The following is a 70,440-nucleotide window of genomic DNA, read 5'->3' as shown; positions in this document are numbered from 1 at the left end:
GAGATAATGTAATTAGAAAATTACTACTTGGTAGTCAAAATAATAATTGATTTAGGCAAGGATTAATCGATGGATGCTAAAACTACTGGGTGAAAGTTTGTGAGAAGCAGGATATTTATGTCATTTCAGTGTATGCACCTACAAGATACTTATTAGTTGCAAAGGAAAAAAATAACCGTATAGTAAAGAAATCTGACACCTCAACCAAGTGATTCACATTAAAGATGTTACAGGACAAATTAATATGTACCTCCTGATAGGAAGTACTGAGAAAGTTGTATCACTTCTGGGGTGTTCTTGCCATAAGCGGAAAATTTGAATGTAATTATGAGGAGACATCAGAGAGACCAAACTGAAGGCCAGTTGACAGAATAACTGGTCTGTTATTTTTTCAAATGTCAGGTCATAAAAGAAGAAAAACAGAAGCTATTTCATATTAAAGGAGTAGAGTTTAGAGAATTTAATATAATGAGTGATTCTGGAATAATTCTGGACAATAAATGACATTATTAGAACCTTAGCAGGACAACTGAAAAAACTCAAGCATGGTCTGTAGGTAATATTATAGCATCCTGATTTTGATAATTGTGACTATAATTGCATTTGAGAATATCCCTGTAATTTTTAGGAAACACACTCTCAGGTATTTAAGAATAAATGGGCATAATGTCAGCAATTTACTCTGAAATAATTGAGTATATGTATATAGAGGGAGAGAGAATGATAACAAATGAGGTAAAATTGTAACATTTGGGGAATGTGGGTGAAGGCTACACTGAAATTCTTGCAACTTATTGTAAAATAAAAAAATTAAAAGCGAACATTTACCATCAATTATCTCATTGACTCTACATAGCATTTGGAAGAGAAGGTCCATCACATCTTTATGTGGTACGAGTGTTTCGAGAACTCAAGCTGTGAAATTAGTGATGAAGCAGGATTTGAACTCGGATATCCAAGCTTCAGATCCAAGGCTCTTTCATGTGGATCAGTGTTACCCAGTTCCTGACAGGGACGCATCCCTCCATCAGCCTTGATCTATCCTAAGAGATTAAATCATTCAAATCATTCTCATAAACTGCCACCAATATCCATCTCAAAATACCTAAGCAAATCAAGTGTGGCCTCTTCCCTTGTTTGCAGCCCTGCCTAGGAGTGGGTCTGTGGAGATGCTTCTGACTCAGAATTAACACACACTAGTGAAGTAGACATCAAAGTCACCAAAGCCCTTTAGAGCTGTTGGATGGTCAACATGGCGCAATAATGAACTAATGACAGCAGCATCCACACAGTCTTTTATTTCAGCCTAAATACCCTGGAGAGTTCCAGGTGGCTCCTCTTCTGGGGACCAGCTAAGGAGGAGTTGGGAGGGTCAGTTCCAACTTTCTGTAGCCTTCAACATGCTTCTCCACAGGGACCACAGGGCCCCTCCAACTTGGTGTCTCTGTTACCAATGAGCCACGCACCCAGGGTAGAAGAGACTGATCAAAGTCGGAGGAAGTGTCCATGGGCAGGTTAAGGTCTGGAGCCATTGGACAGGGCTCTGGAATCCCACTTGGGCAGACCTAGGTCTTATTGGGCAGGAAGCTTTCACAGTTTAAGACACTCTCTTTAAGAAAAGAAATACAAAAGCATAAATATAAAATGTATACCCCAAATGAGTGTTTATTTAGAATGAGAAAAGACACCATGATAAATCACAAGTTTTAAAAGCTGAAAAATACCACGGGCATAAAACATATTTGTATTAGTTAACTGTCTGGCATACCTCTATGCTACTTTTTAACAGACTAGCTGTTGGTATTTTACGTTTCAGATTTCCAACTGTGATTATCTCATCTTTGCACATAAAAATGTGTGAGCACAGACCTTGGCTCCCCACACATCCTTAGGTGGGGCCCTAGAATTTAAACTAAATCTGCTTCTATACCACTCCTGGATAAAATTTTTTGCGTTTAGTAAGGGAATGAACAGGAATTCTCCCTCCCAAGTGTGGTTTACTCTAGAAAGGCCCCAGAGACCTGCTGGGTCTCCTTCCCTTCTCTGAAAAATTGCAGTTATCAAGAAAATTGAGCCCTGGCCAGTATGGCTCAGTTGGTTAAAGCATTGTCCCGTGGACCAAGAGGTTGAGGGTTCAATTCTTGGTCAGGGCACATACCTGGGTTGCATGTTTGGTCCCTAAGTTGTCACATCCACATTTTCCCGCCCCACCCCTCTCTCTTTCCCCTTCCCTCCCCTCCTCTCTCTTTAAAAAGCAATGAAAAAATGTCCGGGGGGGGGGGTTGTGGATTAAAAAGAAAGAAGGAAAACTGAGACTTGATAATTGAGGGTTCCATCAGTGTGTGCCCTGCAATAGAAAGGGTTAAGCCTCTGACCCAAGCTGAATCAGATATAGGCAGGTTCCTTTCCTTCCTTCTGAAGGGGCCTTGATCTTTCCTGCCTGTTTTTGCACTGTTTCCTCTGCCTACATAACCCCTACATACCCCATCCTCACCTCTTTTCCGCCTTGTCACCGATCAAGATGTAGGCATCTGTTAATTCTCAGTTTAAAAGTCAGTTTTTCAGGAAGACTTTGTCTGATCCCTTACCCTTAAATTAAACCACTGTAATTATTTACTATTCACTGTAATCCTACCTAGCAAGTACCGAGAAGTCTGGGGCCTTGTCTGTCTGTCTGTCTCTCTCATCCATACCTGCCTTTTTGCAGTCTGTGGCATAGTGTCTGGTGCCCAGAGCCTAGCACTCAGTGGTATTCAGTATTTTCCAATAAATGAACAAAGGAAGAAACTTGGGTCTGGTGGGTGAGGGAAGGGGAAATGTGGGGACAGAGCACCCCCTACTGGACACTGGGAGTACTAGGGACCCAGAACTCCTCTCTGAAGATGGAACAAAGGGGGTGATAAATTTCTCACCTGTGGGATAGTGAGACCAAAACCTAATGCCAAAGTCCTACTGATTTATGCCTTCTCAATTCCATCAGCCCCACCACAACTCTCCTCCCACCCTTCGGATTCCCTGCATCCGTCCTCCTGCACACTACTGATCACCTCACCCCCAACTCCATAGTGACCACCGCCTGATCCTCACCACCATTAATATCCCCCCCACCGGGACTTTTGCTTTGAATAAGAATAGGCCCAGATTATTTCATTGATCCTCTTTCTTCCTGCTCCCCAATTGATCAATCAGAAGTGATTGGCTGGGGAATTGGGGTGGATGTGGGGAAGGAATGGTGGGCAGGGAGCCTGGAAACTTGGCGAGATGGGGTTGGGGTAGGGGGTGAGTGTCTTTCTGAAACAGGATCTTGCTAACAGTGGATTTGTTCTTGGAGGGACAGGGAGAAGGGTAAGCATGGGGGATGAGAAGTTACTTGGAATGAGTTATGTAGAAAATGGTGAATGGGCCCTGGCTAGTATGGCTCAGTGGACTGAGTGCCAGTCTGTGAACCGAAAGTTTGCTGGTTCAATTCCCAGTCAGGGCACATGACTGGGTTGCAGGCCAGGTCCCCAGTCAGGGGCATGTGAGAGCTGATCGATGTTTCTTTTATATAATGTTGTTTCTCTCCCTTCCTTCCCCTCTCTCTAAAAACAAATAAATAAAGTCTTTTTAAAAAAAGAAAGAGAGAAAATGGAAATGAGGAATCCCCATCCACTGCCATGACTGAAAATTGTATAAAATATTCCAATCATACAGCAAGTGATGGGATGGGAGGAGGTATCATGAAAGGAGATTGGGCTAAGATAGATGCAGGTTTTCAGTGAGGGAGGGATGGGGCACAGCAAACACAATGGAGCCTCAGACAGGGCATTAGGGATTCAGTGAGGGGAGTTGGGGCTTTGTGCTAAGGATGTGGGAGAAGACAGAACGGCGAGAGGAAATCTTGAGTGAGAAGAGAAAGGAAGGTCAAGGAGACATAGAGGTAGATCCTCCTCTGGTGGGGCGGGGGAGAATGGACCACACCTGTGTATCTGTATCGTGGTTTCCACCCCTGACCCCTCCCCCATCGGTGCCCCAAGAGGGGCTGAGGAAGAGTGACAGTTACTTAATGACCCTGAGCCCTGCTAGCTCTTCTGAGCAGCCTGTGGTCACTGGAGGGCTCAAGGGGGCTGAAGTCAAAGTACAGGTTATTGATCTCTGGCCCCAAAGGTCAGCTTCAGGGGCACAGGGAGTGGTGTTGCCACAGTGGGAGCCTCGAGGGCTCCCACAACAGTGGGGCCAAACTGCACAGCCTGTTTTCATGTCTGTATCCTTCCCCACCAGGCTGGCACCTGAAACTTCTGCCTGGGAGATGTCTCAGGATAGATTCTTGGTGTCTGGACTTACGAGTGCTAGAAAGCATGAGAGCAGGGACTTAGGTGAGATTATTGGTTACCTCTTCACTCTGGGAGTCGATGAGCTCATAGGTGAACTCAGTGGGAAAGCACCCATCTAGCAGTCAGAAAGGATTGCCACAATTTGCTGTATGGCCTTGGGCAAACCACTTAACCTCTATGGATTTTAGTTTTCTTATCTATAAAATGACATAAGATGAGCTGGTTGAATCAGATAAACTCTAACATTCCTTCCAGGTACACAATCTAAAATTCTAGGGAATTCAGTAAGTACTGACAGTACCATTAGGGGTAGGAATTAGCTTAGGTTCAGAAGGTTGTGAAAAGAATTCTTGGAGTTAGAAATAAAACCCAAATTCTAATTTTGGCCACCATTAACCATGGAGTCCTGGGCAAGTCGTTCATTTATTCACTCAACAAAAATTTAATAAGCAATTACTATATTCCAAACTTTGTGCTATGTGCTAGGCAAATAAAGAGCAAGACAGAGACATAGTCCCTGGCCTCATGGAGATTATAGTCAAGCAGCCAGTGATAGAGAATGACAAATAAACAAATACAATAAAAATACTATGTGCAGGGTATATAAGAACATGAGAGTGTTGGGTAAATAAATGAGTGCGTGGAAGCAGAGATCCCTGAACAAAGTGACATCTATATTGGAGCCTAAAGAATGAATAGTGATCAGCAAAGTAAGAGAAATGTTGCTTTTGGTAGAGGGGTGAGCAAGGGAAAACACCAGAAATACAGAAAGAACAAGGCATATGGAGGCCCTGGAAAGCTAATGGTGACAGGAGTAAGGGGTGTTAAGTTGGGAGGTGAGTCTGCTTTGAGACCAGAGACCTTCCTTACTGCAAAACTGAGATAACCACATGCCATCTGGCCTCCCTCCTTTTCCAGCAGCCCCATCTTCCAGGGCCTGGTGATATAATGCATGGAAAAATGCTGTGCAGTTGGAAAAACACTATACAAAATAAAGCCCAGACAATAGAAAGAGGTTGTAGAACACTGAGGATCAAGCTGGGTAAATACAGCCTTCCATATCTTCCACAGGAACAGTGGGAAATTACTTAGAATTGAGGCATTGAGCCTCTAACAAAGTTATCCAAGGCCACACAACTGAGGAAGGTGGGACTAGAGTCTGAACAGAAAGCTTGACCTGGAGTCTTTGCACCAGAGAGAGGGAGGGAACTTGTTCTAAAGACCCAATGAGGAAAGGCTATAGAGATCAGCTTCAATTCATGTGGGGGGGGGAACTTTTCTAACAATCCCATCTGTCAAGGGATGGGCAAGGCTTCAGAAGCAATAAACTCCCTGTTGCTAGAGATTTGTAGGCTGAGCCTAAAAAATGATTTACATAATGCCTGGGGTCTGGGAGGGAATCAACTGATCCACAAGATCTCTGCTTTGAAAGCCCATGCTCAATCCACTGAGCTATACCAGCCAGGGCTGCAAGATCTCTTCGGCTCTTAGAGTCTTGGAATCCAGGATCCCAGGTCTCCCTCCTCCTTCTATATTCCTTCCTATCATAGAATAGCGGTGGAGGCATCTGTTTGCAGAAGCTCAAAGTGCTGCTTGCTTTTTGTGAGAGACTGGAGGGGAAAAGGGACAGCTTCCATGTACCTGTCCTTCTGTCATTCCTCCTCCATGGCCAAACCACAGGGGCCCAGTAGTGAGGAAAAGAAAGGGACAGTCCCCTGTCATCTGGAGACATAGATTCTGGAGTGGCTTATATGGAGTTTGGTGCTGTCTAGGAAGGCATCATGGAGATGCAGCATAGCTTAGTAATTAGGAGCACAGACTACAGCATCAGACATTTCCTGTGTCCTCATCTTAAAAATGGAGATAAGAGTTCCCACATAATAAAAGAACATGAGCTAATTAAGGGTCTTGGCAGTGTGTCTGGCATACGATAAATGTGCATATGTTTTTGTTTTTGTTGTTGTTACTTGCTGGGAGAATTTGAGGATGTTAGTCCAACAGTGTGTGCTTTAGTTTTCTCTTCTGTTAAACGAGGGGACAACACCTCCCTCATAGGATGGTTGGAGGGGGCCATGTCCAGCACATAGAAGAAATTAACAAGTGTTGTTTCCCTCCTTACTCTAACAGAGAGGAGTCAAAGGTGTTGATAACTCAACATCTTTTGTTTTATTCTCTTTCTGCAATTTTCACAAAGGCATCAAGCAGGAGAAGATCTTAGAGATCATAAATCTTCTCTCCCACTTGATAGGTAGAGAAACTGAGGCCCAGATATTTGCTCAAGGTCACACAGTGATAGATCTAGGACTAGAATTGAGAACTTTTCTTTCTACCTATCATATATCTATCTATCTATCTATCTATCTATCTGTCTGTCTATTTTTAGAGACAAGGGAAGGGAGGGAGAAAGAGAGGAAGAAAAACATCAGTTGGCTCCCTGGCCTGCAACCCAGGCATGTGCCCTGCCAGGGACTTGAACCAGCAACCATTTGGTTCACAGAGACCAGTGCTCATTCCACTGAGCCACACCAGCCAGAGCATAAATTCCCTAGATTTTAGGTCTTATTTTTCATATTTACAAAATGGGGCAGGAGGAAGATAAAGTCTAAAGATACTAACTTCTAACTAATCCTCTTCTAATGAAAGAAGTGTACATTACTGAATATGAATGCTCATTCTACCAGAGTTCGAATCCTGACTCTGTCACGTTGTGACCTTCACCAAGTTATTTAACCCCTCTGTGCTCAGCTTCACCTGTAAGATGAGAACTATAACCATGCCTAGTTCAAAAGTTTGGTGTAAGGATTGAGATAATTTATGTAAAGCACTCAGAACAGTACCTGGCACATGATGAACCTTCAAAAAGCATGAACTATTGTAATTTTTATCCTACTGATAAATCTGTGTTCACACCTGAGAATTTGGAAAAGGTGTCTCTACTTCAATGCCCCCAAAGCAAGTCAAGTGTCTTTCTTCAACTTGCTAGGAGTCAACAAAGCAGAATGGTGAAGAGTATGGCTTTGAAACCATTAAAAGGGTAAGGGTTTAAACAGAAATGATCAGACTTGTAAGATTCAGAAACTTTCCCTCTCAAGCATCCTTTCTTAGGATGTGCTCCGCAAGTATGAACCAAGAAAGAGGTTGACTTGGGATCCAGGAAACAGTGGCTCTAACCACTGCAGTGAGAGGCAGCCCCAAGGTGATAGCTGGAGGCAAGCCTAGAGAGCAGCCAGGAGGGAGGGTCTCAGGAAAGAGGATCTGGGACAAAGAGGGCTTCATGGAGAAGATAATATGATAAAGCCCTTGAAAATAACTGAAGATATTTCAATGACAAATATTGCAGAAAAAGAAAGGCTAGAAAATAAAACACAGTATGAGAAGAAAAAAATTTGTCCTAGGACCTACTTGGCAATGCAGTGAACATTTCCATAATCATGACAGTGTAAACATTGGTTATCAGTTAGCTGAAAATGGCGACTTAACTGCACCGGCAGGAAGAAGAAAGGGGAGGTAGGTCCTCATCTACTATAACAGGAAATCAATAGATAATATCTAAAATGGATAAATCAAGGAACATAGGTACATGCATACTTTTTAGAGATACAGAAATATCCTCCAGAAGAAATGACTCAAAGAGTGGTTGCCCCACGGGAGTGGAGGGGGTGGGGTGGTCAGGAGACTGTTGTTCTTCATTATAATTCTTTCAATACTGATTGATTTTTTTTAAACCACATGCATTAATTACTTTAACTGTAAAAAAAAGTGAAGAATATTAGAGTGAGCTAGACTGGGATGTACCCTTTGTGATTTGTGAGTCCAGACAAATCAGTTACCTCCACTAAGTCTCAGTTTCCTCTCCAGTAGAGGTCATATTAATTGAGGACAGAAAAAGACAAGACATGCAAAGCACTTAGCACATGCCTGGTATATAATCTGCTCTCAATAAACAGTAAGTGCCCAGTCAGGGAAGAACAGGTTGAAGACCTAGCCTAAAGCAGCATTTGGGAAATGACAGCATTTGATTAGACATCCTGCCTCTTGCCTTCATGATACATGACAATCATTGGACACACACAAAAGAACACCAGGTGAATGACAGCTGGATGAGTTGCAACCCACAGGCCAGAGTAAAGTCACAGTGAGGATCACAAAAAGGATCAGCAGCCATGAGGGAAATTACAGTTGGGCATGACAAGTTCCACTACAAGAGGACACTTGGAGAGTTATAGTCACTGGACAGTGTTCTGTAGCAGGATCATCATTTCCTCCTCTTGGCTGTACCTTGTGGGGGATGTGTCAGAAGGAAAAGATTTAGAGGCTGTCAGGGTAAGGGTCAGAGGTCAGCTGGGGTCAGGAAGTCTATTTCACTGAGGTCACTCTCTTCTCCTTTCAATGTAATGAAGCCATTATTGGTGAAAGCAAGTGCCTGGCGTCTTGCTCTGTGAAGCAAGGCCCGCATGGGGAGAAGAACTGAAAGAAGGAAGGGGACTCCCTTGGCTCATCCTCCTTCTGACAATTCAACAAGCCTAAGAGGTGAGAGGTGCACAAACCTGCTTGATGTAGGAAGCCCCAGTCCTTAAAGAGGGATAAAGTTGACAGCATGGGGCAAAATCAGATTGTTTCTCAGTGTAATTAGGAATGGGCTCTCTCTTTCTCTCTCTCTCACACACACACACACACACACACACACACACACACACACACATATATATATATATATATATATATATATATATATATATATATATATATAGCTTTAGAATGTCATAACCAGAAGAAACATTTGTCTAACCACTAATCCAAATCCCTCATTTTTCCCTTAAAAGGTAAAACCAGGTGCCTTTCTTGAGATCACAGAGCAAATTAACAAGCTGAAACTATATACTATACATTGTACTTATTTGTTTATTGTCTGTCCTTCTTCTCTAGAATGTAAGCTCTATGAGGACAGGAATTTCATATTTTTTCACTGATGTATTCCCAGCTCTTCAAACAGTGCCACATGACACATAATATATGCTCAATTAATATTTGTTAGGTGAGTGAGTGAATGAACAGATGAATGAATGGAAACACTGCACACATCATATTTCCTTCCCAGTAAATCACAGAGCATACTAAAGACTTTCAAAAGTCCTGCAGAAGAAACCTAGTTAACATACCATTTTCCATATGATTTCATTATAGAAACTTTTAAAGAATGGTGAAATGTATTAACCATCCCATGGAACTAGTATTCTGAGGGACACATTGTGGGAAATACTTTTCTGAAATGCACACCATCATTCATGCTAGCAGATGGTCAGGGTTTTAACTCCAAACGACCATCCTGGACACCACCACAGAGTTATCAAAACACTTCATAAGTGGGAATTGGATATGAGTGGCTGCCCAAAAGAGCACCTGCTGTGGCGCTGGCCAGCTCTTTGATTTAGAAAGCCAGGGGGTTTGGGAGAAGGTGATCAGTAGAAAAGCCAGACTAGATCTCTGGCCCAGGGAAGAGGAATCACAAGCTTAGGTCCTATTTACTAACCACATTGAATACATAGTCTCCCTCTATAGTCTTTTTGCTTGCACATATCTTATTCCTTATTGGTAAAACAGGGTCAGCACCAGTCATAATAACAACATACTTGAACTGTGAAAACAATGTGAGCACAACATGTGGGTTCAAATCTGCCTCAGCCATGTACTAGCTGAGCTATACTAGAAAAGCTACATTGATTCATTAAGTTTCAGATTCCTCTCCTTAAGGTGGGAATATTAATACCTATTACTCAGAGTTATTGACAGCCTTAAATGAGATAAGAAAAGTACCTGCAGTCTCAACAAACAATAACTAATATTATTACTACCTATCAGAACATAAACATCACAAATGTAAGATGTTTGCTTGTATTGTTTATTGATGTATTCTCAACATTTATTAGTGTCTTCCACAGAGAAAGTGTTCAAAATATTTTTAAATGTTGAATGAGTAATTATTATTACACCTCGTACAGCTCTTCCTGTTATGAAGTTATAAACCTACACAAGAGGAACTTGACGAGCACTTTTCATAAAAATTTTACTGATCAATTTGAGAGAGAGAGAGATGGAGAGATTTGTTGTTCCACTTATTGACATATTCATTGGTTGAATTTTGTATGTACCCTGACTGCAGATCTAACATGAAACCCTGGCATATCAGGATGATGCTCTAACAACTGAGCTATTGGGCCATGACTGGCCAAGTACTTTAAAGGCCAATATCCTTGGTATTGATACTAAACACCTTTGTCTCTTTGTGTAAAGAGATCCCCCTTTTCCCTAGATATTATTACTTTTAGAAACCCATACACAAGAAACTTGAAACATTTAACTATACTACATCTTGTCTTCCTAACTAGACAGTAACTTCTTGGAAGCTGGAGAATATTTCTTCTTCACTTTTGTGGTGGGGTTACATTTTTGACATCATTTTACTTAATGCACATTATTTTAAAAACGATGTTCTTTGTTTTTGGAGAGAAGGGAAGCATGGGAGAAAGAGAGGGAAAGAAACAGTGATGTGAGAGGAAAACATCCATTGATTGCCTTTCACATGCCTCCAACCAGGGATCTGGCCCTCATCCCAGGAATGTGCCCTAACCAGGAATCAAACCAGTGACCTTTAGGTTTGCAGGAGGACACCGAACCCACTAAGCCACACCAGTCAGAGCTTAGTGAATTTTATTTATTTGATTTCCCCACCAAACTTGTGAGCTAGCACAATGACTGGATTACAGAGGGCACCTAACAACTCAGCACTTTTCACTGAGACAGGGACCCAAGAGAGGAAGAAGGTCTGGTCAGGGGTTCCCATCTCCCACATGAAAGAATTCCACTGGGGATGAAGAATCAATTGTGTTGAGAATCATGTCTCCTTCCTAAGGAATCCTCTGCCTTTACATATGCAACTGTCAAAAAAATCCTCACCTGAATATATGTTTATTGATTTTACAGAATGAGGAAGAGAGAGAGACAAAGAGTGACAGAGAGAGAGAGAAACATTGATGTGAGAAAGAAGTATTGATTGGTTGCTTCTTGTATGTGCCATGACTGGGGAGCAAACCCAAAACCCAGGTATGTGCCCTGATAGGGGATGGAACCTGCAACCTTTTGGTGTATGGGAGGGCTCTCCGAGCAACTGAGCCACCTGGCCAGGACAGCTACATATGCAACTTCATAGGATCCTGACCCCATGCTGGGCTTGTAGTGTTCAGACTCAAGAAAGCAGACTATTAAAATAAGTATTATCACTATTGTAAAATAGCGTTTATTGTTTCAGGTAAAGCCTATTCAGGAAACACTCCTTGGGTGCCTTCTGTGGGCTAGACACTATGAACTGGTTATTATGTGGGAGAAAATGCAGAAAGAAATAACACGTGCATAGTCCCAGTCCTCAGGGAGCAAATGAGCCAGCAGGTCCTAGGTTACAGACACAAGTATGTGTACAATAGCTATAATAATTGTAATAATTTGCATTATTAAAATGTAACTATATGTCAGGCACTATTTAAAGAGCTTTACCTACATGATCTATCTTTATCCTCATAATAATTCTGAGAGTAAAATACCTTCATTATCCCCACTGGACAGAGGAGGAAATGGAGGCATGTAGAAGTTAAAGAAGTTGCCCCAGGTTACAGAGCCATAATAGAGCTGATAGCTAAACATGGCCAAGGTGACTTCAATGCCTGTGCCTCTATGAAAAGTGTTAATAATTAAGGGGGAAACCTAGAAAACAGAAATTAGTCTCTCTTCTGCTCAGGTTTACTTTTTGCTTGTTTGTTTTCAGTTTTTTTTATTTTGTGCTGTGGTTTACTTTGAATCAGAAAACATTATCTTTTCTTTTTTCATCCTCATAATCCTGTGCAAAGGTACACACATTTTTGTGGAGGGGAGCATGAGATACCTGTACTGCTGTTGCAGAGACATGTATTGATGGAAATGCCCTCTTTAGTGTTCAAGAGAATCCCTTAATTTGCTTGAAGTCTATCAGGGTCACTGGGGATATGAGAAGAATCAGGTTTTCTGGGAAGGATTTGGAGGTAGAGACTCAAGAAGGTGGAGACTCAAGACTCAAAGCTGGAAGCTGGGAAATCAGAGCGAGGCTTAATTCAGCACCGTGGACAGAGCCCCTGAAACTCTCAGGACCCTGGACAGAGAACGCGGTCTGGGCTGCGGGGAGAACAACTCTCAATTGAGAGCGGATCAAGCGAAACCAGAACGCTCAACTCCCTTCTCTCTTTTCTTCAGCCAGACCTCAGTCACCTGAACTCAGTCATTCCTAAATCTTAAGAACAGAGGTGAAGGGAGTAAATATATTTTTAAGGGCACTAGTAACAAGGAGAAAAGACTCTGAGGTGGGGAGGAGTATATAAATAAAAACTGATTTGGCTGATACTCTCAGAACTCTTGCAAGATCTAAATTAGGGTCCTCAGCTGGGAGCGGGGAATTGCTAATGCTATTTGTTAATGGTATGTATTTTTAAAGGACAACTTGTCCTTTTAATCATCAAAAGTCCTATCCCTCACCCCTTACACTCAAGTTTTAGCCTCTTGGACAGCACTCCATGTAGGAAAGAGAAATACTCTCTCCACACTCCCTTGCTCTCCTCACCACCTTCCCCTTCCCTACTGCCACGCATCCCCTTTCTCTTTCTCAAATACATGCGCGCGTGCGAGCACACCGCCGCAGGGTGAAAGGCACTTGGTGGAGAAAATTGAATTCAGAGCAAGCGGAAGCCTCCGAAAGCAGGCTCTGTCCCTTTAAATGGGTTGTAGCAGTGGGGGAGGGGAACTGGCCGGAGCTGGCATTGTCCAGTTTGAACTGAGCACCGGAAGTGAAGGGGCAGGGCCAGGGCCGTGCACTGAGGCCCGGGCCATTGTCCATCTCCGACCAGGGCACTAGGCCACCCCCCTGGCCAACCCTCTTTATCTCCTAGAAGGGGAGCTGCCTCTTGAAAGGAGGAGATCCCCACCTTCAGGTCTCCTACCAGCCCCACTGTGGGTAGAGGAGGGCGCTTTAGGGTGGACATCGAAACAAGGAGGCTCTGGGAAACTGATAGTGCCCAGAGCACTGAAGAAAGTGCCTGGACCCCACGCACCCACCTAGTCCCTCTGCCAGCAACGCAGGGGGACAGAATGGGGCTGGGGCGAGATGAGCACAGCTGCCAGAGGCAGGAATATACTTCAAGTCTTTCTGAGTTCCTCTTGCTTTCCCAGAAAGCTCCACGTGGGGTCAATTTTAGACAAATTTGGAAGGCAAAAAGGATTCTTTACACAATCAATTAGGAGGAGCGCCTTGAAAGATCCAGAAAAACTCATTCGGTAACTCAGAGAGGCAGAGAAACTGAAGAGACAACAGACTTCGGGAGGCAGAGGCTTGATGTGGACTTGAGACCAGTCCTGCCGGGTCTCTGGCCTCCCCCCGCCCCCCCCCCCCCCCCCCCGCGCTCCCCTATCTCAGACTTCCTGGTATCCTGAACTCCAGGTCTATCTAAGCACACGGGGTGGGGGGTGAGAGCGGGTCAGCGCCGAGCAGCCGGGTCAGCTTGGAGGCCTGAAGGGGAAGGGAGGGGGAGGGGCGCTAAAGTGTTGGGGGAGGGGGAGGGCTCATCCATTTCTCCCTTGACAGGTGGTTTGTGTCTCTGATTGGCCAGCGCTGCTAGGCTCACACCTCCCTCCCCCAACTCTCTGGAATGTATAATTATCTGCGCGGGGGGCGGGGGTGGTGTGTGAGTGTGTGGGGGAGAAGTCACGTGGTTTTGAAACTACCCCTCACATGCACACACAGTCCCCCCACCTGTATGTTGCTTTGGGACCCCCAACGAGTCATTAAAGTGAAGGATTCCAAATTCCGGGGTACTCAAGACTTTTAGGGCTGATGGCCCCTATTTCCAGATGTGTGTATGGAGAGGAGGTGTCAAACCTCAGGGTTCTGAGAAGGGACACTCCAGGGGTGTCAGAGAACGCAGTGTGGGGGAGGGCAGGAGCTGGAGACGAAGGAAAAGGGAGGGGAAAGAAGAAGGAGGAGAGGGAGGGGGCAGCCCGCGGGGGGTTGGGTCATTGTCTATTAGAATTTGGGAGCCTTTGAAAAGCCGTGGGCCCTCCCACCGCTATTGTGCTGGGGAAGATGTAGCTGCCTCTTCTCTGAGCCACCCCTTTGCCTCCAGACTTCTCTGGGGCCAACAGCCGCCGACCTGGGGCCCGGGGCTGCGGGCTTAGCCGACTACCATGGGCTCCGTGTCAAACCAGCAGTTTGCAGGTTCGAGCTCGGGACTTACTGGGGACACTCCAGGCTACAGGGGCGCCCAGAAGCCACTTAGAAGGGAGGTGGGAAAGTGTTCCCCAGGCTGGCCGGAGGAACCCAAGTCTGTGCGGTCTCGTGCTTCCAGGGGGTCATCTGTGGAGCAAAGAATGCTGGTGTCCCAGTGGCGCCCACACAGAGGCTACGGGGCAGAGGGGAGAAGAGGAAGGGCCCGTCCGGCGGTCGGTCCCGGGGCAACGTGTTGTGGGAAAAGGAGCAAAACTTTCAGGGCACCCACGACTGACCTCAGCTTAAGGTTTGGGAGCGCGGGAGGCAACCGGGACAGGTCTTTTATTACTGGCTGCAGCCTCCTGGGTGTCCACCCGAGGACGCCCGGGTCTCCCTGCCGGCCCTCTGGGAGGGTCCTCCAATTCTGTGGCCCGGAGAGCTGAGCGCCTTCTCAATCTCCAGGTGGCTGCGCCAAGGCGCCGGAGGAAGCGCCGGCGGACGCAGCGGCGGCGGCGGCAGAGGAGCCGCAGCTGCTACACGGTGCAGGCATCTGTAAGTGGTTCAACGTTCGAATGGGATTCGGTTTCCTGTCCATGACCGCCCGCGCCGGGGTCGCGCTCGACCCACCGGTGGATGTCTTTGTACACCAGGTGAGACCGATTCTGGTAACTTTAGCGCAGAAGGGGATGTTGGCGCGAGTATTCGAGGGTGGGCGGACACGCTCGGCTCTTAGATTGAGGGCGATCAAGGGCCCTCATTGTGCGTTCCCATTTTTGGGATGGTACCCCACATCTGATTCCTGGTTAACTCCAACAGGACGAGAGTGAGAGGCAGAGTGGATTATCAGCACCTCCCACTCCCTTCCAGGAACCCTTCTGGCTTACCACGTGTTTGTTACCTCTTTCCCCTAGGAAGGGGGCAGGGGCAGCGAGGTGACCCCATGTGGCAGAAACTAAGGTTGTATTGTGCTTGCGGGTGGGGGGAGGGCCAGCGTGCCGGCCAGGGAAGCACATGCCCGGCCATACCAAGGGCCCTGAGCGCCAAGCGCGTTTCACTACGTGAATGGAACTCTCGGGCAGGGAGAGGGAGGGAAACTGCTGTAGGACCCAACAAGGATAAAGCTACAAAGTCAGCCAGGTCTCCTCATCAGCCAGGTGGCCACACAAAACTCAGCCCCTGAGGCCTACCTAGGTGGATTTGGCAGGTCTTTCAAGGGTCTATTAGAGGGCCTGAAAGTTCCGCCAAATGACCAGTCTCAGGCATACAGTTTACCGACTGGGCTTTTGCTGTCCGGTTCCTACCATAAAGAAAATCTAAGGAGCCCAGGCCTTAGATTCCTGGGCCAGGTTGGGAGGAGTTAGGTTGCAACCCCAAGTTCTCAGTTACAGCAGGGCAGAACAGTGGGGGTAAAATTCAGTGTCTCGGGGCAGGGGGTCGAGGGAGGCTAGCCTCTGGACCTATTCTCAGCTTGGCATTTATGGCCCCAGAGAGCCATTCATTGCTGTCCTAACATTCCCAGCCTCAAACAAGGAGCCGGAGACTTCAGGTTTCCCCCCTCCCTGGCCTCCCTCTCACCCCTTCCTAAATACATTAGAAGCCTTTGGGTGGTCCTGGGACACTAGCCACCCATAAGGACTCTGTAAAAAAAAAGTTGTTGCCTGCGTCCTTTCCACCTCTGGAGGTTTTGGGCTCGGCCTGAGAAGAAGAAAGGGCTAATCCCAGGCCAAGGAGGTGGGCACCCAGGCCGGGCATGGAGGGGTTACTTTGGGGAGGTTGGCTTTAGATCCTTGGGGGAGGGGAAAGGAGGATGTGGGGATTAAGGGTTGGAGCCTGAGGGATGGTATTCTGGAGGGGGATGGGTGGAGAAAGGAGATGCTGGGTGGACTGGTTCGAGACTCTCAGAGGAAGTAAAGTGTGGGAGGGGCAACAAGGGAGATTGGGGACCCAAAGAGATGGGGGTCTGCCAGTTAATGTTGGTGACTTGGGGTCACTGGGCTGCTTGAACATCTGCAAGGAGGGTCTGCAGCAGGATGCTTACCTACTCCCTTGTAGCACTCGTTCTTACCTCCTATCAGACAGCTAAGGGTAGTTCTAGTTAGTGAACTACCTCTTCCCTGTCTCATTTACCTATGTGAATGATAATCCACAGGAAGTAATTCTGGGAGAAAGAATGGAATTAGCCTCTTTAGATCTATTAAATCACTTTATTACAGGAACCAGCGTTGAATGCCAGTACTCCTGACTCTACCATTTATCTTATCACAAAGAGATTAAAACCCTTCTGGGTCTGGAGAGGGACTAGACAGCTACCCCAACTTTGGGAGGCTTTGAATAAGGGTCAGAATCAACATTTTCTTGCCTTCATTCCTAAGGCTGCTGAATAGGGAGATGTAACCCCGTCATCATCTTGGGTTCCTTGGTGATATGGAGGAGAAAGATACTTTCCTCTACCCTCAAGGTTTCTTTGGCTGGTCTAGTCAAGTAGGCATTAGACAGATTAGCAAGAGAGTAACCAAATTTTATACATGGGCATAGGAACCCTGCATATATGAGAGTCAGGAACTCCACATGCACAAGAGATTTAAAGATACAAGGGAAACCTGGGTGTTCCTTTGTAGACATTCTGAGCTAGGGATGAGGTAAGATGCCTTAGGGGCTTTGAAGGGTTACTGTAGGACCTTAAGAAGAGCAGATGTTCAGTAAGAGGAAGTTTGGCCTGCTCTACCCTATAGACCAGTCAGAAGAGGTTATTTCTGATTAATTCTTACATGGCCAAGGTCCCTAATTCAACTTCTTATAGGTAGGCAAGGGAGGGGCAGAAGTCTTTCTTAATCCTGCAGTTTTTCCTTGGAAAATTCACATCCCACAGAGGCACATCTTGGTGTGACTCGTTCTGAACTCCCACAGTGATAACCAGACCCAGGGGGAGGTTTTTCTGAGCAAGTGGATCTGTGCCTCAGGGCACCTTAACCTTAGGATCCAAAGCAATTGGAAATATTAGATGGCAGAGAGAAAATCAGTATCCTTCAGGTTTGGGGGGTGAAGCCCACACCATCTGTTTCAGATAAGTTAGTTAGGAGGTAATCTTGACTTCAGAGTCTTGGAATTTCCAGGGACATTCCACCGTTGAATAAGTTATCAAGAGGGAGTTGAGCTGGGATAAGGAATCTAGAACTTGTCATGACTAACAGTCCCAGGACAGTGACTAAGACTTACTTGATAACGTTCCCCCAACCCCGAAGATTTTTTACTTATTTATTTATTTTTAGAGAAAGGGGAAGGGAGGGAGAAAGGAGAGAAACTTTATCTATCGGCAACTCAACCAAGACCCAAAGCTGCAACCCAGGCATGTGCTGACTGGCACCCTAGCCAGCTACCTTTTGCTTTGCAGAACAATGTCCAACCAACTGACACACAGTAGTCAGAGCGTTAGGTCTTTATAACACGCTGCCTGGGCTTGAATTAATCCTCAAACCGTACCATAGCAGTAAGTTAGACTACTGACCCAGTCCCTGCACTTGAGAAATATTTCTCTGGAAATCTAATGTAGAGGAATTAAGTAGATTCAGGGTGATCCTTAAAAATTGTCCTGGGAGAGGAAAGTGTTCCCAAAGTGGAGGGAGGGTAAGACATTTCTCTTTAAGAAGAAACCTCCCCTTCTTTGGCTGCTGGTGGTGGTGAGCACCTTGGAGTTAGAGTTCAGGAGAGGTGGTCTGGGAGCCCCTTCCTAAGGAAAGAGGAAGGGGGAAAGCAATTTAACATTTTCTTTTCCCTTCCCAGGTGGGCCTACTTGGTACTTAACACTGTTCATTACTGTTCTTTTGCTCCCTCTCACTCTATGCCCCCAGGGTGTGAATGAGTAGGAAACAAAACAAAACCTTAGTCTTTAAAAAAATAAGTAAATAAAGCAAAGAGATTAACAGCTCTTTTCTTTTATTCAGCTACAGGTCTTTGGACCTAGAACTTTTTGCCTGTCCCTGGGGTTAGAGGAATTTAAAATCATAATGGCAGATGGCCAGCCCTTAAGTCCAGGTTTCTCAACCACTAAGGACATAATTGGAGCAGGATAACTCCTCTTTATGGGCATCCTTCAGTTGTGACAACAAGAAATGTCTCCAGACATTATCAAATGCCCCGCAGAGGCAAAATGACCCCAAGTTGAGAAACACAGTTATGCAGGAAAAGCTGGAGCAAGAAAGCTGAACTGTGTCAATTTCCTGAGATTCTGACATCTCCATGGACTTTGGAAGAGTTTTGGCTTAATGTGTTTCCTGTGGCTTAACTCCCAAACCCCCCAAAATTAAAAATGTGAGCAAGGTCCCCTGCTTTCTCCCACCACTAATCAGAACCCAAATATTTTAAAAACAGCTTTCTGGCTGAAAGACTGTATTAGAAGGCTTGGAGGAAAAAGAAGAGCCCGACAGAGTTGGGGTTAGAAAAAAATTTTAATACCGATAAACTGTTGGGACTGCTCAGACCTGCTTTTCCTGAAGATAAGTGTGGCCTCAGGCAGGGTCTAAGTTAGGACTCTAGGGTTGGGGGTAGTGTATGTAAAGAGATCTTTCACCTGGTTTATAACATTAGTGGTGCCTCTGATTGCTCACCTCCCCTAGTCTCTAGTTAGTGATGTACTAGTCTTATCCCCTCCCCTAACTAACCTGTAAGCTCTTCAGAGGGAAGGACTAGCCACAAGGTTAGTTTTCTGGTTCACGTTGGTAGGCTGAAGCAATGAATGTGGAGAAGCAAGGGGCTCCTTGGAGAATCAGGAGTACACAAACAGTGTGGAGTCCTTGTTAGTACGGGTCTTCCTTCAGAACAAAGGACTGGAGATGGGGAAGGAATGCTAACTGGTAGCTGCTCTCTTTCGGGACTGATTGGAAGCTATGGGATTGTTGGTCATTAGTTACTTCATTTCCATCTTAATAGGATAAAGCATATTTTAAAAAATGAGTGGATCACTGACTTTCAAGGAAGTTGGTAGGGAGGTACCTGGGTTGATTTGAGCATTATGGTGTCTTCTTGGGTTCTTTCTTTCTGAGGAGACATGCTTTCTAGAAAAGGACCCAAATAAAGAGGGTCCTTTATCCTGAGATGGTGGTACCATCTCAGTTCCACTGTGAGAAACTAATACCTTGTATTTGGCAACACTGCTACTTGCCCTGTAAATGGTCAGTGAGTCCCCAGGGCATGTGGTTTCTGGGACATTCCTGATCAAAGTATGACATCATCCTTCTGGATGATTCCAGAAGGATGAAACCGTCTTTCTGGAAGGTTTTTTTGGTTTTGTTTTTTTTTTTCCAATTTTAGGGTGGGGTAGGAGGAGAAACTACCCCAGGCAAAACCTCTACCCCTCCTTCTGTGGGTATGAATAGTAATTGCCTAATTATTATGTGCTAAGTCTGGGAGGTCAAAGAAGGTGAGGGAGGAAGAAGAGAAAACTTGAAAGAATAGTACATAATTAGTACAGATTAATTTTAAATTATCTCAGTTTGGAGTTAATTTAATTTAGACAGAAAACCAAAATCCAAATAAATGGCTTTTGTAAATTGCATAAGCACTGGGTTACTGGCTTAAAACTCCAGGATCCTCTCTTTCATACCCTGAGTGGGAGGGTGGGGGCAGGGCGAGGAGTAAGCACCCCATCCTTACAGGGACTCTTCCTCATCAGAGTTCAGTCCCCTTCCTGGAGAACTCCATCTTCCTGAGGACAGAAGAGATGTCTGCCCAAAGTCACTGGGGAGAGAAATCTAGGTGAACACTCACCTTCATCAGCAGCTCCTTCTGCCCGTTGGCAGCCTTGTGCCAGTGGGCTGATGAGCAGCACCATCTGGTGGAGGACTCCAGGCAGGAGTTGGTGGTCCTGGCTATGTCCGAGCAGAGGTGATGCGGAGGTGGTTCTAAACGATAGATCTCTTTCCCCACCCTCCCTAACAAATAAACTATCGAATAAACTGCTTCTGGAAAACTGGTTGGTTTGTCCCAGCCCCACCAAACCCTCTACTTTCAGGAATAAACTCAGATCTGAACGTGGGGATGCTTCAGAACTGAGTCGTTTTATCTGCTTTTTACTTTTTAAATGTGGCTATTAGAAAGTTTTAAAATGTTGTGATTTGTATTATATTGCATAGCGCTGTATATAGAGTTAGGCTATAGTTTATTCCACAAATTGTGTGCAGTATTGGACACCTAGGTAGTTGTGAGCTGGAATGGCCGTGGGTGTTACAGAAAAAGCTGGGAACGCCTGCTTTGATTCCTGTGAGCAAGGCAAGTGAGTTTTCTGAAATCCTGACTCTGCCACTTAGGTAGAAAAGAGTGATATGATAAAGGCGGGGATGTGCACAAAGGAGAGATATGTCAGAGCCGGTAGGGATCTAAGTCTGATCCCCTACTTTTAAAGATGATTAAAGAACCAAAGCTATCCAACCTCCATTAAGCAAGATGAGGGAATCTCAAATTCCTATGAGTTTTTTTACTTCACACCCTCTGAGTGACCCCTGAGGTCTGGCCTTTTCATTCTTTAAACTTAAAAGGCATATGTTGGTGTTGGGGATATTTGATGTGGGGGAAGGTTGGAGTAGGCAGTGGTGAGGTATGAAGGGAGCAGAAGGCATAACTGGCCCGTTACTCCCTGCCATCCAAAAAAAAGAAGGCCTTTTGAGACTTTTCTGTCTGATTAGATGCTACCTCCCCCTAAGCAGTGGGCTGCCCTGTAGCCTGCCCGACCTCCTTTCTTAAACACATTGGGAAAGGAAGAATGGAGACCTGCCTCCCACATCACCTATAAAATAATTTATCTGAGCCCTGGCTGGTGTGGTTCAGTAGTTTGAGCGCCGGCCTGTGAACTGAAAGGTCACCGGTTTGATTCCCAGTCAGAACACATGCTTGGGTTGTGGGCCAGGTCCCCAGTTTGGAGACACATGAGAGGCCATCAATCCATGTTTCTCTCCCTCTCTTTCTCCCTCCCTTCCCCTCTCTCTAAAAGTAAAAATCTGTAAAATATTTTTTTCTGAGTAACTCTAATTCATATTCCTGTGTAAAGGATTTGACTAAAGGCACTGGAGGGGAGGGGATCAGATCCTGTTTAGTTCCAGCCCTGGAGGCGAGGGGTGGCAGGCAGGTCAGAGAGAAGGAAAGATGGCTGCTGGTTGTGATTCTGGCAGACCCACCACTCTTAACTAGGGAAGAAAGGTATCTCTGTATCCATTTCTCACGCAGTGACCATAACCTCAAGGAGAAGAGGAAGGAAGGAACCAATGAAAGGTGAGTGCGTGTGTGCATGTGCGTGCGTGCGTGCGTGTGCGTGTGCGTGTGTGTGTGTGTGTGTGTGTGTGTGTGTGTAATCTCAGCCTCTGGAACTCCAGGAATCTGACCACCAGAACCAACCAGTGTCAACTCTTTGTTTCCAGGGGCTGGGCTCTATTGGGGAAACTCAAGCCTTGCCCCTCCCCACCCCAAGCCTTTTCTTTTTTTGGAGGGGATGGGGAGAGGGGCGGTCTCTGCTTTGTGTGTGGTTGGGGGTGGGGTGGGGGCTGTAACAAGAATTTCTGTCTCCTTTCTGATTCCGGGCCCTGTGAGCCTGGCTCAGTGGGGCTGCATGCTGATTACCTATCTGATAAGAGAGGAATTCAAAGTATGTGTTTTAGGAAGGGGCCAAGCAGGGGGCAGGGAGCCACCCCTAGAGACATCCAGTCTAAATCTTGACCTGTTATGGTGAGGTGACTGCAGTTTAACTATTTCAACGTCTTAAACAGACCTCAAATCTTCCAATGATGGAGTGGGTGATCCAAGAGGACTAGTCAGTTTCATATTGGCCCCATTTATATTACCCTCTTGGTCTTACAGTAAGTCTATTATAAGATGTAGATAAGGAGAGTGTTTCCTCAGTAACTTGGAGCTCAGAGAGGGGGGTAGTTTTCTGAGTTTCCACTAATTAATGATAAAAACCAGAGTTAAAATTCCCAGTCTCTTGACACTTGGTTCCCACAGTTACTCTACCTTGATCCAATTTGAAGAGGTTGATGATAATTGCCACCCAGTGGGGATTTATATAATGTGTGGCAGGCAATGTGTTAATTACTTTTCATGCTTAAACCTCACGGTACCACCATAAAGTTAGTATTTACTTCCATTTTGTAAGTTAGAAAGGAGGGAACAGGACCTCAGTCTCCAGACTTGGGGTTCTTAATCACTAATCTGCTGAATTATAGCTAGACCTGGGGGTGTCCCAGCCTAGGAGCCCACTAGATAACTAGGAGAAGCTGCTATTGCCTGGGTCTTGATTCAACTCCTCCAGTACCTCCTGATTCCATGGATTGTCCAGCTCAACAAGAGACAAATCACATCTAACTTCAAATTCAGGATCGTTACTGTGTGATGGGAAAGGGGGCTGGCATCTTTCTTTCTGCAGCGGAGCCTTAGGTAGGTATCTTGCTGGTAATTAGCCCTTGTCTCTGAAAGATTTGAGGCCCCAGGGTGAATGGTTGACCAAGGTTACTCTGCCAGATATTGGTAAAACCAGCATTTTATGAACCAGGATGTATCTGGCACCTCAGTCTGTACTCTTAATCAATTATCTCAGTGGAAGTATTGCCTTAAGCAATACCGTTTAGGTTAAAACAAAAATGTGATTGATGAACTGGGGACCCCATATGGCTAAAGAGCACATTTCATCTAACCCCCAGTTTGAAATAGTATCCCATCCTTCCCCTCCACCAACATCAGTTGTAAAACACTTATGCTACTTACTCATGTTTCCTCCAGCCCCCAGAACTCTTGCTTCTCTGAACCTCACTTTCTGTGGTGACTACACCTTGTTGACATTTGTCCCAATAATCAAGGAAGCTGTAATGAAGTCTAATTTGGGTAGGATATAGGAAGGGCTGTCACCTCTAGTAAAGTGTTATTGTTAAGCAGTAAGTGGCAAGGTGGAATGGGCTGTGCTTCAAATCAGGAATCCTGGGTTCTTTTGACACTGGCTTTGCCACTCAGCTAGCTGTGTGAATAACTCTCCACTTATTTGAAGGCTACTAGGCTCTTTGCTAGTGTCAGAATTTTTTAGAGAATTTTTATGAGTTTATTTGAGCCAAACTAATGACATATGCCAGGAAGCAAGATCTCCAGTGCTCCCTGCAGAGTTTTTAAACTTTGGTACAAATATGCAGTTTTTTAACAGGTGCTCCATACATTATTCTAAATCTTTTTTTTTCCTTTAAATATATTTGGTCATTTTTCCAAGTCAGGTAATTAAAATGTACTCCTTATTCATTCATCCAGAAATGTGTGAGGCATTATTTAGGTGCAAAATGCAGCAATGAACAAAACAGGGACTTGACATTCTTTTAACTGGCCGCATGGTCGGGTCTGGGAGGGACTGTCGCGCGCGCACACACACACACACGTCACATACCGTCTTGCGTGCGCACGCCAGGTGTTGTTGTTAAGCAGTAAGTAGCAAGGTGGAATGAGCTGTCAAACCAATGAGATTATCATGTTGTCCTGCAAATTACTTAGGTATATTCTGTTTTGTGATTCTCTCTTTCTCTTTTTTTATTTATAGTTGCTTTTTGTAGTTTTATCAATCTAATTATCTGTCTTGATTTTATAGTTTTATTCTTTAAGTCCTGGAATGTATTTTACATGCATATAATACAAAGGGTAGAATTCTGGCTTCATTTCCAAATATAGAGCAAATGTTCTCAACAGTGTTTATTGAATTGTTTTCATCACCTATTGATTTCCCCTCATATGCTTGGTTCTCCTAGTGGACTTGCCCTTATATATGCATTTGCTTGGGTCATACTGTTTTTTCCTTAAATTCTATGTTTAAAATTTTTTCTTCCGTTTCACTTGGAACTTTAAATGAGATTAGCTATATAAAAAATGTAATGGCACCTGTTATAATATGATCGTTCTTTGTTAATATAATGTAGATTTCTTGTTCTTGACTGCGGCGACTCCTTTTCTTTACTGATAAAATGGGAGTGTTATTACACTTGTTCTCCCTGCATTACGAGAATACATCTGTGCAGGTTTTTGTTTGGGGGAGTTGATGTGTAGTGATAGAGACTAGCAGTAAAATCTACCATGTTTCCCTTCCCCAGAGTAAGCTGCACATGGAGGGCTTCCGGAGCCTGAAGGAGGGTGAGGCAGTAGAGTTCACCTTTAAGAAGTCTGCCAAGGGCTTGGAATCTATTCGAGTCACTGGCCCTGGTGGGGTCTTCTGTATTGGAAGTGAGAGGCGACCGAAAGGGAAGAACATGCAGAAGCGCAGATCAAAAGGAGACAGGTATGGATTGGAAGGTGGCTTATGTGGATTGGTAGGGACATGCTAAGGATGGGGAAAGTTCTCTCAATCTTCTTGCCTCATTTCTTGGACCCGGTTGCCAAAGATAAAATGAAGCCTATGGTTCCTGGCAACATCTGGATGATTAGGGTACCTACCATAGATGTGGGAGACAAGGAGAGGGCAGTGTGTGAGGAGGGTACTTGACGTACAGTTTTTCTCTGTAAGCTGAGGCCTCACTTGCTAAGTGGGAACAGTGATACTAACCTCGTGTGATTATTTCAGAGCTAAAGGAGAATGGTTGTGAAATGGTGTGTCTGTACTTATTGGTCCTTCGCCAGGTCTTCAAATGGCTGATTTTATTTATTTTAGCTCTGTGATTAAACAGACTGTATAATCTGACTCCTTTAATTTCTTCTTTGTTCTTAATGACAGGCAGCTACAGTCTTTTTAATATTTTATTTTATTTTTAGAGTTAGGGCAAGGGAGAGAGAAAGAGAGGGAGAGAAACATCAGTGTGTGAGAGAGACATCCATTGGTTGCTCCTCCCATGCCCCCAACCCAGGGCCCGGCCTGCAGCCCAGGCATGTGCTCTGACCGGGAACTGAACCAGTGACCTTTTAGTTCACAGGCCGGTGCTTAATCCTTTGAGCCACACCAGCCAGGGCAGGTACAGGGTTTTTAAGGGTATGGTAGAGTTTTAGCTACCCCCTAAATCATAGTGCTCACTTGGGGTCCATGGTTTCTATTCTTGGTATTTCAGTGTTTTCAAGGTGACATAAATCTGAAGACTGTCTAGATTCAGGTTTGGAAAAGACTTCAAGATACCTAGTCACATGTCTCCTTTTATAAGTGGGAAAATTGGTCTCCAGGAAGGAAAGAGCCTGAATGTCCTCAGAAAAAAAGGTTTCTGATCTCTTCTCACTCCTTTCTCAATTTTTACCATCCTGTTTTGTACCAGGTGCTACAACTGTGGAGGTCTAGACCATCATGCCAAGGAATGCAAGCTGCCACCCCAGCCTAAGAAGTGCCACTTCTGCCAAAGCATCAGCCATATGGTGGCCTCATGTCCATTGAAGGCCCAGCAGGCCCCCAGCTCACAGGGAAAGCCAGCCTACTTTCGGGATGAAGAAGAAGAGATCCATAGCCCTGCCCTGCGCCCAGATGCCGAGAATTGAGCTACAGTGTGTCAGAGGCTATCCTTTTGTGATCAGGAAGTTTCAAGGAGCAGGCATCAATCGGCAGAATGGAGAAAGTGGGGACAGGGTGGGTAAGGGGCAGCTGGCACTGCCATGTATCTCAGGCTGGGTTCCATGGCCTCATCCCCTCTTCCTTCTTGGTCAGGGGGAGCAGGGAGGCACAGGAACCCAACCACACTCTATCCAAATGCATGCAAGGGCTTTGGGGGAAATACCTCTGTGCAGGCCTTATTTGAGTTGCCAGCTTTCGAAAGTGACCTGGATAGGGAAGTTGTTTTCTTTTTAAAGAAGGATATGTAATGATAATATTTCCCCTGCCAGAGTGAAAAGATTAGCATGAGACCAGATTGATGAACTCAGCCCACAAATGATTACATTCTGTGGAAGGGAATCTCTCAGGGGTACAGTACAGCAGGGTTTTTCCTTATCCTCCACTCTTGGGAGAGAGTGCTGGAAATTGCCCCAAGCAATGGGTTGTGACTATAGGCAAAAGGGATGATTGGGGAACAGCTGCAGACCCACTGCTCCTAGGCTCCCTCCCACCCCATTTCTGGGCCAATACAATTTTATTTGGGCCCTTGGATAACTGCACCTTGGGTCCCACTTTCTCCAGGATGCCAACTGCACTAGCTGTGTGCGAATGACGTATCTTGTGCATTTTAACTTTTTTTTTTCGTAATATAAATATGCTGGTTTTGTATTTTTGTGTATTTTAATCTAAGGCCCTCATTCCTGCACTGTGTTCTCAGGTACATGAGCAATCTCAGGGATAAGTGGGCAGCAGCTCCAGGTCTACACAGCAGGAATGCTTTTTGCTATTTTATCATCAGGGAGAACAACTATTTGGAGTGTATAGCCTATTGAACTACCTCCTTTTTGCCACTTAGAGCTGGGTTTTCTGCCATAGTGTCCTCTTGAAACCCCTCCATCTTCAATGTTTTGTGGAAGACTAGATTTTAACTGGATGGCCCCATTATTTGATCTCCTACCAGAAGATTGCAGATTGGTCTGAACAGGAATAAGTGGTTGGCGCAGAGGTTAGGAGAGGCAGGGCTAGGTGAAAGGCACAGAGGGGAAGCCAAGATTAGGTGAGGTTGTCTATACATGTGTAACCAAGGATTCCTGTTCCAGACCTCTAATTCCAGGGTTTGGGATTCACATTACATACCAGATGCATACATACCTTACTATTGGGCTAGGCTTACCATGCACAACAAGGGGTGTTTGTGTGTGTGTCTGGGTGTGTTTTAAAAACAACAAAAAATGAGTTAATAAAGATAGGTTTTAAAAACAATACCTCTCTACCCACTTTGAGCTCTCTGGGGATGGATATTTGAAGCAACGACTAAATTTTTCAACCTTTAAAAATTCTTTGTTTTTCCTCTTGGCCTCCAGAGAGACCGTAAGTGATGACTTCTTTGCGATGCCCAGAGCCAGTGTCCTGCCCTGCTGCAGCAGTGACTAGTGTCATAGTAGCTGAAGGGGGAAAGCGGGTTTCATTTACATACTGTGAGATCACTGAAAACCTACCTCACTGTGTTGAAACGGGGCAAATGCAATAGAATGCATTAGGTTATGTGTGTCTGATCTTGGGTTCTTGTCCCCCCCAATTGCTGCCCGCTCCAGTTAATGTATTTATCTGGGCTTTGTAGGACTTCACAGTAGCTGATTTGGTGATCGCTAGGTGGCCTAGTTTGTATAAATGTGTTGGTCTTTCTCCATGTTCTTTTGGGGCTTTATTGTTTACAAACTTCTTTTTGTATTGAGAAAAATAGCCAAAGCATCTTTGACAAAAGGTTCTGCACCAGGCAAAAAGGATCTGAAACCCCTCTTGAAGTGGGGGTCTTGAATCATCCTTTCTATCGTTTGCTTTTCCTCTGTCTTCTATTTTGGACCAGATCTTCTATCCTAAAAACTTGACTCCTACCCTCTCCTCTTTTATCCACACCCCGCCACAAAAGCGCACATACCCACACACATACACATTAAATGTGTGGGATATCACCCCATCTGAAGAAGCAGAAAATATTCCATCCCTTTTTCCCAATACCCTGAGTCCAAACCATTCCTTGATATGTGATTCATGCCAAACATTTATATTGCTGTGTTTTAATCTCTAATCCTAGGGCAGAGAAGCAAGGAGGGGGCCTTTCATTTTGAAAGTGGGGTTGGGAGACCAAGAAAGGGAAGATGAATGTATATCCAAGTCACTCAGGAACTTTTATGCAGGTGCAAAAAACTTATGTCAAAGTAGCCACAAGATTGTTTAATAGGAGACGGACGAATGTAACTCATGTTTACTGCTAGAAACCAAAGCTTTGTGTGAAATTTTGAATTTATGGGGCAGGAGGGAGGGAGGTTAGGAAAGCATGTACCTGTCTGTTCTTTCCCTGATTCCTTCTTATTTCTGAACTACAGGAGACTGAGCCCCCTTGGGCTTTGGTGACCTCCATTACTGGGGACTGTTTATTTGATGGTTGGTTTTGCTGTGCTGGATACTACCACTTGCTATCTATCATTTTGTAAAACACATGCTGACTTTTTCCTTTCTCCTTATTTCCCTGGGAAAATAAAATGAAAGAATAAAGGCTTATTCGTACGGAAACTGTCAACTCCTTGTTAGAAATTTAGGGTGCTTTTCTCCTCCCATAATTTCCATCTACTTGGATTGGGACTCAGAAGTCACAGAAGAACCATTACGTTTTCTGTTCAGCTATTTTGTTGGGGATGAATCTTGAAAGCTAGTCCTCTTAGCACCTCATTACAGTGGATTTTTGTTTCTACTTAAGGCCTCTTGTCCTTTTCTTGCAAACTGCCACATTCAAGAAGGGATTAGGAGTTTGGCATGCATGAGAATAGGTTTGCCTGTGCCACTGGCTGAGATGAAAGGATAGGGCCATGCCTTGGGGGTTGAGACCCTTATGATACTTTGTCTCCTACTCTTCCAATCTCTATACAAATCTTAATTAACGCCCTGCAGCATTCCAGGGAGGCAAATATGTAAAACTGGGGAAATTGAGGCCAGAGAAGATACTCCAACTATAAAAACATTTATTAGCTAGTCCACTAATAAACACTGGGTTTTAAACATTCAGCTTCCCCCCCTAAGGAAAAGAGAATTTTAAAAGATAAAAAAAACTTGCTTGCAGGCATACCATCTATTACAGAAAGTGCACATAAACATTAGCAGAACAAGGGTAAGAAGTTTCATATATCCACTCCAGGGATTTTTTTTATCAAAAGTCTTCAAGCTGACCCTGGAAGCTAGCTAGGCTGAAGCTTGCTTCCCAGATGCAAAGCAGGAAGGACGGAAAAGACTATTCATGAGTGAGTTATTCACCCCCAGGGCATTGAAAATGCCTGGTAAAAGTACTCCTTTCATCACAAAGAGTGGATGACTGTGAATGAGGGTTGCTAGTGTACTATCTCTTTTCTTGGTGAAACGATAAGGTTCTTTGAAAATTGCAAAAGTTTCTTTTTGCTGTTTTTTAAATTTTGAGAAAATTGAACTCCAATTTTTTTTTTTATTTTTTTTTTTAGTTTTTTTGGGTATCATTCTTCTTGCCTCCATTAAAGATTTTGTTTATTTTTAGAGGGGAAGAGAGGGAGAGAAACATCAATGTGTTGTTGTCTCTCCTGCACCCCCTACTAGGAACCTGGCTCACTACCCAGGCATGTGCCTTAGACTCAGAATCCAACCAGTGACTGACTGGTTCACAGGCTGGCACACAATGCACTAAACCACACCAACCAGGGCTGAAATTCAAATTTCTTTGTCAGTTCTTCAAATTCCTGTAACAGTTTTCTGCCAAGTTTGGTACGGAACTAATACCCTTGATTTTTCTATCCGGGTAGGTGGTTGGCCTTCCTGTCTATTATTTAATATTAGAAGTCATTCTTGGAGTAGAGCTCTTTCTAGCTTCAAAGATTTTCCTTTGGGTAGGTCCTGAAAATCTGCAAATCCTGAAATCTCACTGCTTTACATCAGCACAAATGGACTGGTATCCAGTGCGTTTGTGCACTCGATTAGGGCTGGGAAGTTACCAAACGATTAAATGCACTAAAATCTCTACAAGGGGTCTAAAGCCCAGTCCTGCGGCCTTCCAGAGAGCAGGACGCTGCTTTCGGCCATTCACAGCAGACCTAAAATGTCACCAGCAGCTGAAAAGCCCCTCCATTTTTGACATTATCCCCGAATTCTCGCCCTGCAGTGTAACCCTCTTCCGGCTTTCCAATCTGCGGGTTTAATGACCTCTCAGCTCCGTCAGGGCCTCGACCCCGCCCTCCCCACCACACGCGTTCCAGCCAGGTGCCCACCCCCTCGGTCACGTGAGCGCACCTCCCACCCGGGTCTCAGGAGCACGAATTACAGTCAGGCACCGTCTCGCGCAGCTTCCGAGCCGGCCAGCAGGAGACAGGACCACGCCCATTAAGGGCCTGGGGAGGGGCGTGTCTAGGCGCCCAACAATGACGCAATCTCCCAGCGCCACATCGTGAGAAAGTGTCCGTCCCAAGCAGCAGTTCCAAGGAGCTGGCCAGAGGCGAGCAGCTTTTCTGTTCAATTGGTCAACGAGAAGAGAGAGGTGAATGGACGGGGAGGCAACCATGGGAATGACAGAGGGGACAATGGGACAGACAAGTGAGGAGATAAATGGGAGACCACTGAAGTAGGAGGTAACGGAGGTGACAGCTGAAGGAGATAGTAACTAGGGGCTCAGAGAGTGGGGAAACGGCGTGAGGGGAGATGGAGAAGGAAGGATCAGGTTGTAGGCACTCTGAGGTGGCTGGAAGCAGACTTAGAGGTTCAGAAAAGGCCAGTGCAGATACGGAGGAAAAGGGGGTAAGAGCAGGGTCCACCGAGCCAGGAGAGCCAGGGAAAGGCCTCAGCCCCAAAGGTCCCACTGGCTCATATATAAACTCTGGGTGGTGGGAGATTGCAGATTTAGACTAGTGTCTTTGATTTCTAATGCTGGTTGCTCTACACAGCTGAAGTGAATCCCTTACAAGTCAGCCGTAGCTGTTTGCAAGCCCTGGTGACTTCTTATTCTCTTTATTGTTTATCCAAGATTGCTCATCTTATCTTCAACTTGGGCAAGAGCTATGTCATGGATCAAGGAAGGACAGTTGTCATTGTGGGAGCGGTTCTGTGCCAACATCATAAAGGTGAGCTCATAGCACTAGTTGACCTGTCAGTTGGGTAATCTTGCATCAAAACGTGTTATTCAAATCGAGTAATCCACCATGGTGAATGGAATTTAGCAGTGCAAGGTAACTTCCACGTTTTATATTCCTGCCAGATTATTGTCCCAACTCTCACATTTTCAGGAAGCTAGGACCTCCTAATATCATTGAGCAGCATAGACTGTTAGGTCTTCCTTATGGAGAACTGAAATTTATTTCCCTGAAATGTTGAAGTATTATTTCTAATACTGTCCTCTGGAGTTAAATAAACTAATTAATCTTTATTCAGTGTGGTAGAGCATAATGGCTGAGTTTTGAGCTTTGGGGACAGACAAACATGAACAGAAGTCCTCTTCTCTCATTTATTAACCATGTGACTCTGCATAGTTTTTTGAGGATTGGAAGAAACATACATAGAAAGGATTTAGCTTAGTGTCTAGGAGTTGTTTTTTTCTTTCCCAAACTATAAGAGAAAGTTTATTTAGAAAGTCACAGAGGTAGAATAAGTGAGCAGTAGAAGAAATGGGCTCAGGAAACAAGTTACAGAGGCAGAAGAAGGGGCCCTTGGAGCTTTGGAGAGAGAATAATAAAGGTAACATGCCTTGGGGGAAGATGAGGAGGACAGGAAAGCAATGGGGGGATTAAGAACTCCTCTAGCAGTTCTTAATTACTACTAATACTGGGGTTGTCTTTTAGCCATTTGAAGACTACAGCCACTCTATTTTCTGTAATCTCCTTTGCTTTCCCAAATCTGCCCTCTGCTTTTTTAAAAAATATTTTATTTATTTATCTTTAGAGGAGAATGAAAGGAGAGAAGGAGAGAAATATCAATGTATGGATGCTTCTGGTGCATCCCTTGCTGGGAACTGGCCTGCAACCCAGGCATGTGCCCTGACTGGGAATCAAACCGTGATCTTTTGGTTTGCAGGCCCATGCTCAATCCACTGAGCTATACCAGCCAGGCCTCAGCTTTTTCTCTAAGATTCACAACTGTGTTATATCCTCTGCATGTGATAGGTTTGAGGTTGAAGCCAGTGAGCTTGGGTTTGTTTTTCAGCCGCAGACTGTCAAGTGGTGGGTAGCCTTTTCAGTAAGCCTTATACCCTCTCACAACACACAAATGCCAAGGTTACTCATGCAGGCCAAGATGTGGAAATATCTCCTCAGGCAACTGCTGCAGGCATGTGTTACGAAGAACAAGCTACATGACTTCTTTGGAATTTTTTTTAAAGTCTGCATATGGAAATAACAGTAGAAAATGATAGACAGGTGTGGGGGGAGCAGTCTGTGAAAGCCCCTCCAGTGAGGAAAGTAGGCCATGGAGTGAAGTTTTGCTGTGGTTGACAACAAAAAGCTGCTTTAAGCCAGATGCCAAGTTTTGTTTGGCCCCCCAAATGTCTTTTGTTTGCCTTGAATGGCTTCTGGCATTTACATTTTAATAAAAATCCTGATATATGGCATCTCTTGTAAAATAACAAGATCCAGCAAGAGCAGGCCCCACTTCTGTGTGTCAGCAATCGGGTCGAGCTGAGGAGTGGATGCCTCTGGTATGTGGAGGATGCTCTCTCCATCCCCCACACCGTCAGTTTCCCTCTTGGGCCTTCCAGTTGGACACTAATGAAACCAAAGTGCTGGTTAATGACATATGGTTAAAAATGGTCTCTGATCACACACAGACCTTAGTTCAGATCCCCACTTTGCCACTTAGCTGTGCGACTTGTGCAAGTCACTTTTCCTCTCAGCCTCAGTTTTTTTACCTATAAAATGAAGCTAATACTATATATTTTATAGGTTTGTATAATACTAAGGTAAGTTATAAAAAAAAACCTAGAATAGTGCTTGGCATGAATAAGTGCTTAATAAACATATAAATAAAGTTACTTAATACTCGGTTATAAAGCTAAAAGCACAAAATACCCAATTCCCTTCCTTGGGGCTTTTATCATCTAACTGAAGCCTATCAGCTTCAGGTGAAATGTCTCCCTTTATCTTTGGAGAGTATGTGATGTGTTCATCATTTCCCTTCTTACTTCACAGGCAGGCCCAATACCCAAACACATTGCATTTATAATGGATGGAAACCGTCGCTATGCTAAGAAGTGCCAGGTGGAGCAGCAGGAGGGCCACTCACAGGGCTTTGAAAAACTGGCTGAGGTGGGTGTCGGTGGCAGAACCCAAGGTGAACTGTCTGTTGAAAATTGGATTGTAGTTAGAAGACCTGAGTTTGTTGTGGTTTGAGATTTTTTTATAGCTCTTTTTTAAAATTAATCCTCATCCAAGGATATGTTTATTGATTTTTAAAAAGTGAGGGAAGAAAGAAATATCAGTGTGAGAGAGAAACATTGATTGGTTGCCTCCTGTACATACCCCAACCAGGGATTGAACCTGCAACCTTTGTATGTGCCCTTGACTGAGAATTGAACTTGCGAATTTTTGGTGTACGGGACAGTGCAGCTGGTTCAATCAGCTGAACCACCTGGCCAGGGCTATTGCTATGTATTTTATTGCTTGCTTGCTTGCTAGCTATAGGTCTTACATCAACATTAACAAAAATGAAATAATCTAGTGACTCATTATAAAATATTAGAAATAATAACAAGCCCTGGCTGGTGTAGCTCAGTGGATTGAGCACGGGCCTGTGAACCACATGATCACGGTTCAGTTCCCAGTCAAGGCACATGCCTAGGTTGCAGGCCAGTTCCCAGCAGGGGACTCGTGAGAGGCAACCATACACTGATATTTCTCTCCCTCTCTCCTTCCCTTCCTCTCTAAAGATAAATAAATAAAATCTTAAAAAAAAAAAAAAGAAATAATAACAAAATTGCATACTCTTACCACCTTTAATCAGTCAATAGTTAAATTTTTTCTCTGCCCCATCCCAACCTTGTAACATGTTCTAACGTGACTTAACATTTATAAAATTACATCTATAGCTTCAATAACCTTGTTTTACTTGACATTTTGTCAAGTCTTTTCCTAGATATATAGTTTGTCTGGCTGTATGTTTTAATGACTATAGAACATTTTATCATCATAAAGATTTGACATAATTTGTTTAGCTGCTCCACTATTATTAGACATTATAAATTTTAAGAAGTGACATTTCTGGAGCAAAGGCAAGGCAGCTACAGACAGACCGCGACATCACTCTAAGCAAAGGTCATGAACATTTTATGAGGGTTTTTTTTTTTTGCTTCTTTTGTTTTAGAGTTTAAAATGAAAGAGTTTATTAAGGAAGCAGTGAGATAGAGTGGGCTCCTCCAGATGGAGCAGCCCAACATTTTATGGTTTTTCATGTATATTGCAGACTGGAAAATATGAAGTCTAACAGCAAGAATGGAAGACCTAGGGCAGTCTTTGTAAAACTAACTAACTATTTATTTATTTATTTATTTATTATTTAAAAATTTTATTTAGTTTGGAGGGAGAGAAACTAACATCTATTTGTTGTTCTACTTAATTCATTTATTGGTTGATCCTTGCATGTGTCCTGCCTGGAGATTGAACCCACAACCTTGGTGTGTCAGGATGACACTCTAATCAACGGGGCTACCCAGCCAGGGCTGAATCTAACTTTAAGAAGAGTAGGACTGTGGCCTGTAGGTTTCTGGCATGAGAGCATGGCCTGATGCTGGAGCAGTCATATTTTTTACCTTGTACAAGTGGTTGTAGGGTTCTCTTTAACACTACGTGAAGGTCTTTAGATTTGTTGACTCCATCTCCTCTTTTGTGACTAATTAAGAGGCAGTTTTGCCTGGTACTTAGGAATTTAAGCTCTGGAGTCACTCAGAACTCATTGAAACCCCTGCCGTGCAGCTTCCTAGATCTCCAACCTGCAGTCAGTTACTTAGCTTCCCTTTGTCTTACCCTGGTTTCTTCACCTGTAAAAGAGGGACAGCAGTAATCTCTATCTCAGGAGATTATGTGAGAATTAAACAAGACAGCCCAATGAAAAGCATGTGGCACAGGACCCGGGTTAAAGAAAATGCTCAAAAAAATGAAGCTGTGGCCCTGGCTGCTGTGGCTCAGTGAATTGAACACCAGCCTGCGAACCAAAGGATCACTGGTTTTGATCCTGGGGCACATGCCTGGGTTATGGGCCAGGTCCCTGGTTGGGAGCATGCGAGAAGCAACCCTTTGATGTTTCTCTCCCTCCTTTCCCCCCTCTCTAAAAATAAATAAATAAACAAAATATGTATTTTTTAAAATTGAAGCTGTGTTATTGGCATCTGTTTTGACTGAAGTCAGTGGTGGGTTCCAACTCATGTATGCCAGCCAATACCCTGTAAGGTCTGTAGCCTTGAGCCTATTCAAGTGTGAGGTTCTCACTGGTAGTTTTCCTAAAGTGGCAATGAATTGGTTTGTATGTATGCATGTGAAGGGATTAGTGTTAAGGCAGAAGACATTCAAACAACCGAAGAAACGAAGCTGAAGAACTATTGCTGTAGATTCGTTTTTGTTATTCTGGAACTTCATAGGATGAATTTCTTGTATACTTTTGACACGTTTCTTCAACTCTCTTAGCCTCAGTTTTGTTATAAAGTAGGTATGGAACAATAATGCCAGTTTCAAGAAGTTGTTTGAAGAATCCGTTGAAATAGCGTGTGTGAAAACCCTCTGCAGGCTCAAATGCTGCACAGCAGTGCAATTATTGATTTTATTCTTATAACCCATCAGCCTCTCAGCCTACCACAATAATAAAGTTATGCTGTGAGTGATAATGCCTTGTGTTTATATATTGTTCTTTAGCCACTTTATGAAGGATGGATTGTGATCTCTTTTATCAATAAAGAGACTTAGGCCTAGAGGGGTTAAATGATGTGCCTTTGGTCACATAACAAGTACATGATGGAGCCAAGGACCAGAACATGGTTTTGTACTCTCTCAGTGAAGAGTTCTTTGTGGTAGATCACAGTGGCATCAGCATAGTAGTACTCCTTAAGTTCTCATTTTTCAGTTTCTCAAGTGGTGGTTCTGTACATATTTGGTTCATTATTCTGACAGCTTTACCTAGCATTGAGTCATGGCTGAGGCATCTCTTACTTCCCTTCCCACTCTTTGTTGTACCCAAGCTCCATGTTTTTTCTCTTCTCAGACTCTGCACTGGTGTTTGAACCTGGGCATCCGAGAGGTGACGGTGTATGCATTCAGCATTGAGAACTTCAAACGCTCTAAGAGTGAAGTAGATGGGCTAATGGATTTGGCCCGGCAGAAATTCAACCGCTTGCTGGAAGAACGGTAAGATGCTGTCAAGAGGGGAGACCGTGTTCTTTCAGCACCTTCAGCCTTACCCTAATCCTCAACTCTCTTACCAGAGGCTTATTTAAGGAATTTTGTACCCTTTTAATGTTAGTCAGATCTCTACAGTGGCAAATATGACAAGCTAGCTTTATTGTTGTTGTTGTTGTTGTTTCCAAAGGAGGCATTTATTTGAGAATATAGAGGTATTTCACAGACACCAAGAATAAGTACAAAAACCCTCAAACAAAACTGAAACCAGGATTGAGATTCATCAGGTAGAGCCTCCTTTTATACTTCTTTCTCTCTGCAGGCCTGCTTTCCCTGCCTCATGAGAACAGCCCAGAATGAACTAAATCTTTGTATTAGCCACTTTAGATCAGATTTACACTCCAGGACCAATAAACTGTGGCCAGGAGAGTAGAGTGAGAGAAACATTGAAAAAGTCATTTTCTGCTGTGCAGTCATCCCTAAAAGGTTACTGTATTCTCTTGCATTTTCTTTTGGAAGGAATGGGATAATGCACAAGAGGCTTTATGAAGAAGAGTCAGTACCACTGTTAGCTGTCATTAAGTTTGAGCTTAACTTAGGGAGTAGGGCCAGAAGGGGACACAGAAGAAATGATGGGATTTGTTTGCCTTAAAGTATGGAACCCTCTCCAGCCAGACTGCCCAAAAGTCTTCGCTACAATAATTCTCTGCCCAGCTCCTCCCCACACCAGGACCAGGATGATGAGAGAACAGAAAACCTAGAGCTCCCATGGAAGTAGGCCTTTCAAGAACATTTGTGTCTTTTCTGTGCCTGTGTGGGTCAGTGTAATGGAGAGGGTAGCTAGGCTTCTCTCTGTCCATTTTAGGATGGTGAGGCTCTGGACCACATACAGCACTGCCAGTGCTTGGGTCAGCAGAGTCCCTGTGGCTCAGAGTTCACACTCAAGGGGATGGAGATAAGGGGGCAAATTCTACCTTTTTAAAGTACTTAAGTAGTTCGTGCCAGGCTCTGAACCTAACATGTATGCTCATTTAATATTCACATTATCCTGTGAGAAAGATATTATCATCCCAATTGCAGAGAGGAGAAAAGTAAAACAAACAAACAAAAACTGGAAAAGTTTGGTTGTGTATCCGGAGACATACAGCTATTGTACCAGACAGGCAGAGCCAAGACAGACAGGATCTTTCTGACTCCACCTGTGAGCTGTTACCTCCTGTACTCTGAGAGACAGGAGGCTGTCTAACAGTTTCTGACAGATCAAAATGCTTGGCAATAGAGGTGCTACTGGGACTGCTCTAATCAGTCAGTAGTAGAAAAAGACAGCCTTAGGTTATGAAGTGCTAGACAGAGCAAGAAGAGACCCTGGTGGTGGTTTTCCAACAATGTGCTGTAGAACCCCAGAGTTCTAGGAGTGGGGGGTGGAAAGAACCCAGAGGAAATGGGGTATAGGGTGCTGGTTTGCATTTATCTATTTTGTATATTGGGCTTCTGTTTATGATGATTTGAAGAAAGAGTTCTTAGTCTAAAAGAAGGTTGGAAAACCACTGGCCTAGTTCACTTTCATCAGTTGGGAAGCTAAACCCTAGTGAAAAGAAAAAGGCTCACCCATGGTCAGACAGCAAGCTAGTGGCAGAGCTGGATTGGGAACCCAGGGCTCCAGGCTCCTCACTAGGACTTTTGAAGCCATTTCTACTTTATAGACCTCACTCAAGTCATATACCTGGATGCCTGAGAAGAAGCACATTTGCATACTTTTTCTCATTCAACACAAGCCAGTGCAGTGAGTGCGGCAGAGGTGGTTACCCTAGTCTACAGTGTGAGGGAAACTTGGGCTCAGAGAGGCTGTGGTTATGCAAGGTCAGCTAGTAAATGGTGGCATTAGGACCTGAATCTAAGTGTTCCTATTCACAGGCTGCCAATGGGAAAAACACAGCACAGAATATGTAAAATGCAGCTTGCCAACAAGAACACATGAGGTGGTGTCATGTGTAGTAATGAATTTGGATTTTGAACTCAGACTTGGGTTTCAGTCTTGACTGAATGTCTGTTTGTACTTAATACCACTTAATATCTGTTTGATCTTAGACAATCCCGACCTGACTAGCCTATCTGAGCCTCAGTTTCCCACTGTAGAATGGGGAATATGGTGAACTCCTTTCAGAATTGTTGAGGGATGCAGTGAAATAATACAGGTAGAACAGTGCCTGACACAGGAATGCACTCAAACACTGGTAACTGAGTATCATATCTAAGCACCCTGCTCTCTCCAGCTGAGCAGGTGCTGTGTCCCAACCCTGCCTCCTTTTCCCCAATCAGGGAGAAACTGCAGAAGCATGGGGTATGTATCCGGGTCCTCGGTGATCTGCATTTGTTGCCTTTGGATCTCCAGGAGCTGATTGCACGAGCTGTGCAGGCCACCAAGAACTACAACCAGTAAGTTTTCAGATTTCCCCTTGGGCACCCGTATCAGTCTTTGATTCCCTTCTGGCTTTAGGGAGACATTCTTGGTCCGTATTTGGTACAGTGGCAATGAGGGGGTGGTTTGGGATGCTTAGAGACCTCCTCCTCCATCTTCAGGGCAGACCAGAGATGGTTCTGCAGTACCATGTTACATGTGTGTATACCCAACATGTACAGCTTCTCATCTTCGTGTACCTCACCACCCCCCATCAAGGGATGGGATGGGAATGCAACAGGCCTTACCCCTGCCTCTGAAGACAGTTCCTTTGAGAAACTTTTTTCTGTCCCATTCCTTTAACCACGGGTCAGATGAACTTGGGATGTGGTGCAGGTGCAGAGGGGAACAGAGTTCAACAATCCAAACTTCATTTTGTGTGGCTTTGGAATACTGTGTATGTTTGGCAATGGATTCATTTTGCATCAGATTTCCTTTCTGTTCTCCTTTGTTTGTGCTAAAATCACAATGGATTCCTTTCCTCTGAAAGTCGGCTGGTAGTAGAAGGGGAGAGGGTTGGAAGGGTAATAAGGGTCATTTAGTACTTGATTTGTTTTTGTTTTTTAAGATTTTATTTATTTATTTTTAGAGAATGGAAGGGAGGGAGAAAGAGATGGAGAGAAACATCAATGTGTGGTTGCTTCTCGCATGCCCTCAAATGAGGGACCTGGACTGCAATCCAGGCATATGCCATGACTGGGAATCGAACCAGTGACCTTTTGGTTCATAGGCCGGCACTCAATCCACTGAGCCACACCAGCCAGGGCTAGTAATTTTTTTATTACAAAACTAGTAATATGGTTATTCCAAGAAAACTTGGAAAATGCGAAAAATTCAAAATCTGACTTTTTAGGGTGTCTATGGTTAACATTTGTTGTGTGTTTTCTTCCAGGGAAGGGCTGCTCTGGAATTAATGGTTCCAGTCCTTAGTCCCTGTCCTTCTTTGGTAAATTATTCTGTTCTTCCTTCTCAGGTGTTTCCTGAACGTCTGTTTTGCATATACATCCCGTCACGAGATCAGCAATGCTGTGAGAGAGATGGCCTGGGGAGTGGAGCAGGGCCTGCTGGATCCCAGGTATCCCTGGTTGTTTAGCATGGTAACTGATAGGGAAAACAGACATGCACCAAACCACGAAATCTCTCCTAAGCCATGTTCTTGGGTCAGAAGTCAAATCAGGCAAGCATGTGGAAAATTTTGTGGGGGGGGAGTCCCCCACACTTAAGAGCTTAGGATTGGCTTATTATAACCTTTAGAATTTCTCTGCGTTCACTGCACATAAAGAAGCCCCAGAAAAATGATGTAATAAGTAGCAACTCTGTAGTTTTCAATAAGAAATGATAACCTTCTGGCCCAAGAATGTTTTTCAGTCCCTGACTGGTGTGACTCAGTGGGTTGGGCATCCTACCGCAAACCAAAAGGTCACCATTTTGATTTCTGATCAGGGCATGTGCCCTGGTTGGATACGTGTGAGAGGCAACCAATCGATGTTTCTCTCCCTCTCTTTCTCCCTCCTTTCCTTTCTCTCTAAAAATAAATAAAATCTTCTTAAAAAAGAATGTTTTTCAGGAATGTAGTTTGTTTAGGGTATAGTCCTTTAGGTCTCCTATGTCACAGTTTTATGTAAGATTCAGTTATTTTTCAAAATGAAAATTGTTCATCAGTAGCAACATAATGGAATCCTAATTATTGGAGCTAGGAGAGATTTTTAGAAGACTTCTGTCTTCTTAGTTCCTGTCATATAAATATTATTGTAACGTTTGGTAATAATGTTGGTAAACTAATGAGAGCAATAATAAAGTAATAGTAGTAAAAAATAACCCATGCAATCTGTTATGTTTTGTATTTTATTCAATCATTAATCTTATGTGTGAGAGTCTTTTCTCCATTTCATAGATGAGAATATTGAGCTCAGCATTGAAGTTACTTTCTCAAGGTCATTCTGCTAGTAAGTGCCAGAGCTGGAACTCATATCTAAAGCTGTCTGATTCCAGAGTTCTTGTTATATAGAATCTTAGGAGCCGGGAATTTTTGTGATTCCCTTCTAAGTTATAATTTTATTTACCTGGGAAATGAAATTAAAAAATCAAGAAGTTGCTTGGTGAGAATGGAATTAGATAAGAGGGAAAGGAGACAATTTTTAAGGCTATTTTATGAATCCTTCTCTTTTCCAACAGCTAGGTGATCTTTCTGTGTCACATAGTTTATTCATTCAGTCAATTATTTATTCATTCATCAAATATCTTTTAAGTGCCAGCTAAAGGCCAGGCACATTGCCATACACAGAGGATAGAGTGGTAACAATAAAAAAATATATTTCCTGCCCTTGTGGAGTTCTGGTAAGGGAAACAGGTATCAATCATGATTATTCAAGTTAGCATAATATTATAATGATGATAAATTCTATAAAGGCATTGGTGCATGGTATAAGAATTTATAATAAAAGAAATAGATCTAGTAGGGAGGACACCCCCAAGGAAATGATAAGTGATCTAAGAAGGAAGAATAAGCAGTAACTGGGGAAAGGAGCAGTAGTGTGAGCAGCTTGCTGATTGCATAAAGACTGTTGGAAGGCTCTTATGATCGTTCAAGTAGAAAATACCTGGAAGGGAGCTTGGATTGTGATGGTGGTGGAATAGATCGAATAGACTACGTGGAGAGCTACAAGGAAAAAGGATGTGTTAAGGGATTTTGACTTACAAAACAGTGGATGATGGTGCCCTTCACTGTGGATCCTTGAGAAAGGATCCAGTTTGAGGGGAAATTCAGGGGTTTGATGTGGGAAATGCTATGGATATTGAACGTAGATGTCAGGTTGACAGTTGAGAGGAGGTCATCTGTGTAGGTGGTACTGAAGCAAAGAGAAGGCATGAGGAAGCCAGGGAGAGGCTACAGAGAGATGAAGAGAGGGCCTAGGATGGGGTTTTGAAAAACTTTTTTTTAAGGTTTTATTTATTTCCAGAGGTGGGGGGAAGGGCAGGAGAAAGAGAAGGAGAGAAACATCAATTGGTTGCCTCTTGCACTGGCCCTCAACCCAGGCCTGTGCCCTGACTGGGAATTGAACCAACGACCTTTCGGTTCACAGGCTGGCACTCAATCCAATGAGCCATAACAGCCAGAGCTTGAGAAACTCTGAAGTTTCACTGTCTGGGTAGAAGAAAATGAGCCTTAAGGAAAAAAAGAATAAACAGCCATAAAGGTAGAAGGAAAATGAGGCAATCAGTATTACAGAAGCCAGGAAAACAGGAAATTTACTGTTGTGGGTCAAGAGGGGCCTGGGCACTGCTGGGAACAACACTGTCATGCTATAAGGAGGTAAATTAGGATGCAGATTGAAAATTAGCTATTGGGGAAAAAACTGAGATAGTCAGTTAGTTGGCAGGGTGGGGACCAGGCAGGAAAATGAAATAATGTAAGTAGATGAAGGCTGTGTAAGTAGAAACAAGTTATTGTTAACTTTTCTAATTCTTGGGGGTAATTTCATAATTGTTCATTATAATATTGTGCTTTATAATTAATGTTTCATATAGTCTTTTGGTATGAATGAAATAATACAGCTGATCCTTGAACAATGTGGGGGTTAGGGGCATCTACTGCCCACATAGTTGAAAACCCATACTGAAAGGTTTTCTTAGGCTCTGCCGAGGAAGAAATGTCAATCAGCCACAAAGATAGGCAGTATAGAGCTTTATTGGGGTTTGTACCCCAGCGACGTTCCCCAGCCCACAGAGTGGGGCTGGGGAAGTTGTGCCCAAGCAGGAAACTGGGGGGGGGGGGGGGATTATTTTGATTGGTGCTCTTCGTGGGAGCTGGGGATTGGTCCCCTTTGAACAAAGTGGCAATATATCATTGGTGGTTCTCCTGGGGCTCAGGTTGCTAAGCGGATAAAGCCTGCCCTTTCGGCTCTCTGGTTTGACGTCAGCCGTCTTTTCCGGGTTGTAGTTCAGCCACCATTTTGGGTTATACTTCAGCACCATTTTGTCCTACCCCGCCCATCCTAACACGTACATAACTACAGTCGGCACTCTGCAGCCTTGGATTCCTAAACATGGATTGAAAATACAGTTGACCGTTGTACAACATGGGCTGGAATTGTGCAGGTCTACTTATATGTGGAATCCATTAACTATATATTAAAAATAATAAGGGATACATAAAAAATAGTAAGGGAAGGATGTTTATGCTAGACGGAAAGCTATTTAGCAAGCAGATGTAATGTGCATTCATGTCTAGGACTAGAACTCTGATCTTGACTCCTAGTTCAGCATACTTTATACTCATGCCATATCCCAGTAACCACTGACTTTTTAAAAAAATTATAACAAAGTTTTTTTAGAATGTAGTAGAAGTGAGCCAGCTGGGCTGCATCGGCTCAGGAAACAAGGTACAGAGGCAAAAGAAGGGCCCTTGGAACTTAGGAGAGTGAAGGGCAAAGGTAATACGCCTGGGGGTGGTGGGGGAAGGCGTGGGTGAGCTCCCTGAAAGTAGAGCACAGACCTTTATCTTTCTGCACCTTGTCCAGCCCGTTTTCCCAGATCCATTTTCTCTGCCCTATGTGGTTTGGTAACTTGCCTCTGTGGGTTAGTCATGCAAACAGGGCTGGGCTGGGCTGGGTCACCAGCATAAGGAGGCTGATGTCTGCCCCACAGGCTCTGGGAACTTGGCATTCTGCTCTGACTGGGTTAATCAGGACCTGAGGCTGTGCTCTTAACATTATTCAAATTTAGACAAATTTAGGCATTTATAACAGTCGATTTAAAAGAGTCAGTTATTTTATTACAATTAGGCTGTACTCTTCCAATAGCTGTAATTTTTGTATTCTCTTATTACCACCACCATCCAAATCCTCCTTTTCCTTTCTTCCAGATATATTTTTTTGAGTCTGGAATTATAGGAAAGGGATTAGGTTTAGTATTGATATATAGGATAATTAATAAACTCTTTTTCACTGAGTTATCTTGAGCAGGACACTTGGACCCTCCCCCCCCCCCCCCGCGCCGTAGACCTCCGTCTTCCTCTTAAAATAAGAGTGTTAATAATACTAATTACTAACATTTACTGAGCATTTACTCTTTGCCAGACATCTGCCAAGTACTCCACATATGTTATTTCAGTCACTCCTTAGAGGCTATGAATTAGACTGCTTTTATCCCCATTTTAAAGATGAGACTATTGAGACACAGGGAAGTTACTTATTCAAGTCCACATAGTTGGCAAAGCTCGGGGCCAGGATTTCAACCTGGCTCCAGAACCTTGCTCTCCTACTCACTATGGTATACTGAGTGCCATGTAGGGTGGTTGAAATGAACAGAAACAGTATAAAAATAAAAGCTATTAATATTTATTGGATCTTATGATGCAGACACTAGACTAAGTGTTTATCACATATATTCTCATTTAATTTTCATATAAGGTAGTTACTATTATTTGCTCCATTTTTATAATATCACTTAACTAATGTTTTAATAAGTATATTTGACCTACCCAAAGTAACAATGTATACTAGTAACAACATGGAACAGCCTGGACTCTACCTCGGGTCTATTTACCTCCAAAGCCTGTTTTTCACCATCTTCTTTATAAATTAAATGCTATGTACTAAGAGAAATGTACTATGTTGTTATCACAGGGCACATTTCCATGTATCTTTGTACCTTCTAAAAAGGGTCTACCTTTCCAAAATAGTACTGGGAACACACTAATACATTCTTATTCTTCCTTTTTCCTGATGCTAGACCATTCACTGTCTCGTTAATATTCACTGCTGTCAGGCCTCCCTTCTAGAGGCTATTGCCATATTTCCATTATAGGTTTTAAACTGATTTTATTTTAGATTGGGCATTTTCTGAAACATATAATTTATTAGGGAAGAACCATTATCTTGATGATTACATGTGCTCATATTCTTCCAGAAGATGTTCTACTTTAAAAAATTGTGATAACACCTGGCTGGTGTAGCTCAGTGGATTGATTGAGCATGTGTGCCTGTAAACCAAAGGGCCAAGCTGGTTCAATTCCCAGTCAGGGCACATGCCTGGGTTGCAGGCCAGGTCCCCAGTGGGGGCACCAAAAGGCAACCACACATTGATGTTTCTCTCTTTCTCTTTCTCTCTCCAAAAATAAATAAATAAAATCTTTTTAAAAATTGTGATAACATATATATAACATACATTTTACCATTTTAACAATGGTTTTTTAAATTTTTAATTTGATTTTTAGAGAGAGAAGGAAGAGAGGGAAACAGTTTGTTGTTTCACTTATTTATGCATTCATTGGTTGATTCTTTTTTTTTTAAGGTTTTTTTTAGGTTTTATTATTTATTTTTTAGAGATAAGGGAAGGGAAGGAGAGAAACATCAATGTGTGGTTGCCTCTCACATGCCCCACAGTGAGGAGCTGGCCCACAACCTAGGCATGTGCCCTGACTGGGAATTGAACCAGCGACTCTGGTTCTCAGCCTGTGCTCAATCCACTGAGCTACACCAGCCAGGGCCTCATTGGTTGATTCTTGTGTGTGCCCTGACCAAGGATAAAATTTGCAACCTTGATGCATGGGGATGACGCTCTAACCAGCTAAGCCACCCAGCCAGGGCATAGTTTAACCATTTTTAAGCATACAGTTAAGTGGCATAAAGTATATTCAGTGTTGTATAATCATCACAACTATTTCCAGCACAGTTTTATTATCACAAACAGAGATACTCTTGACAAAATCAGTGATAACCATAATTGGGAGTTCAGCCAGAGTCATCTTTTTACACACAAGTCCAATTATGACAAATGTAACAGAAGAAATCACATTGTGAACAGTTTATAACCTGAATCATGCTTGTCAACTTACTGTTGTAATACGAACACTTTTCTATGTCCTATTTTTTTTTTTAAGATTTTATTCATTTTTAGACAGAGGGGAAGGAAGGGAGAAAGAGGGAGAGAAACATCAATGTGAGAGAAACACCTCAAGGTTGCCTCTCACCCCAACCACGGACCAAACCCACAACCTAGGCATGTGCCCTGACTGGGAATTGAACCAGCAACCCTTCGCTTTATGGGATGACAACCAATCAGCTGAGCCACACTGGTCAGGGCTCCATGTCCTATCTTTTTAATTTGTTTGTATTATTTTTAATAGCTACAGAATATATTTTGCTTTAATTTACTTAAGCATTCAGCTATTTGTTGGTTGTGCAGGTTGTTTCCAATTTTTCAGCATTATAAATAATGCTAAAAATTCAATCTATGGATGTAACTCTTGTCTACCTCTTAGATTGTTTCATCAAGATCTGGGTCCAGATATGTTCATTTCACCTTATTCTTGCCAAGATTTTTAAAAAATATAAACTATTCTAATTTTATAGGTGAAACTGGTATTTTACTTTTATTTAATAGAAATTTTTTCTTAAAAGTCGTTATGCAGACAGCTAAGGCCATTTAGTGGTGGATTTTGGTTGGCCAAAGCACAGATGTCCTGTTTTCATTTCATCAGTTTTATCTTTCCCCTACTTAGAATTATTATTGTTTTGATGAGAATTCTTACTGCCTGGCACATTTGAAACTCAGAGAGGTAAACTGGGGATCCAGAGTCACACAGCAAAGTGGTGGGACTGGAAATAATGTTTATTCTTTCTTTATATAGCACTTTATAGTTCCCAAGGTTACTCAAATCTGTAACTTACTCAATTTGACCCTCACAAAAACCTATAAATAGGATAAATGTGCCCATTTCAAAGATAAGAGAGCTGAGAAATTATGTTGATTTTACAGTCTCACATTTCTTTTTTTTTTTAAGATTTTATTTATTTATTTTTAGAAAGAGGGGAAGGGAGGGGAAAAAGATAGAGAGAAACATCGATATGTGAAAGATACATCAGTTGGTTGCCTTTTGCACACCTCCAACTGGGGACCTGGCCCATAACCCAGGTGTGTGCCCTGACTGGGAATTGAACTGGCCACCCTTTGGTTTGCAGGCCAGCAGCCAATCCACTGAGCCACACCAGCCAGGACAGTCTCACATTTCTTAATTAGAGAATTAAGACCATGCTGCCAACACAGACTGTCACATTATCAGGGAAATCTGAACCAGAGCCCTGCTGATTGCCCAGTCATAAGTGAATATTGTTTCCCATGCAGTGGTACAGAAAATAAAGCTCCCTATGTGGTTTGCACAAAAAAATGACTGAGAGATGGAGTAATTTAACCAAAGGCACACACCTAGTAAGTATAGAATCTTGTTTTGAACACTCAGCCTAGATCTCTCTGCTATATTTCCAGAGCAATGTTTCTACCAAGAAATTTTATCTTCTAGAGATACAGATTTTGCCTTCACAAGATGCAAGTCTTGGAGATTTCAAATTCTGCCTCTAGGTACTTGGAAGGGAAGGTAAACAGTGTTCTTGGAACCAGTAGACACCAGGCTTGCAAATATTCTCTTCCCAGGGACACAAAATTTTACTTAAGATAAATAGTGCCAGTCCCCATTCTCCTTTATTCCATTTTCCTTGTTAAGTGTCTGCCTGGGAAAGTAGCTCTAATTAAACACAGGAGGCCTGGTTATTTTGCTGTTTTGTTTTTCAAATCCTAAGTAATGTGGATTTTTTTTGCAGTGTTTCTAGGTCCATATGACTTAAATTAAGGTTTTAAAAAATGTCCTTCATAATAAATTCAAGTAACAACAAAGGTACCTAAAGTAAAGAGAGATATCTTTCCTTCCTTACTTAACGAATCTTCCAAAGATAATCACTGTTGATAGTATGGTATGTGCCTTTCTAGACTTTGTTCTTTGTTTATATATACACATATTCACATGTTTGTGTATTTGAGTTTGTATTTTCCATGCTGTAATTTTTCTGAAACTTGCTTTTCTCATTTAATGTTAGATTTAGACATATTTCCAATCAATACATTTAGATTTCTCTATTAAAAACAGTTGCATAGTATTTCATCAAATTGTAGGGTCATAAGGTATATGCATTTTAAAAAATGATGTTTTAAGTGAAGGACAATACATTCCAGTGAGTCTCTCTGGTTTTAGGCCTTTGGCTATTTAGACTTTTGGCCAACTAATCATCTTCTCTGAGCCTCAGTTTCCTTGTCTCTAAAATTAGGACAGAAATACCTTGTGTAGTGGAGAGGATTAAAAACATTAATTACTTTATCAGGCATTTTTTTGAGGGCCTTCTGTGTACCAGGTAGGATTTACTAATATATTTGATGGTATTCTATAATCTGGGAAGCCTTATGTAAGGAATAATCTAAAAAGAGATGTGTGCTTATCTTCGTCTCCTCCTCACTCACCTTAGTGATGTCTCTGAGTCTCTGCTGGATAAGTGCCTCTATACCTACCACTCTCCTAATCCAGACATCTTGATACGGACTTCTGGGGAAGTGAGGCTCAGCGACTTCCTGCTCTGGCAAGTAAGTAGTTTTGAACCACTGTTCTGTTTTGTGTCGGCTGAAAACTGCTATCGCACCCACAGAATGGATCAGAGGGGCTCAGCCTCACTCCCAGTTATGCTGGCACTAGAGAACCTTGTGAGGGAAGGGACCGAAAATCTAGAGAAATGTCTCAGGCTGTGCCTAGTAACATTTGCTGCCCCTGTCTCATCTCTCCCTGGTTATGTGAACCTGTGTGGTTCTTGCTCTCTGAAGTTCCTAGAGGAAAAAAATCAAGGCTATCTGTCTGTGCTGAAAACTTCACCTGTGCCCTTGTTGAAGGAACCGGACTTCTGACTTTTGTTCCTGAGTATAATCTGGTCTGGTAACCTGCCAAATACCCCAGCCCCTCTTGCTAGAACCTTGCTTCGCAGTTGCTAGTCTCTGTCCTTCAGAATAAAGGCTGCCTCAATGCAAGCCCAGTCCACAAGGGATATAAACTCAATGCAAACTTTCTTAGTGGCCATTGTCTGTCAGCTCAGTTCCCCCATTGTAAGTGGTCCGCCCAAAAGTTTGTAGTCAAATAAGTTTGTCTTTGCTTGAAAGTTTCTATCCCCTGTTAACTTGGCCCCTGGGTACACACGATAGGGGCAAGTCTTTGTTCAAGGAGAGGTTGGAAGGAAAGATTCAGCTTGGAAGTAATTCACATGATAAAGTTCTAGAAATTTTAATGGACCATAGTCTTAAAAGTGAATTAACAAGATTTAGCTAATGAAGATACTTTCAGTATTTGTCTATATTGAAAGAAGTGTAATGTGCATCTTACGGTTCTCTGATGGTCATATCATATCTGGAAAGTTTATTTCTGGGCACTGAGTGTTAAGAAACTACTACATGGTAAACTAGAGAACAGAAGAGGTCAAGCTGGATGGCAAGGAATCTAGAACTCATGTCTTAAAAGAAGTGATTGAAGGATAGTGCTCTGCAAAAGGGGAGCACAGTGACTGTTTTTTCCCCTTGGGAAAATACATTGAGTTCCTCCTTTGTCCTGGGAAAATTGTAATGAGTGAATCAGAAATAATCCCTACTATCTTCAAATGTATAATTTGTTTGCAAAGTCAAAGTGAACAAGCCATTACAACCTTGGAAACAGATAACAGGCAGCTCTAATTTCGCCTATATTTGAAAGGATGTCACTTTGAGGAAGAAACAAACTTATTCCAGAGAAAAGACCTGAGACCATGGTAGAAGTTCTGGGGAAGGTGACATTGCTTTATCATAACAAGCTACCCAGCAACAAGAGTTATCCTCCTTGAGGTACTGAATTCTTCCCTTGACCCTAAAGGTATCCAGCAGTGGCTGTCAAGAATGTTCCAAAGGAAATCTCACATCAGTGGCTATTATTATTATTTATATTGAAACTATATTTATTAAAGCTGGGGACAGTGAAACAGGAAGTGTTTAGGGTTGAAGAAGCAACAGGGAAGAGTCTAGGCAGTGCTCTGCTCTGGCTCCCTAGAAGTGTTATAGGAAAGAAGTGAGCAACAGTAGGGTTGCTGTTAGCTCACTAGAAAGTCAAAGAAAAGGAGGCCTTGGAGACAGTTCAGCGGGTAAACCCAGGACAAGCTGCCACTGCCTGTTGCTCCCCTGGTTGCAGGTCTCATGGGGACCCTAAGAGTTTAGGAGGGAAAACTAAAGATGCACACCTGAGGGGGAAGAAGGGTGTGGGTATGCTTCAAACAGAGCCCACAAGTGGTTATTATTAAAGTCCACCCAACTCTGTGCTCTGACTGCTTTATATTACCATATTTAATTTCATAGTACTTTAAAAACTAGGTACTTTTATTTCACAGTTTTACAGTTGAGGAAACTGAAGCCCAAAGAGATTAATAAGTAACTTGCCTCAAGTCAAATAGATGGTAAATGGGGGAGCCAGAATTCAAAGCCAGGCAGTCTGGCCCAGAGCCCAAGCTCTTAACCCTGTGGGACATTCTGTTGTGTGTGTGTGTGTGTGTGTGTGTGTGTGTGTGTGTTTTAAAGTATTTTTTATTGATTAAGCCATTACAGTTGTCCCATTCCCCCCCTTCATTCCCCTCCACACCCCCTCCTACCCACATTCCCCCCATTTAGTTCATGTCCATGTGTCATAAGTACTTTAGCTTCTACATTTCCCACACTACTCTTGCCTTCCCCCTATTTTCTCCCCACCATTTATGCTACTTATTCTCTGTACCTTCTCCCCACCTTTCCTCCCACTCCCCTGGTGCTAACCTTCCATGCAATCTCTGTTTCTGTGACTCTGCTCCTGTTACAGGTGTCTACTTAGTTTGCTTTTGTTTTAGGTGTGGTTGTTGATAACTGTGAGTTTGCTGTCCTTTCACTGTTCATATTTTTGATCTATTTCTTAGATAAGTCCCTTTAACATTTCATATAATAAGGGCTTGGTGATGATGAACTCTTTGAACTTGACCTTATCTGAGAAGCACTTTATCTGCCCTTCCATTCTAAATGAAAGCTTTGCTGGATAGAGCAATCTTGGATGTAGGTCTTTGGATTTCATGACTTGGAATACTTCTTTCCAGCCCCTTCTTGCCTGTAAGGTCTCTTTTGAGAAATCAGCTGACGGTCTGATGAGAACTCCTTTGTAGGGGTCTGTCCCCTTATCTCTTGCTGCTTCTAGAATTCTCTCCTTCATTTTAATCTTGGCTAATATAATTATGATGTGCCTTGGTGTGTTCTTTCTTAGGTCCACCTTCTTTGGGACTCTCTAAGCTTCCTGGACTTCCTGGAAGTCTGTTTCCTTTGCCAGATTGGGGAAGTTTTCCTTTATTATTTGTTCAAATAACTTTTCCACTTGTTCTTCCTCTTCCCCTTCTGGTACCCCTATAATTCAGATGTTGAAACGTTTAAAAATATCCTGGAGGTTCCTGAGCCTCTCCTCATTTTTTTTGAATTCTTGTTTCTTCATTCTTTTCTGTTTGATTGTTTCTTTCTTCCTTCTGGTCCACTCCATCGATTTGAGTTCCAGTTTTCTTCCCATCACTATTGGTTCCCTGTGCATTTTGCTTCATTTCACTTAGTGTAGCCTTCATTTTTTCATCTAATTTGTGACCAAAATCAACCAGTTCTATGAGCATCCTGATCACCAGTGTTTTGAACTGTGTATCTGATAGGTTGGCTATTTCTTGGTTGCTTAGAAGTATTGGCTCTGGGGCTTTGAGCTGTTCTTCTTGACCAATAATGTTTTGGTCAGGTCAAGCCTGTTATGTATAAGGGGCAGAGCCTTAGGTGTTCACCAGGGCGCGGCAACCCAGTGGCTGGGTTGTGATGATATATGTGTGGGCGGGGTCAGAGAGGGAATAATGGTATTTGTTTTCTTCTCTTTCAGATTTCAGGCTCCTCTACCACTTCCCACTAGCCAGCACCTTTTCAATCGGTGCTGTTAGGCTTTATTTCCCATCGCTGGGGCCCTGGGTTGCGTGGTCCGTCTTGCTGCCCATTTTTGCCTAGTTTATTTGTGCGCGAATGTGTGACTGCGGTCAGCCCCGCACTGCCTGCGCTCCTGTGTCTGGCTGCCACTGCCTTTTCCTGCTGCGACCCCTTTCTACCAGCTGCCAACTCCGCCCCTCTTATTGGTCTGGTTGAATGGTTGTCGGACTTCCATACAGTTCAATTTTCTGTCTGTTCTGGTTGTGTTTTGTTTCTAAATCTTTGTTTTCTTTAATTTTGGTTGTGTGAGGAGGCACAGTGTTTCGACCTACACCTCCATCTTGGTCAGAAGTCTGCTGCTTAAAAATAACAAGGGCAGCTACCATTTGTTCATTGCTGACTTTTATCAGTCAGCGTGTCTCCCAGATGACCTCTAAGGGCTAAGAGCCAATAACGTAATCCAGATGTCATTTCATAGCCCGAAATTTGGCTCTTAGAAAAATCCTGGTGGAAATGTGGGTCTAGTCTTGTTTTGGTTTTGCCTTGCTACAGGCAGGTGATCTGACTCCCTCAGAAGACCCCTCCCCATATTAGTGAGTGAATCAGGGCTGGTGGTAGCAGCTACAGCTCAGGATGCCTATGCGATCTCATCTTTGGGCTTCTGGGTCCTGCTCAGCCTGCTCCTTCTTTGGAACCCTGTCCAGGGATGTTTCCAGCAAAATATTACTAAACTAAACTCTCTTTCTCCTCCCCTTTCTAAGACCTCCCACTCCTGCCTGGTGTTCCAGCCCATTCTGTGGCCAGAATACACGTTTTGGAACCTCTGTGAAGCCATCCTGAAGTTCCAGATGAACTATAGCATGCTTCAGGTTAGTTCCAAGTGAACCATAACATTCATCAGGTGTGGTTCTCCATGAACCATAGCATGCTTCAGGGCTGGCCTCACTGGATGGGATGGAAGAAAAGGTGAGCATTGATTGACCACCTACTGTATATATACCAGACACTTGCTAATAAGCATGTTAATACTAATAATAGCTATCACTGACTGTATATTTAGTGTGTGTCAGGCACTGTGAATATTTTATATGCACTGTTTCACTTAACGTTCCCAAGAACCCAATGAGGTAGGTATTATTAGCCTCACTTGTGCAAATGAAAAAAATTATTTAATTAAGGACATAACTAGTAAGAGGCAGAACTGGGATTCAAGTGACAAGTCTTTAATCTTTTTACTATGGAAATTCAAGACAGGATTCTCAGAGAGATTGGCCATTATGCTCTGAAGGTATTAACATTGATCACCAGATCTTAAAGTAGATTTCATTAGGAGGCAGAGTCACCTGCATCTGATTAGGACTCATAATGATGATGGTATATGTATGACGGTGGCAGCTTATATTGAGCATCTACTAAAGTGTTTTGTGTAAGTTTTCTTGTTTAACCCTTCTCAAGAAGCCACCTTAGTGGAGACACCAAGGGAACTTCAACCCATTGTGTGACCTAGGCCAGGTCCTTTCCTGCCTTCTGCCTCAGCCTCAAGTGTCCTTGTCTAAAGTGAGGAGACTAGAGCAGATGGCCTTTAGGATTCTCCCCTCATTCCATCATCCTAACAATGAGTTGCCAATTCCTGGCAAATAGGGGCCAGGCTCTGCCTTGGCTGTAGCCTTCTTGCCTGGCACTTCTAGAAAAAGCCTTAGCTCCACGGAGTGACTTTAACTAGCTCTATATTTACCCCTGTGTGGCCCCCATCCTTTCCGTCTGGCCAGAATATAGCCTATTTAGCCATACCCACAAATGGTGCTGATAGAAGAATAGCGAACCCATTGAGGTGGATAATGTTATCCCTGTTTTGCAAATTAAGAATTAGGCTTGGACTGAAGCATTTGAGATCCTTCTCCCAACATGTGTCATCAGTTTGGCTAAAATAAACTCATATTAAAAAAAAGAAGAAGAATAATTAGGCTAAGAGAGGTGAGAGTTCTTTGGACAGAACTTCTAGACCCCTTGTGCTCTAGGAGGATTCACACTGGCCCGATTAAGCTCTTCAGTCAATTTCATGTGTCTTTGCCCATTATTCCCACTACTTGATATTCTCCCCATTTCCATACACTCCACCTTTATCCAATTTCTTCCTGTTAGTGAAAGTTCAGCTCAAATGTTGCCTGTCCATGAGATTTCACTGCTCTTTGACCCTCATAGCCATATTTTTCTCTCCTCTGGGCTCCATTGCTCTTTCTCTTGCCTCCATGATGACTCTTACCACATTCTACCTTATATTACGGGACTCTGTATAAAGATCTGTGTCCAAATCAGCCTTTAAACATGGGAGTTGCTTAGACTATATCCTGAGCATCTCCATATCCCCCACTAAGGTCCTGTACATAGGACCTGAGGTTCCTTCTGACCAACACAACTTCTTAAGCCCATTTAAGTCTTCATAGCTCCATGTGTGAACTCATTATCATAACAGAAGAGTACCCTTGAATGCCTAGAGGGGGAATATTCCAGAATTTTCATTTATGCAGTGAGTCATCATTGCTGAGAGACCTTCGCAAATCAATTTCTTATTCTCAGCCTCCATGTGTATCTTCTACAGGAAATACCTTCCCAGCTCTGTTGCAAGGGTCAAGTGCTTGTACACTTGGAAGGTTTTCCTTCAAGGATAAACAGAGCTATTTAGGTGTTTATAGGCTGAGAAGGACAGAGACACATACACAAATGCTATAATACAAGGTGGAATTATGTGGTAAGGGTCATCAGGGTATAGGATGCCAAGTCAGCCGCAAAGCAGTTTCTCACATATGGAATGTGTTTGGCAGGAGGAGCTCTGGTGCAGTGGCTGTGTGGCCAGTTAGAGTGGCAGGAGGAGGGCACATCATTGAGGAAGAGCAGAGTTTTGGTTCTGCTCCAAAGGGATTTTCCTCTCCCCACAAACATCCTCCCTGCCCTCCTGGGATCACATGGTCAGTCAATTGAGTATTTCACATGTACAGGGCACCCCAAGTGTCAGAGGAGAAGCCATAGTCTCTTCCCTGTAGGAGTTTATGACTTGTTTGGAAACACACACAGGGTATAAGAAGTGCTGCCAGGGAGTACGATCGCCTACCTGGCATCAGAGCTAGTTCCAGGAGCTCTGCGGGGGGCGGGCGGCGCTGGGGGCAGTGTTCAACAGAGCCTTTGAGGGCTTATTTTCCAATTGAAAAAGTGGACTTAGGGCCAGGGATATTAATACCTAGCCTACTAGGCAGAAAGTAGTAAAGTGGATTAAGGGTGCTGAATCTGTTTCTTACAGTTTTCACAGAAGGGTCATTTGCTGGAAGAGTCAGGCAGGTCCCCATAAGGCAGGCAAGTCTGGAGCCCAACTCTGAAAAATGGCTTAAAGAGTTGGGAGGATGGCCCTGGCTGGTGTAGCTCAGTGGATTGAGCACGGGCCTGTGAACCAAAAGATCGCGGTTCAATTCCCAGACAGGGCACATCCCTGGGTTGCAGGCCAGTTCCCAGCAGGGGTCGCATGAGAAGCAACCATACATTGATATTTCTCTCCCTCTCCCCTTCCCTTCCCTTCCGTTCCCTTCTAAAGATAAATAAATAAAGTCTAGAAAAATAAGTAAAATTAAAATTTTCTCTTAAAAAAAAAAAAAAAGAAGAGTTGGGAGGATGGCACCTTTGGGTGACCTGGAAAACCAAAGGAAATGACGCCATGGGTTGTACCAGGCAGGAAACAGAACCTTCCTTGCAGCACAAAATAGACAGCAGTAACTTATAAAATTGCTGTCTCTGTTTGAGAGTCTGCTAATATGCTAAAGAGGGTTTTACATATACAGTATTATCTCTAATCCTTAAAACCACTCTTCAAAGTAGGCACAACCCCCACTTTACTGATGAAGAAATGAGGTTAGGAGAGGATTTACCCAAAGCCATAAAGCTAGTTGGAAGAACCAGAAGTCAAATTCGTATTTGCTGGTTCCCTTCTAAGTGCAAACCTGAGAATTTCAAAAAAGACAGATGCTTCCACACAAGACAAACCAAGATAAAACTTCCACTGCCTTCCCTTTACAACATAGGCACCAAACCTTCCTTCTGCCAAACCTTTCCAAATCTGATACAAACTCCCTACTGTTGCACTTAACCTGGCCTGCCCTCTACCCCGCCCCCTACCTCCTCCATCCCAGTTCTAACCACACCTAGTGATAACTCCCAATCCCCATTTTTCTTTAGCAGAAGGCCCGAGAAATGTATGCAGAGGAGCGGAAGAGACAGCAGCTGGAGAGGGACCAGGCTGCAGTGACAGAGCAGCTGCTGCAAGAAGGGCTCCAGGCCAGTGGGGACACCCAGCTCCGACGGACACGCTTACACAAACTCTCAGCCAGACGAGAAGAGAGAGTCCAAGGCTTCCTGCAGGCCTTGGAACTTAAGCGGGCTGATTGGTTGGCACGTCTGGGCACTGCATCAGCCTGAGTGAGGCTGGCCTCCTGCTACTTTGCCCTGCCCTCTGCCTCCAGGGCCCCACTTCCCTTTCTTTTCTTGAAGGGTACCTCTCCCTTGATGATGAATTATGTTCCCTTTGCTTGGGGGGTGGAGTCCCAGAGGCCAGTTTATACTGTCCATAGATACCTGTGGTTTGCCTGGGACTGTAGCCCCTTGGGAAGGTTAAGGTTGAAAGTTTCCCACAAGTACACTAAACACAGCTCTGGTCACCAATAGGATTGGAGAGCAGGGAGCCCCAGCTCTTCTGCTGCCTCTCCTTTCACCTTTGCCATCTCTACCTGTGCTTCCAGATGCACTTTTTTTCCACCAGCATATCCTTCAACACAATTGTGGGGAAGAAGTCTCCCGAAAACCCTCACTCTTTACCCATCCATCTTAGCCTTCCATGTGACTTTCACAAAAGATTTGGCTCCACCTCAGATCTGCTGGTAAATAGCTAATAGGCACCCAGCATCATTTGGGCAAGGAAGGAGAAGGAGAGACAGAAAATTTGCCCATCTGCTGATCCTCCCCCCTCGGCTCTCCACCTGGGATTTGCTATTGAATCTGTACCCCCTCCCACCATACAGTGCTGATTGCTCACTGAAAGGCTCAGCGCCCCCAGTGGTGCAGAAGCCAGGCGGGTGATTACAATCCAATTACATATTGTCGACTCAGCCCACACAAGCTTTCATCCTCCTCTTGCAGGGCATGGGGCCAGGCTCCACTCCCCAGTGAGACAGGCCCCCTCTATGGCTCCAGGGTAACAGGAGGGCCTGTAGGCCCTGGTGAATCTAGTCTAGCACATGCCTCTTTCCCTGGAACACATCAGTACCAAGAACACAGAAAGAAGCACTTTCCAACTGACTGCCTCCTGCCCTCACCATCTCATACTCTGCCTCGCACCTCCTCAGTCTTTGAGGCTTCTCCCAGCTTTATGGCCTGGCCCCCTAAGTAGGCCCTGAAGCAATTTATTCCCAGCATATCAGAGTCTCAGCTTGTGAGGGCCAGGGCTGCCCAGCAGGAAGAAGAGGGTCCAGTCAAGGGCTGTGTCCTTTCCCTTACCTCTCCCTGCCAGGCCTCACTGCAGAGCTGCTGAGAGGATTAGTGCCTTTGAAGAGCTATCTGCCTGAGCAACTCTGCTTCAGGTGTCCCAGAGCAGCAAATACCAGCCAGTAATACCAACCAATGGCTACTCTAGTTTTTCCATTTTACTCTCTGAAAACTGTTTCCCCAGCACCTCCCTCTAAGGGAGGGTGGGGTCTTGCAAGCAGAGCTGCATATGCTCTAGTCTCCTCCCCACCTTCCTGTGCCTAGCTAGTTACCTGGCACAAGAAAATCAGGCTTAAATGCCAGACACTGGGATTGAGCAGCAGATCAATGTACCCTTTGGCAAGTCCCACACACACACCTGGCACAGAGTTCCCGGAGAGCAGGTGCTGTACATTTTCCAGCTTTACAATGGAGTTGTTGACAGCCTTAATTAGGGAGGCATGAATTATGAGACTATAATGTAGAGCCCTACAATTAAGAAGGCAGTGAGGGGCCGGGAGGCAGCAAACAGAATCTGCTCTGTGAGTATGACCGAGTCTTGTCTGCGTTCTGGGTTTCCCTTGATACAATTGGGGGTAGAGTAGAGGAGTTGTTAAGGGGGCCGGTATCTCTCTTTGGCCTGAGGTCCTGTATTCTCGGGAAGGTGCGCTGGGTGGGCTGGGGAGGGGCTGCCCCAGGAGCACTGTAGAGGTGAAAAGAAGGGCTGAGGGGCCTCTGCTGCCCGGGAGTAGGGGCTGCAAATAGTTGATTTGAACTCTGTGGTTGCTTTCTACCGGTATAATTTGTACCAACCAGCTTCAACCCTTGCCTCAATAAACTATATGGACCTATTTAAGCCCACCTGTGAGCCAAGCCCCCACTTTAGGATATTTATCGTGTTCTCCTGGGTGTCACATAGAAACTTAAGAACTCTTACACCTAAAACTTGCTTGCTAACAGTGCGGCGGAAGAACACCTTGTTTTGTTGCTGCGATTGTCTACTCCCCTCAGATGCATCTGGCTAGTCTCCAGGATCCCTAGCTTTGGGGGCGCGTGAGGTGGGGAGAGTCAATGGAAGAGCCCTTTTGCCGTCACAACACCTGTTTCCCTACTTGTTTCCTAATTCTTGGACGCTTTCCTCCACCTTCCTTTCCCTCGCGCAAGTAAAAGGAAGCCAGCCTGCCAGTGTGGAAGGAGGGATTTCGCCAGCTGCGTTTGCAGCGCCCAGGATTGGGGGGCAGCTGAGCTTGATGTCTCCGAAGCGGGTGGAGTATAGGGGGAAGGGAATGCCGGTAGGCCTGGTGGCCGATCTCCATCATTCAATGGTAAGGTCCTGAAGTCCGAGAATATTAGAGACCTCAGGACGTTACCCGAGGCTTTGGCGGGGTGGGGTGGGGGGCTTAATTGGTATTTGGTATTTGGGGAGGCGACTGAGCAACGGGTGCTGAAAGGACAGCTCCTACCTTCCCCATAGCACCCGAAAGTAACCTCTGCGCGTAAAGTCTCCCCCTCGAACTCCCACTCCATCTCCAGTGGACCGCCTTCCAGGTGAGGTGCAAGAAAAGCTTCCTTGGACTAGCAGCTTGGAACGATGCACGTCCGGCTGCGCCAAGCTGGCTTCCCCGCTCTTTCCGACTTAAGCGTTAGCGTTAGCCTTGGCCTTGGCAACTGCAGCCTGTACCTCTAAGCCGCGCGCTTTCTCCCGCCTCTGGCGGAGAAAGACGGTGCTTCCAGGCCTCGCAAACCCTTCTTCTGGGGCCCCCAGTGGGAACAGGAAGGAAAGCGACTGAGATGGCTCTAAGTGTCGCACAGCTTGGAGAAGTGGGTAGCTCGGTTGCATAAGGTGGAAGGAACTTGGCAGTTTGCAAAAGCCGGCTCTTAGTGGTAGCCGACACCCAGACCTCACTGACTCCCACACCCCACCCCCCTCATTTATTGCCTTAAACGTGCACCTCCCCCCACTGCGCCCCCACCCCCTAGGCGCGCCACCGTCTCGCGCGCCCTCCCCCCCATGCCCCCTCCTCACTCCCTCCAGAGGAGGTGAGTTTAAACCCCGCCCACGTGACCCCAGCTGGGCCAATGAGCGGCGGCGGGAGGTGAAATCCGGTTCTAACCGGTCCGGGGCTCCCAGCGCTATAAAAACTTTATAAACCCCCCGGAGCCCTAGCAGTGTGAAGAGCAGGCGAGAACGACCCCCGGACCGGTCAAAGCCCACGCGCTGCTGTATCCCGGTGTCCAGCCCTAACGCCCTGCTACCGTCGCCATCATGCCCAAGAGAAAGGTACGTGGCGCGAGGGCCCCCGGCACTGGGCCGTGTCACTACCACCGTCTTCACCGCCACCACCCCTTCCCCGGCTCTGGGGCGCGAGAATCGGCGCTGGGCTGGAGCAGGCTCTGCTACCCGGCGCAGGAAGTCGAGCCGGTGTCAGGCGGCCCCAAGCTAACCCTGTGTGGCTCGGCTGTCCGCGGGCGCCAGAGGCCATATTGGAGGAGAGGCGGCCGCGGCGGGAGGAGCCATGTTGGTGGCTGTTTATCCCGTTCCCCTTGGGCTAGATGTGCCCGCCCCGCGCCCCCTCCCCCATCGGCAGCCCCCCCCTCTCCGCGGGCGGGCAATTCAAACCCGAAAGGGCGGGAAGGAGGTGCTTGGAGTTGGCGGGCGGGGTAACGCGCTGCCGCCAAAAAACCGCCGCTGAGAGGGGCGGGGCCTTGATGTCTGGCCCCGCCTCCGCCCACGGCCAGGGCACACGAGACTCGCGCTGCTGCCGCCCACGAGTTCCCCCCGGCGTGCGCGCCTCACGTCTCCCGCCCTCGGTGGCTGCTATAGCAACGGCGCTCGGCCCCGCCTCTGGAGGGGTTTGTTAGCACCAGCTGCAGCTGTTGCTTCTGCCTGATGCAGCGGCATGGGCTGGGCATGGGCTGGGCATGGGCTGCGCGGTACTCCGCGCCTGCCTTGTGCGCGCTTCTCCGGGGCCTCTTGGCGGAGACTCCCCCCAAAAAAGGCTTGGGCTGTGACAACCTGTGCGCTTTGGCATGGATAAGGCATGATACAGAAATAAACACTCCCACAGGTTTCTAAGCACTTAGGGTATTTGCATAGGAGGTGGGACGTGCTAAACACTAGGGATTTGTAAGTCCTAGAGAAGTTAGGTGCAAGACTTCCTTTGAGTTTTTTCTTAGGACTGTATTAAGTTTAGTGAACCATTACAAATTGCTGCAGGAGCTACAGGTTTCTTAGTTTTTGTTTGTTTTTTTATAGGCTGAAGGGGATGCTAAAGGAGATAAAGCCAAGGTGAAGGATGAAGTAAGTTTTGTTTATTCTCTTTTGGAGCTTTACAAAGCTTTGGTCTCTCTGGTGGTAATTAACCATAACCGTATACCTGAATTTGTTTAAGTAAGGTTCTGTTCAATTCTTATAGTTTAGAAGAGATTGGCACTAAAACATGGTTTTGTTTTTAAGTGGTTTGAATATTCGAATTCTAACTTTCTCACTTTTTTTTAATAGCCACAGAGAAGATCCGCCAGGTTATCAGCTGTAAGTGTGTCTGCTTTTGATTTTCACACTTATTCCTGAAACTAAAAAGCATTGAGAAACAATCCCTTCTGCTTCCCGTGAGTGATGGTCAGTGGCTGGTTTTTGTGAACTGCTCCACTGTGAACTTGAATCCATTTGAGATTTGCTGGTTCTGAAATTCTCATGCCAAAGTAGAACACTTTTGAGTGTTATTTGAGTGGGTTTCTGAAAATAGGAAATCTTAATGGGAGGTCAGCTACAGAATCTTTACAAAGTAGGAAATATTTGTGTCACTGGCAGTGTGATTTGGTTGTGTGTTTTCTTTGGTCCATCTAACGTTCTTTTCCCCTCTCCCCCAAATAAAAGAAACCTGCTCCTCCAAAGCCAGAGCCCAAGCCTAAAAAGGCCCCTGCAAAGGTGAGTAGGACTGGGACACAGGGTGTTTCTAGTAGTCACATAAGGCTGAGCAGAGTTCCTTCTTGCTTACAGGAGACCTGCTGTATAACAACTTTATCTGTTGGCATAGAGTTAAGATATGACAGTTAATAGATCTGGGCCTTATAATACTTGTTCTCTTTTTCATTTTCGCGGAGTGAGGATTGCCCTTCAGTATCTAATTCAGCATACTGGTGATTCCATTAATGGATATTCCAAATTGTTTTGATACCTTGTCTTATTCCTGAAATTTGTATATTGAGACCTCTATCACCAGTTTAAGAGAAAACTGCACCTAAGTATTAAACATTCAAGTTTTAAGTTATCTTAATTGTATTACTTACACTCAGGTAAAATTTTGTATACTGATGATCACAGAAAATTAATGATAATTTGGCCTTGTTTTGAGCAATTGTTTTATCAGTGAGAAAGGGTGTATAGTTTGTATATGTTTTATTATTAGTAAACAATCCTGCCTTGTACATAACTTTGTAGACCACATGCTGATGATATAGATTAGGACAAACAGCTTTTTTTCTCTCCCCTTTCAGAAGGGAGAGAAGGTACCCAAAGGGAAGAAGGGGAAAGCTGATGCTGGCAAGGATGGGAATAACCCTGCAGAGAATGGAGATGCCAAAACAGACCAGGTATGGCAGCTTCCTCATTTTCTGTAAAGTCTGCTCGTTTGACTTAGTGACAAGAAGTCATAATTGCCTTTTTCCTGTATCTGTATCACTCCCAGTATATCTTTCAGTCCAGAATTTGCTTGGGATTTCCTGTTAGCTTAAATCCTGGGGTCTTGAAATCTCTGTCATTTGATAAAGGGCCCTGTAGTGTTGATCTTTGTCCTGTTAGGTGCTATACTTGTGCAACACATAGAGCTGAAAATAATCTCAGCTCTTCTAATGGTGATGTGTCCCCGTCCCCAATTTTAGCAGTTTCCTACCAAGTTATTCTTAAAAGAAGTACTGAGTTCCCATGTCACAGTACCTAAAACCTGAACTTCGGCCCCCGAGCAGAGTAATGTTATGGATGAAGCTAGTTTCATACTCTACACGTTGTATTAATTGGTCTGTTTTCCTTTTAGGCACAGAAAGCTGAAGGTGCTGGAGATGCCAAGTGAAGTGTGTGCATTTTTGATAACTGTGTATTTCTGGTGACTGTACAGTTTGAAATACTATTTTTTATCAAGTTTTATAAAAATGCAGAATTTTGTTTTACTTTTTTTTTTTAAGCTATGTTGTTAGCACACAGAACACTTCATTGTTGTTTTTTGGGGGAAGGACATATAGTACTAACAGAATGTCTCCAAAGCTGGGCCAACGTAGGGGAAAAAAACACCTTCCCTTCAGTTTTGAGAGACTTCCTCTTGGTTCCAGGGAGGAGTGATCCCTTGATGTTGACACATTAAGCCACCTTGGCACAGACACCTTGTGGTGTGGGAAAACTAAAATTCATTTTTATATCCTTTTCTCCCTCTCCACTTTAAACATAGAATTGACTCCCTAAAGCCCAGGGACCTATTGGGACCTGATCCTACCACCGCCCCTCAAAAATTTGATTACCAGTATGTTGGGCAATCTGGACTTTGCAGTGTCACCATTGAGATGGCATCCCTCAAAAAGCAGCAGTTCCCTTTTTAGATTGTGGATCTACAGGTTGATAATTCTGCCATTTTCATTTCATTTCCTGAAAGTCAGGGTCGGCTTGTGAAAAGTTGTTAAACAACATGCCTAATGTGAAATGTCAACCCTCACTCTAAACTTACCCTATTCAGAGCATCAAATGAAGACTTCATTGGGTTTTATAGTGGCTTTCTGGTTTTGGTAGTCCATTGAAGAAGGGAGTTTGAAAGTTGTTGTATACTGTTAACGATTGTCTGCCCATGTCCTGCCTGAAATACCATGATTGTTTATGAAAAGTATCTTTAATAAAGCTGGATACAGTTTGGCTTGGAATGCTGCCTCTAATTTTTCCCAGCAGTGGGTGAGCCAGCCCAGTTTCTCCAAGTCTCTAGGGACAGGGTGCATTCTGTTGTGAGGTATTAAGTTTCCATGTGCAATCCATAAAAAACAGTTCTGTCCTATTAAAAAAAAAGTATCAACAGCACAGAACACAGTGCAAGATGGAGTTAGAACAAATCCCAGGGTAGTAAGTAGACTACTTATGAGTGTGGCTGGGAGCAGAGTAGTTTCTGTACTTGGTGGTACGGCATTAATCTGCAGAGTACTTTGGTGGGTCTGAGATCTCAGCCTGGGAAGTGACAGCAAAAAGAGCCCCTTCAGTTCACATTTAAAACTTACATGACATTAGAAAGTTAATAGATCCAATTATAGTTCTTGTGTCAGGAGAAAGTACATTTTTCTATGTACATTTGACCATAAGATGAAGGCAGATGGCACTGCTTTTAAGCAAACCTGCATGTCTTCTGTGAATTGATTAAATTCTTGTCCTTGCTGAGCTCAAGCTCCAAAAATAAAGCCATTAATGGAGACCCTGCAGAGAGCCCTTTCCTCCAGGGCTATAGCAAGAGGATAATCTGTTAAGAAATAGAATTTGTAATAGATGTGATTCAAATTTGCTTTCACAAATCATCTCCATTGTTTGAGGGGAATTCAGTAAATTGGAGACCACCAAAAAATCTTACATTGCTTTATCTTCTTCATTAAAAAGATAAGTTACAGTTAAGCTCTTACTTGGCCAGTTTTCTGTATTATGTCTGATTTTCACTCTTGGGACAATTGTGTAATCCAAGTTAACACCAATTTTATGGATGAAGAAACAGGTTCAGATGAAGAAACTTGTTCAAGGTTATGTGTACATCTAATGAGTACTCAGGATTCAAACCCTCAACCTTAGTAAAAATTTGTTCACTTAGGCAATTTCCAGCCATTTGCTTTCATTGTTGCTGAAATAGTTCTAGATTGTAGATACTAGTTTTTTTTCAGGGGGGAGGTACTATCTTCTAGAGTAGAAACTATTACAACTGTTATGAGAAAGGGGTATAGCAACTTGGTATTGCAGTTAACTTCAACAATATTTGTATGAGTTTATATTCAGTAAAAAGTGTTGAGCCTGTGGGCTATGCTAGAAGTTCTGCCTTGTGCTCATTTAATGTTTGGGTCAATCCTATGTAGATTATCCTCATGTTATTTTTTTAAAGATTTTTATTTTCAGAAAGAGAAGAGGGAGACAGAGGGGAAGAGAAATATCAATCTCTGGTTGCCTCACATATCCGCAACCCAGGCATGTGTCCTGACTGGGAATCGAACCAGTGACCTCTAGATTCTCAGATGGGCACTCAATCCACTGAGCCACACCAGCCAGTGTTTTATAGTTAAGAAACAAATTAATTGGTTGAGGTTAAACTCAGTAACCCTCTTTCTGTTAACCTAGAAAATTAGGATGAGTAGGGTGAGCTTAATTTTTTTAAATTTTTTATTTCTTGGGAAATTTTACTGATTTGATTGGCTGTAGACCATGAGAGTACCTGGCTTGAAAAACAAGAAACCAGATGTGAAAATATGGTAGGGACATTTAAGAGCCAGAATAGTAAACTCAGTGCCAACCCCGGCCTGAACCATCTGGTCATAGTGAGAAAATTATAAAAATGAATTCCTTTCTCCTCAGCCCTGTCTTGAGCTCATTCTCACCCATCTCAGAAATGGTCAACAGATTAGGATGTATTTGGCTCTTTAATAAATAAGGGTTTATCTCAAGTACTGAGGTAGGTTGGTTCTCAGGACCCAAATAATCCTTTACAACCTTTTTGTACTCTGTGTCCTTCAACATATTGTCCAACTACCTCACTAAGTCTGCTGCTTCAAGCCTCAGCTTGACACATACGGTCCAGAGGCAGAAGACCTGTGATTTTTTTCTCAATTATTTCCCAGAAGCTTAGCAGCCTGAGTTTCACTGGGCAGAACCGAGTCACCTGCACACTCTTAAAAGAATCATACAGGAACGATGGAACCACAGAATGGTTAGGACTCAGACAGAATTAGTTGGAATTAAATAGGGTAAGGACAGATGATGCCAAGAGGAAAAAGTCTACCCTAACCCTAACAGTAGATGACCTTCCTGCTATTCCCCACCCCATTCCCTTTTCCAGGCCTCACCTTGCCTGCCTTCACTGTAGCATTTTACACTTTAAAAGGTAGCCTCCCTACCTTTTAAAAAAGATTGAGCTATGATTCACACCATAAAATTCACTATTTTAAAGCATACAGTTTAGTGGTTTTTAGTATCACCATTCATAAGTTCAGGATATTTTCATGACTCCAAAAAAGTTACACACAAAAAGGAAACTCTCCTTCCCCAGCCTAAGGCAACTATACAATAATCTTTCCGTATAGATTGGCTTTTTCTGGACATTTCATCTAAGTGGAATCACAATATGCAGATTTGTGACTGGTTTCTTTAATGTTTTCTCATCCATGTCAGAGTATTCCATTTATTGCCAAATATCCATTACATGGATATATTTTATTCATTGTTAAGTTTGTTGGACATTTAGGTCATTTCCTTTTTAAGAGGTTTTTTTTAAGATTATTTATTTTTAGAGAGAGGGGAAGGGAAGGAGACAGGGAGAGAAACAGTTGTACCTCACACACCCCCAGATGGGAACCTGGCCTACAATCCAGGCTTGTGCCTTGACTGGGAATCAACTGGGGACTTGATGTGCAGGCCTGTGCACAATCCACTGAGCCACACCAGCCAGGACTATTCCCACGTTTTAGGTATTTATTAACACTATGAGTATTATACAATTTTTGTGTAGATGAATATTTTCAATACCTTTAAATACCTTGAAGTGGAATTGCTGGTAATAGGGCATCTCTCTTTAAATTTCTAGAAACTGTCAGACCATTTTTTCACAGCAGCCACACCATTTTAAGTTCTGACCAGTAATATTTCTGAGTGCTCCAGTTTCTACCTGTCACTGAGACACATTTTCTTTCCTGTTTTTTTTTATTATAGTCATCTTAAAGGGTATTAAGTAATATTTCATTGTGTTGACTTGTATATCCCTAATGACCTAGGATATTGGGCATCTTTTCATACACTTATTTACTATTTGTATATCTTTTTTTAACTATGTTAAATTCTTTGCCCATTTTTAATTGGGTCATTTTATTGTTGAGGTGCAGGAGTTCTTTATATATTCTGGATACTAAATCCTTATTAGATACACCATTTGCAGGTGTTTTCACCCATTTTATGAGTTTTCTTTACATATTTAATAGTGTCTTTTGACTCAATTTTTAATTTTGATGAAATTCAATTTAATGTTTGGTGGTTTGTGCTTTGGTGTCATATCTACATCCATTACCTAGCTCAAAGTCATAAAGGTTTACACCTGTCTTCCAAGAGCTTCACATAATTATAGCTCTTAAATTTTGGTCTTTTAATCATTTTGAATTTTTTGTATGGGTATGAGGTAGTCCAAGTATTTCCTATTTTACAAAGTTTTTTATTGGTTGATTTTGAGAGAGGAATATTGATTTGTTGTTGTTCCACTTATTTTTGCATTCATTCGTTGATTCTTCATGTGCTCTGACCAGGAATCAAACCCACAACCTTGATGTGTCAGAATGATACTCTAAGCAACTGAGCCACCTGGCCGGGGCAGCATTCCTCCTTTTAAAAACTGTTCTAGACCACTTTCTGGACCTTCCCTTTTCTAAGACATCATTTGTCTAGTTCTAGGCTCTGTGATCACTACTTAAATCCCTTTAAGATCCCCTTCTCTACAGTTTCTCCTTGTGATGTCATCCAGTGACACATTTTCACCTGCCCACATCTCAAGTCCAGTATTTCCACCAACCACCTGTGCATTCCCATCCAGATGTACCACAGACACCCAAATTCCATACTACCAAAATGGAGCTCATCTTGTTCACAAAGCTAGTCACCCTGCTTTTCCTAAATCTGGTAAATAACCCCACCACCATTCCTCCCTCAAGCAAGAAAACCTGCATGTTACCCCCAGATACCTTGTTTTGCATCATCACACATTTCTAGTGAGTGCCTAAACTTGACTTTGGAAAAAAAATATTTTTTTTCATGGAAATTTTCAAATATGTGCACATGGAGAATATAATAAATTGCTATGCTCCTGTAACATAGCCTCAGTAATTATCAACTTGTGGCCAACCTTGTTTAATTCATACCACTGCCTACTTCTCGCTCGCTACCATAACCTAACATATTTTATTCATAAGTATTTTAGTATATATATGTACTTTTAAAAATAATTATAATAACATTAGCATACCCCCTAAATTAATTACTAATTCCTTAGTGTAAAATATTGTCAAATTTAATTGCCTGTGTGTTTTTAAGTAATTTATTTGGGAATCCAAACAGGATCTAAATAATACAAATGCTATTAACCAGTGTCACCCCAATACAATAAAAAATTTTTAATAATAATAGAAATGGTTAGCATGTTCCTTGAAATCTCTTTGAGTCTATAGCATCTTCATCTCTGTTTCCCAGTCTGGATTTTGCTGTTATATCTCTATGATGTCATTAACAGGTTTATCTATTCTTTGTGTTGCTGTTAATTAAAAATAGATATAGAACCCTGGCTGGGGAGTGCCAGCCTGCAAACCAAGGGGTCACTGGTTCCATTCCCAGTCAGGCCACATGCCTGGGTTGCAGGCCAGGTCCCCAGTAGGGGGTTCATGAGAGGCAACCACACATTGATGTTTGTCTCCCTCTCTTTCTCCCTCCCTTCCCCTCTCTAAATAAATAAAAAATGAATGAATTTATTTATTTCATTCTTATTGAATTTACTTCATTTTTATTGAATTTTTATTTTTCATGAATTTTTTTAAATGAGTAGGTATAGAGATGTGATTAGATTCAGGCTTAGGAGCAAGACTGTAGAGTTGCAGCCATTGAAGCTCCATGCCTAGATCTATTAATTGACCAAAATTTGCAAAATGGTGATTTGCTAATTCTCCCATTCCTTCTTCTTATAATACCTGAAATACGTATAAAGAGAAAATTTCACTTACTTGTTATTTGGTTATGCAGAGTAAAAGGATAAATCGGAAAAAGGATAAATGTCCAAATCTTTTGCCAGTTTTCAAAATAGAGTTGATTTACTAAGATCCTCCCAAAGTGACCAGTGGGTGGTTTTTTAGTGTTTATAATATCATGATCACTGAATTAACTATCTCTTGCGGTTTTCAGTTCATTGCAGTATTAAACTTTTAAAAAAATATATTGATTATGCCATTACAGTTGTCCCATTCCCCCCTTCATTCCTCTCCACCCTGCACACCCCTCCCCCACCATTCCCCTCCTCTAGTTCATGTCCATGTGTCACAAGTTCTTTAGATTCTATATTTCCCATACTATTCTTGCCCTCCCCCCTATTTTCTTCCTATTGTCTGTGTTACTTATTTTCTCTACCTTCTCCCCCCTTCTCCTCCTCCCACTCCCCTGTTGCTAACCCTCCATGTGATCTCTATTTCTATGGGTCCGCTCCTGATCTAGCTGTCCTCTTAGTTTGCTTTTGTTTTAGGTGTGGTTATTAATAACTGAGTTTGCTGTCCTTTCACTTCATATTTTTATCTTCTTTTTCTTAGATAAGTCCCTTTAATATTTCATATAATAAGGGCTTGGTGATGATGAACTCCTTGAACTTGACCTTATCTGAGAAGCACTTTATCTGCCCTTCCATTCTAAATGAAAGCTTTGCTGGATAGAGCAATCTTGGATGTAGGTCTTTGGATTTCATGACTTGGAATACTTCTTTCCAGCCCCTTCTTGCCTGTAAGGTCTCTTTTGAGAAATCAGCTGACAATCTGATGGGAACTCCATTATAGGTGACTGTCCCCTTATCTCTTGCTGCTTCTAGGATTCTCTCCATTTTAATCTTAGCTAATGTAATTATGATGTGCCTTGGTGTGTTCCTTCTTGGGTCCAACTTCTTTGGCACTCTGAGCTTCCTGGATTTCCTGGAAGTCTATTTCCTTTGCCAGATTGGAGAAGTGCTCCTTTATTTGTTCAAATGAGTTTTCCACATGTTGCTGTTCCTCTTCCCCTTCTGGTACCCCTATAATTCAGATGTTGGAACGTTTAAAGATGTCCTGGAGGTTGCTAAGCCTCTCCTCATTTTTCAAAAATTCTTGTTTCTTCATTCTTTTCTGTTTGGTCATTTTTTTCTTCCTTCTGGTCCACTCCCTTGATTTGAGTCCCAGTTTCCTTTCCATCTCTGTTGGTTTCCTGTGCATTTCCCTTCATTTCAATTAGTTTAGCCTTCATTTGTTCCTCTAATTTGTGACTGAAATCAACCAGTTCTGTGAGCATCCTGATCACCAGTGTTTTGAACTGTGTATCTGATAAGTTGGCTATCTCTTGGTTGCTTAGAAGTATTGGCTCTGGGGCTTTGAGCTGTTCTTCTTGAGCCATAATTTTTTGGTCAAGTAGAGCCTGTTATGTATGAGAGGCAGGGCCTTAGGTGTTCACCAGGGTGGGGCAACCCAGTGGCTGGGTTGTGATGCTGTATGTGTGGGCAGGGTCAGAGAGGGGCAATGGCGCTTGTTCCACGATCTCTCTCAGATTTCGGTCCCCTTTGCTACTTCCTGCAAGCAAATTGAGCCCTTCTATTGCTGGTTCTAGAATGTGTGGGCTTGTGCACCCTCCAGGACCCTGTAGGTCTCTCCAACAAACTCTCTGTGAGCCTGGGAGCCTCTCCTGGCACCTCGACCCCCGAAAGTTTTTCCAGTGGGTGTTTTTAGGCTTTAATTCCTGGTGCGCTGGGGCCCTGGTTTGCGCGGTCTGTCTCACTGCTGGGGTTTTTTTTTGCCTGATTTATCTGAGTGTGAATGTGTGACTGTGGTCAGCTAGTCACCTTGCGCCCTCACTGGGTCTTCCTGTTGCCACCCCATGCCTGGGATCTGCCAACCACTCCCTGTGCACCTGGGTCAGTCTGGCCGCTTTTTCCTGCACAACCCCGCTCTGTCAGCCACTTACTTCGCCCCTCTTACCAGTCTGGCTGAATGGTTTGTTGTTGTCAGACTTTCGTACAGTTCAATTTTCTTTCTGTTTTGGTTGTGTTTTTGTTACTAAAACTTAGTTGTCTTTAAACTTGGTTGTGGGAGGAGGCATAGTGTTTCCACCTACGCCTCTATCTTGGCCAGAAGTTTGCAGTATTAAACTTTAATGTTGCTCAAATTGTCCTTATTTTTGTCCAGTGGAGGCCTCTCCAAGCTCGCTCCTGAGTCCCTTTGATACA

General features: G+C 43.7%; 3 protein-coding genes across 5 annotated transcripts; all 3 read left to right on the top strand.

Annotated features, from left to right (window-relative positions):
* The first annotated feature begins 14,570 nt into the window (after positions 1 to 14,570).
* Positions 14,571 to 26,052, top strand: LIN28A (lin-28 homolog A). Its single transcript, XM_037135771.2, has 4 exons — positions 14,571 to 14,601; positions 15,055 to 15,242; positions 24,693 to 24,877; positions 25,836 to 26,052. The coding sequence occupies exons 1-4, from the start codon at positions 14,571 to 14,573 to the stop codon at positions 26,050 to 26,052; spliced, it is 621 nt and encodes a 206-aa protein (XP_036991666.2).
* A 4,499-nt stretch (positions 26,053 to 30,551) lies between these two features.
* Positions 30,552 to 58,092, top strand: DHDDS (dehydrodolichyl diphosphate synthase subunit). Of its 3 annotated transcripts, none has more exons than XM_037135934.2 (9): positions 30,552 to 30,656; positions 31,140 to 31,236; positions 33,292 to 33,408; positions 36,350 to 36,492; positions 38,803 to 38,919; positions 39,915 to 40,016; positions 48,238 to 48,352; positions 52,501 to 52,608; positions 55,964 to 58,092. In XM_037135934.2, exons 2-9 carry the CDS (start codon positions 31,174 to 31,176, stop codon positions 56,198 to 56,200), a joined length of 1,002 nt encoding a protein of 333 aa, XP_036991829.2. In that variant the 5' UTR covers positions 30,552 to 30,656; positions 31,140 to 31,173; the 3' UTR covers positions 56,201 to 58,092. The 3 variants fall into 3 exon arrangements, with proteins under 3 accessions (XP_036991829.2, XP_036991828.2, XP_053516619.1); XM_037135933.2 differs by having other exon boundaries at positions 55,961 to 58,092; XM_053660644.1 differs by lacking the exon at positions 33,292 to 33,408 and having other exon boundaries at positions 55,961 to 58,092.
* Positions 58,093 to 59,322: 1,230 nt separating this feature from the next.
* HMGN2 (high mobility group nucleosomal binding domain 2) lies at positions 59,323 to 63,145 on the top strand. Its single transcript, XM_037135958.2, has 6 exons — positions 59,323 to 59,522; positions 60,498 to 60,542; positions 60,744 to 60,773; positions 61,119 to 61,169; positions 61,739 to 61,834; positions 62,275 to 63,145. Exons 1-6 carry the CDS (start codon positions 59,508 to 59,510, stop codon positions 62,308 to 62,310), a joined length of 273 nt encoding a protein of 90 aa, XP_036991853.2. The 5' UTR covers positions 59,323 to 59,507; the 3' UTR covers positions 62,311 to 63,145.
* Positions 63,146 to 70,440: the final 7,295 nt, after the last annotated feature.

Source organism: Artibeus jamaicensis, unplaced genomic scaffold (assembly GCF_021234435.1).
Source record: "Artibeus jamaicensis isolate MK-2021 breed Jamaican fruit bat unplaced genomic scaffold, CSHL_Jam_final scaffold_847, whole genome shotgun sequence".
NCBI lineage: Eukaryota > Metazoa > Chordata > Mammalia > Chiroptera > Phyllostomidae > Artibeus > Artibeus jamaicensis.
Note: the sequence above shows the minus strand (reverse complement) of the source record. Positions and strands in the feature narration are given on the sequence as shown.

What these genes read in the sequence shown, in the direction of transcription:
- LIN28A (XM_037135771.2), top strand. Translation starts at nt 14,571, where the DNA reads ATGGGCTCCGTGTCAAACCAGCAGTTTGCAG. An exon ending in TGGATGTCTTTGTACACCAG is followed by an intron (nt 15,243 to 24,692) that starts GTGAGACCGATT and finishes TCCCTTCCCCAG; the next exon opens with AGTAAGCTGCACATGGAGGG. An exon ending in CGCAGATCAAAAGGAGACAG is followed by an intron (nt 24,878 to 25,835) that starts GTATGGATTGGA and finishes GTTTTGTACCAG; the next exon opens with GTGCTACAACTGTGGAGGTC.
- DHDDS (XM_037135933.2), top strand. Translation starts at nt 31,174, where the DNA reads ATGTCATGGATCAAGGAAGGACAGTTGTCATTGTGGGAGCGGTTCTGT. An exon ending in TCTGTGCCAACATCATAAAG is followed by an intron (nt 31,237 to 33,291) that starts GTGAGCTCATAG and finishes CTTACTTCACAG; the next exon opens with GCAGGCCCAATACCCAAACA. An exon ending in GCTTTGAAAAACTGGCTGAG is followed by an intron (nt 33,409 to 36,349) that starts GTGGGTGTCGGT and finishes TTCTCTTCTCAG; the next exon opens with ACTCTGCACTGGTGTTTGAA.
- HMGN2 (XM_037135958.2), top strand. An exon ending in AAGCCAAGGTGAAGGATGAA is followed by an intron (nt 60,543 to 60,743) that starts GTAAGTTTTGTT and finishes TTTTTTTAATAG; the next exon opens with CCACAGAGAAGATCCGCCAG. An exon ending in GATCCGCCAGGTTATCAGCT is followed by an intron (nt 60,774 to 61,118) that starts GTAAGTGTGTCT and finishes CCCAAATAAAAG; the next exon opens with AAACCTGCTCCTCCAAAGCC.